The following is a 72,089-nucleotide window of genomic DNA, read 5'->3' on the forward strand; positions in this document are numbered from 1 at the left end:
AGGAAGTCGGGCTCGTTGGCCATGAAAAGAGCCACCGTGTCACCGGAAGTGTACCGGGAGTGAGCCCGCAGCGCGTTGGCGATCTTGTTGCTCCTGTGGTCCGCCGCCGAGTAGGTGAAAGTTTCATGTTGGAAGCGCAGGAAGACTTTGTGAGGATGTTTGTGGCGCTGCTCCAAGAAACGATCCAGCACGAAGAACAAAGGTTTTCTTCTTCTTCTCCTCACGAACCTCCACACGAGCTTCAGCAGCTCCACGCAGTACCAACAGTCCGCCGCCAAGTACGGGAACACACTTTTGGACACGCTGACCAAGGCAACGATGATGAAAGTTGCGAGAAAAGTTGATGTCCAATAGTTCCACATGATCTTTGTTGACTTCTGACCACACAATCTTTCTTAGCTTCTGTTCTGACAACACGATCTTTGTTGCCTTCTGACTACACAATCTTTCTTAGCTTCTGTTCTGACCACACGATCTTTGTTAGCTTCTGACCACACAATCTTTCTTAGCTTCTGTTCTGACCACACAATCTTTGTTGCCTTCTGACTACACAATCTTTGTTAGCTTCTGTTCTGACCACACAATCTTTGTTGCCTTCTGACCACACAATCTTTGTTAGCTTCTGTTCTGACCACACAATCTTTGTTAACTTCTGACCACACAATCTTTGTTAACTTCTGTTCTGACCACACAATCTTTGTTAGCTTCTGACCACACAATCCCTCAAGAATCAAGATGGACCTCACCCTTTTCAGCAGCTAGGGGAGGGACTCTGTCTGGGGGCGGGGCTTCATATGCTAATACGTTGCCTGGGGGCGGGGCTTCTGCTGTCTCAAATATTATTTTTATTTTTTCTGCTGTCTCAAATATTAAAGAATGTTTTGTCAGGGGGCGGGGCTTCTGCTGGTTTCAAATATTAATAATGTTTTTGTCAGGGGGCGGGGACTCTGTCTGGGGGCGGGGCTTCATATGCTAATACGTTGCCTGGGGGCGGGGCTTCTGCTGTCTCAAATATTATTTTTATTTTAATTTTTTCTGCTGTCTCAAATATTAAATAATGTTTTGTCAGGGGGCGGGGCTTCTGCTGGTTTCAAATATTAATAATGTTTTTGTCAGGGGGCGGGGCTTCTGCTGGTTTCAAATATTAATAATGTTTTTGTCAGGGGGCGGGGACTCTGTCAGGGGGCGGGGCTTCATATGCTAATACATTCCCTGGGGGCGGGGCTTCTGCTGTCTCAAATATTATTTTTATTTTATTTTTTTTCTGCTGTCTCAAATATTAAAGAATGTTTTGTCAGGGGGCGGGGCTTCTGCTAGTGTCAAATATTAATAATGTTTTTGTCAGGGGGCGGGGCTTCTGCTGGTTTCAACTATTAATAATGTTTTTGTCAGGGGGCGGGGACTCTGTCTGGGGGCGGGGCTTCATATGCTAATACATTCCCTGAGGGCGGGGCTTCTGCTGTCTCAAATATTATTTTTATTTTATTTTTTTTCTGCTGTCTCAAATATTAAAGAATGTTTTGTCAGGGGGCGGGGCTTCTGCTGGTGTCAAATATTAATAATGTTTTTGTCAGGGGGCGGGGCTTCTGCTGGTGTCAAATATTAGTAATGTTTTTGTCAGGGGGCGGGGCTTCTGCTGGTTTCAAATATTAATAATGTTTTTGTCAGGGGGCGGGGCTTCTGCTGGTGTCAAATATTAATAATGTTTTTGTCAGGGGGCGGGGCTTCTGCTGGTGTCAAATATTAATAATGTTTTTGTCAGGGGGCGGGGCTTCTGCTGGTTTCAAATATTAATAATGTTTTTGTCAGGGGGCGGGGCTTCTGCTGGTGTCAAATATTAATAATGTTTTTGTCAGGGGGCGGGGCTTCTGCTGGTGTCAAATATTAATAATGTTTTTGTCAGGGGGCGGGGCTTCTGCTGGTGTCAAATATTAGTAATGTTTTTGTCAGGGGGCGGGGCTTCTGCTGGTTTCAAATATTAATAATGTTTTTGTCAGGGGGCGGGGCTTCTGCTGGTGTCAAATATTAATAATGTTTTTGTCAGGGGGCGGGGCTTCTGCTGGTGTCAAATATTAATAATGTTTTTGTCAGGGGGCGGGGCTTCTGCTGGTGTCAAATATTAATAATGTTTTTGTCAGGGGGCGGGGCTTCTGCTGGTGTCAAATATTAATAATGTTTTTGTCAGGGGGCGGGGCTTCTGCTGGTGTCAAATATTAATAATGTTTTTGTCAGGGGGCGGGGCTTCTGCTGGTTTCAAATATTAATAATGTTTTTGTCAGGGGGCGGGGCTTCTGCTGGTGTCAAATATTAATAATGTTTTCGTCAGGGGGCGGGGCTTCTGTTGGTTTCAAATATTAATAATGTTTTTGTCAGGGGGCGGGGCTTCTGCTGGTGTCAAATATTAATAATGTTTTCGTCAGGGGGCGGGGCTTCTGTTGGTTTCAAATATTGTCCATCCATTTTCTACCGCTTATTCCCTTTCGGGGTCGCGGGGGGCGCTGGAGCCTATCTCAGCTACAATCGGGCGGAAGGCGGGGTACACCCTGGACAAGTCGCCACCTCATCGCAGGTTTCGAATATTAATAATGTTTTTGTCAGGGGGCGGGGCTTCTGCTAGTGTCAAATATTAATAATGTTTTTGTCAGGGGGCGGGGCTTCTGCTGGTTTCAAATATTAATAATGTTTTTGTCAGGGGGCGGGGCTTCTGCTGGTGTCAAATATTAATAATGTTTTTGTCAGGGGGCGGGGCTTCTGCTGGTTTCAAATATCAATAATGTTTTTGTCAGGGGGCGGGGCTTCTGCTAGTGTCAAATATTAATAATGTTTTTGTCAGGGGGCGGGGCTTCTGCTGGTGTCAAATATTAATAATGTTTTTGTCAGGGGGCGGGGCTTCTGCTAGTGTCAAATATTAATAATGTTTTAGTCAGGGGGCGGGGCTTCTGCTGGTGTCAAATATTAATAATGTTTTTGTCAGGGGGCGGGGCTTCTGCTGGTGTCAAATATTAATAATGTTTTTGTCAGGGGGCGGGGCTTCTGCTGGTGTCAAATATTAATAATGTTTTTGTCAGGGGGCGGGGCTTCTGCTGGTGTCAAATATTAATAATGTTTTTGTCAGGGGGCGGGGCTTCTGCTGGTTTCAAATATTAATAATGTTTTTGTCAGGGAGCGGGGCTTCTGCTGGTGTCAAATATTAATAATGTTTTTGTCAGGGGGCGGGGCTTCTGCTAGTGTCAAATATTAATAATGTTTTAGTCAGGGGGCGGGGCTTCTGCTAGTGTCAAATATTAATAATGTTTTCGTCAGGGGGCGGGGCTTCTGTTGGTTTCAAATATTATCCATCCATTTTCTACCGCTTATTCCCTTTTGGGGTCGCGGGGGGCGCTGGAGCCTATCTCAGCTACAATCGGGCGGAAGGCGGGGTACACCCTGGACAAGTCGCCACCTCATCGCAGGTTTCGAATATTAATAATGTTTTGGTCAGGGGGCGGGCTTCTGCTAGTGTCAAATATTAATAATGTTTTTGTCAGGGGGCGGGGCTTCTGCTGGTGTCAAATATTAATAATGTTTTTGTCAGGGGGCGGGGCTTCTGCTAGTGTCAAATATTAATAATGTTTTTGTCAGGGGGCGGGGCTTCTGCTAGTGTCAAATATTAATAATGTTTTTGTCAGGGGGCGGGGCTTCTGCTGGTGTCAAATATTAATAATGTTTTTGTCAGGGGGCGGGGCTTCTGCTGGTGTCAAATATTAATAATGTTTTTGTCAGGGGGCGGGGCTTCTGCTGGTGTCAAATATTAATAATGTTTTTGTCAGGGGGCGGGGCTTCTGCTGGTGTCAAATATTAATAATGTTTTTGTCAGGGGGCGGGGCTTCTGCTGGTGTCAAATATTAATAATGTTTTTGTCAGGGGGCGGGGCTTCTGCTGGTGTCAAATATTAATAATGTTTTTGTCAGGGGGCGGGGCTTCTGCTAGTGTCAAATATTAATAATGTTTTTGTCAGGGGGCGGGGCTTCTGCTGGTGTCAAATATTAATAATGTTTTTGTCAGGGGGCGGGGCTTCTGCTGGTGTCAAATATTAATAATGTTTTTGTCAGGGGGCGGGGCTTCTGCTAGTGTCAAATATTAATAATGTTTTTGTCAGGGGGCGGGGCTTCTGCTGCTGTCAAATATTAATAATGTTTTCGTCAGGGGGCGGGGCTTCTGCTAGTGTCAAATATTAATAATGTTTTTGTCAGGGGGCGGGGCTTCTGCTGGTGTCAAATATTAATAATGTTTTTGTCAGGGGGCGGGGCTTCTGCTGGTGTCAAATATTAATAATGTTTTTGTCAGGGGCCGGGGCTTCTGCTGGTGTCAAATATTAATAATGTTTTTGTCAGGGGGCGGGGCTTCTGCTGGTGTCAAATATTAATAATGTTTTTGTCAGGGGGCGGGGCTTCTGCTGGTTTCAAATATTAATAATGTTTTTGTCAGGGGGCGGGGCTTCTGCTAGTGTCAAATATTAATAATGTTTTTGTCAGGGGGCGGGGCTTCTGCTGGTTTCAAATATTAATAATGTTTTTGTCAGGGGGCGGGGCTTCTGCTAGTGTCAAATATTAATAATGTTTTTGTCAGGGGGCGGGGCTTCTGCTGGTGTCAAATATTAACAATGTTTTTGTCAGGGGGCGGGGCTTCTGCTGGTTTCAAATATTAATAATGTTTTTGTCAGGGGGCGGGGCTTCTGCTGGTTTCAAATATTAATAATGTTTTCGTCAGGGGGCGGGGCTTCTGCTGGTGTCAAATATTAATAATGTTTTCGTCAGGGGGCGGGGCTTCTGTTGGTTTTAAATATTATCCATCCATTTTCTACCGCTTATTCCCTTTTGGGGTCGCGGGGGGCGCTGGAGCCTATCTCAGCTACAATCGGGCGGAAGGCGGGGTACACCCTGGACAAGTCGCCACCTCATCGCAGGTTTCGAATATTAATAATGTTTTTGTCAGGGGGCGGGGCTTCTGCTGGTGTCAAATATTAATAATGTTTTTGTCAGGGGGCGGGGCTTCTGCTGGTGTCAAATATTAATAATGTTTTTGTCAGGGGGCGGGGCTTCTGCTGGTGTCAAATATTAATAATGTTTTTGTCAGGGGGTGGGGCTTCTGCTGGTGTCAAATATTAATAATGTTTTCATCAGGGGGCGGGGCTTCTGCTGGTTTCAAATATTAATAATGTTTTTGTCAGGGGGCGGGGCTTCTGCTGGTGTCAAATATTAATAATGTTTTTGTCAGGGGGTGGGGCTTCTGCTGGTGTCAAATATTAATAATGTTTTTGTCAGGGGGTGGGGCTTCTGCTGGTGTCAAATATTAATAATGTTTTCATCAGGGGGCGGGGCTTCTGCTGGTTTCAAATATTAATAATGTTTTTGTCAGGGGGCGGGGCTTCTGCTGGTGTCAAATATTAATAATGTTTTTGTCAGGGGGTGGGGCTTCTGCTGGTGTCAAATATTAATAATGTTTTCGTCAGGGGGCGGGGCTTCTGCTGGTTTCAAATATTAATAATGTTTTTGTCAGGGGGCGGGGCTTCTGCTGGTGTCAAATATTAATAATATTTTGTCAGGGGGCGGGGCTTCTGCTGGTGTCAAATATTAATAATGTTTTCGTCAGGGGGCGGGGCTTCTGTTGGTTTCAAATATTATCCATCCATTTTTCTACCGCTTATTCCCTTTTGGGGTCGCGGGGGGCGCTGGAGCCTATCTCAGCTACAATCGGGCGGAAGGCGGGGTACACCCTGGACAAGTCGCCACCTCATCGCAGGTTTCGAATATTAATAATGTTTTTGTCAGGGGGCGGGGCTTCTGCTGGTGTCAAATATCCTTCTATCCATGGAACTGGTTGGAAAGCTAAGAGCTGTGGCTACTTCCAATCTGTTTTTGTGTGCACTTTCTAGATGTCTTGCCAGCTTGGCATAAAGCTTACTGCCATACAAGCAATAATGTCTTTTGTTGTAAACTCTTTTTCCGTGTTTTTTAATGGGAGCACAAACAACTACGGTGCCAATTGTTTCCTGACTTGAGCAGTATTCTTCTGTTCCAGTGACATCAGGTGTTATGTCCAAGTCCATGTGGTCTACTGTACATCTGTCTTTCATCTAAAATGTGTGAAACAAAATCAATGTGAGGTTTTTAAAATGTCCATCATAACTATACATATAACTTCTTAAAAATCCTTATAGACAACCAATTAGCATTCAATTAGAGCTACTTTGACTAGAAACCAGTCCAAATGACAATAAAAAAGACAAAGTTGTCATGTCTGTGTAATCATGTTTTGTTCTAAGTCATGTTTTGTTTAGTTTCTGACTTTTCACTCCCTTGTCTTGTTTGCATGATTACCCATTAGTTTCACCTGTTCCACGTTTGGACTCATTGTGCACTCTTGTTTCTCACCATAGCAACCATTAGTTTTCACCTGTCACGTCACGCACCTGTTTCACGTTTTGAGTCACGCACCTGCTTTCACTAATGATGTCCATAGTATTTAAGTTCATTCATTTTCTGTTGTTCGTCCTGACGACCTCACACCACATTTATGCTCTGTCCATTGTTTCATGTCCATGTTCACGCTGCTCCTTTTTTTGTCCATGCCAAGTAAGTTTTCTTTATTCAAGCCATAGTTTGCAAGTTTTGTTTAATTGTTCATAGTTTATTCCCCGCCACTGTGCGCACCTTTTGTTTGATCCTTTTTTTTGTATTTATAGTTAATAAATAAATCATGTACCTTAATTCCCGTCTCGCACGAGCCAACTTTCCGATGCATCCTGGAAAAGCACACACCCCGGACCAAGTCTTGACAAAAGTGATTCACAAGCTTTTTTTGAGCAAGGCTCATGTTCTTAATTAAATGCACCCGTTGGAAAAGGTTCGCTTCGCTGCTAATTTTTTTTGGTTTAACTTGGTCATAAACACACGAATCTTCTACAAATGATAGTCAATAACCTCCATTTGTAAGAAAGATGTGCTTACCTTTTCATTTAAACAACTTGTTTCCGTGTCTCGACGGCCCAAATGGAGAGCACCTTCCTGCACTGCACTCACACTGCCCTCCTGTGGAGACACTGCCTTCCTGTGGAGACACTGCCTTCCTGTGGAGACACTGCCTTCCTGTGGAGACACTGCCTTCGTGTGGAGACACTGCCTTCCTGTGGAGACACTGCCTTCCTGTGGAGACACTGCCCTCCTGTGTAGACACTGCCTTCCTGTGGAGACACTGCCTTCCTGTGGAGACACTGCCTTCGTGTGCAGCGCCAGGTGTGAATTGTTCAAGTCATCAATGAATGGATCAGAATGGATCTGACTATTATTTAAAAGGTTTCCCTTTAGGGGACCTGTTTTTTGTCCCCATACCGTCAAAGGTCCCCTAAAGCAGCGTTTCTCAAAGTGTGGGGCGCGCCCCACTGGTGGGGAATAGAAACATGACGGGAGGAAATTTCACTTTACATTTTTTTTTTTTATTATTATATTCTTAGATTATTTTTTTTACTATGCTTTCATTTTCTATACACACTGTAAATCACTTTGTGATTCTGTCTGTGAAATCCGCTATATAAATAAATGGAAATTACCGGTACTTATTTTTACTGTAGGCTTTATATTTCTCGGTAGGAGCGAAAGTTTGACAGACATAGCAACAGTAACTAATGGGGGCGGGGCTAAGCGGAACAAACTTTCGCGCGGATGGGTAGCAGGCTAATGTGTGGATCACAATTACACAAATATATACATTTGTGACTCGCACCTCAAAGGTCGTCGAGCCAGAGCCAGCGCCTGCAGAGAAACAAAAATGTGACGGGCACACACTGTGTCATTCACCGGGAAGCACTCGCGTCAAGGCAGCTCAGCCCCGAACTCAATGAGGTTTTAACATGTTGTGAGCGCGGTAAATTTGATCAAAACACGACCACTGAAAGCGCGACTGTTCTCTGGACTGTGTGAGGAAATGGGAGCTGATCATACAACCGTGCTGTTTCACAGTGAAGCAAGGTGGCTCTCCTGGGGGAAAGTGCTGTCACTTGCGCTGTCTTGCCAAATGCATAGCTCCTCCTTTTTTTTTTGCAAACATTGCAAAGTGGCACTTTTATTGTATTTATTATTGAACTTGATGCAAGTTATTTGATTTATTATTGAACTTGATGCAAGTTATAACACTTTTTTTATTTATTATTGAACTTGATGCAAGTTATAACACTTTTGTTTTATTTATTATTGAACTTGATGCAAGTTATAACACTTTTTTTTATTTATTATTGAACTTGATGCAAGTTATAACACTTTTTTTGATTTATTATTGAACTTTATGCAAGTTATAACACTTTTGTTTTATTTATTATTGAACTTGATGCAAGTTATTTGATTTATTATTGAACTTGATGCAAGTTATAACACTTTTATTTGATTTATTATTGAACTTGATGCAAGTTATAACACTTTTTTTTATTATTGAACTTGATGCAAGTTATAACACTTTTTTTGATTTATTATTGAACTTGATGCAAGTTATAACACTTTTGTTTTATTTATTATTGAACTTGATGCAAGTTATTTGATTTATTATTGAACTTGATGCAAGTTATAACACTTTTATTTGATTTATTATTGAACTTGATGCAAGTTATAACACTTTTTTTTATTATTGAACTTGATGCAATTTATAACACTTGTTTTATTTATTATTGAACTTGATGCAAGTTATAACACTTTTTTGATTTATTATTGAACTTGATGCAAGTTATTTGATTTATTATTGAACTTGATGCAAGTTATAACACTTTTTTTGATTTATTATTGAACGTGATGCAAGTTATAACACTTTTTGATTTATTATTGAACTTGATGCAAGTTATAACACTTTTTTGATTTATTATTGAACTTGATGCAAGTTATAACACTTTTGTTTTATTTATTAAACTTGATGGAAGTTATTTTATTTATTATTGAACTTGATGCAGGTTATAACACTTTTTTGATTTATTATTGAACGTGATGCAAGTTATAACACTTTTTTTGATTTATTATTGAACTTGATGCAAGTTATTTGATTTATTATTGAACTTGATGCAAGTTATAACACCTTTTTTTATTTATTATTGAACGTGATGCAAGTTATAACACTTTTTTTGATTTATTATTGAACGTGATGCAAGTTATAACACTTTTTTTGATTTATTATTGAACTTGATGCAAGTTATAACACTTTTGTTTTATTTATTGAACTTGATGCAAGTTATACCAAAGCTGCACAGTTATTTTATTTATTATTGAACTTGATGCAAGTTATTTGATTTATTATTGAACTTGATGCAAGTTATAACACTTTTTTTATTTATTATTGAACTTGATGCAAGTTATAACACTTTTGTTTTATTTATTATTGAACTTGATGCAAGTTATAACACTTTTTTTTATTTATTATTGAACTTGATGCAAGTTATAACACTTTTTTTGATTTATTATTGAACTTTATGCAAGTTATAACACTTTTGTTTTATTTATTATTGAACTTGATGCAAGTTATTTGATTTATTATTGAACTTGATGCAAGTTATAACACTTTTATTTGATTTATTATTGAACTTGATGCAAGTTATAACACTTTTTTTTATTATTGAACTTGATGCAAGTTATAACACTTTTTTTGATTTATTATTGAACTTGATGCAAGTTATAACACTTTTGTTTTATTTATTATTGAACTTGATGCAAGTTATTTGATTTATTATTGAACTTGATGCAAGTTATAACACTTTTATTTGATTTATTATTGAACGTGATGCAAGTTATAACACTTTTTTGATTTATTATTGAACTTGATGCAAGTTATAACACTTTTTTTTTATTATTATTGAACTTGATGCAAGTTATAACACTTTTTTTGATTTATTATTGAACTTGATGCAAGTTATAACACTTTTATTTGATTTATTATTGAACTTGATGCAAGTTATAACACTTTTTTTGATTTATTATTGAACGTGATGCAAGTTATAACACTTTTTTTGATGCATTATTGAACGTGATGCAAGTTATAACACTTTTTTTGATGTATTATTGAACGTGATGCAAGTTATAACACTTTTTTTGATGCATTATTGAACTTGATGCAAGTTATAACACTTTTGTTTTATTTATTATTGAACTTGATGCAAGTTATTTGATTTATTATTGAACTTGATGCAAGTTATAACACTTTTATTTGATTTATTATTGAACTTGATGCAAGTTATAACACTTTTTTTTATTATTGAACTTGATGCAAGTTATAACACTTGTTTTATTTATTATTGAACTTGATGCAAGTTATAACACTTTTTTGATTTATTATTGAACTTGATGCAAGTTATTTGATTTATTATTGAACTTGATGCAAGTTATAACACTTTTTTTGATTTATTATTGAACGTGATGCAAGTTATAACACTTTTTTGATTTATTATTGAACTTGATGCAAGTTATAACACTTTTTTTTTATTATTATTGAACTTGATGCAAGTTATAACACTTTTTTTGATTTATTATTGAACTTGATGCAAGTTATAACACTTTTATTTGATTTATTATTGAACTTGATGCAAGTTATAACACTTTTTTTGATTTATTATTGAACGTGATGCAAGTTATAACACTTTTTTTGATGCATTATTGAACGTGATGCAAGTTATAACACTTTTTTTGATGTATTATTGAACGTGATGCAAGTTATAACACTTTTTTTTATTTTATTATTGAACTTGATGCAAGTTATAACACTTTTGTTTTATTTATTATTGAACTTGATGGAAGTTATTTTATTTATTATTGAACTTGACGCAAGTTATACCACAGCTGCACAGTTATTTTATTTATTATTGAACTGAATGTTATTTTATGTTATTGAGTTCGAATGTATACAACTTGATGTTCAATAAATTTGAAAATGTTAAAGCTTGGCATTAGCGCTCTGTTGGGGCGATGGGGGCAGGTGGGGCTTGAAAACTCCCCCTTGTCCAAAGTGGGGGATGACAAAAAAAAGTTTGAGAACCACTGCCCTAAAGTGACTTTGTAAACAGAGCGACGTCCCCAATAAGTAAGCATTGCCAGAACACACACACACACGTACACACTTACACACTTACACACATACACATTCACTTGTACACACCAACATGTACACACCAACATGTACACACCAACATGTACACACAAATATGTACACACAGTGTAGTGTGTATGTGGCCATTTGTTTCCTTCCCAAACAAGCATAGATTGTTGCAAGATTATCAGAGTGTCTCCTAGGAGACCTTCATTAGTACTTAACTGATGCTGTTAGTACTTGCATTAGTACTTAAGTTATGTTTTAGTACTTGCAGTAGTACTTAAGTGATGGTGGTAGTACTTGCAGTAGTATTTAAGTGATGTTGTAGTACTTGCATGGAAGAATGAAAAAGAAGTGTACCTTTTCCTTCCAAACATTGTTGCAACATTTGCAGACTCTCCTTGGAGACGTTCATTGGTACAAACCCCGTTTCCATATGAGTTGGGAAATGGTGTTAGATGTAAATATAAACGGAATACAATGATTTGCAAATCCTTTTCAAGCCATATTCAGTTGAATATGCTACAAAGACAACATATTTGATGTTCAAACTCATAAACATTTATTTTTTTTTTTGCAAATAATCATTAACTTTAGAATTTGATGCCAGCAACACGTGACAAAGAAGTTGGGAAAGGTGGCAATAAATACTGATAAAGTTGAGATCAAAGACTTATTTGGAACATCCCACAGGTGTGCAGGCTAATTGGGAACAGGTGGGTGCCATGATTGGGTGTAAAAGTAGATTCCGTGAAATGCTCAGTCATTCACAAACAAGGACGGGGCGAGGGTCACCACTTTGTCAACAAATGCGTGAGCAAATTGTTGAACAGTTTAAGAAAAACCTTTCTCAAGCAGCTATTGCAAGGAATTTAGGGATTTCGCCATCTACGCTCCGTAATATCATCAAAGGGTTCAGAGAATCTGGAGAAATCACTGCACGTAAGCAGCTAAGCCCGTGACCTTCCATCCCTCAGGCTGTACTGCATCAACAAGCCACATCAGTGTGTAAAGGATATCACCACATGGGCTCGGGAACACTTCAGAAACCCACTGTCAGTAACTACAGTTGGTCGCTACATCTGTAAGTGCAAGTTAAAACTCTCCTATGCAAGGCAAAAAAACGTTTATCAACAACACCCAGAAACGCCGTCGACTCCGCTGGGCCTGAGCTCATCTAAGATGGACTGATACAAAGTGGAAAAGTGTTCTGTGGTCTGACGAGTCCACATTTCAAATTGTTTTTGGAAACTGTGGACGTCGTGTCCTCCGGACCAAAGAGGAAAAGAACCATCCTGATTGTTATAGGCGCAAAGTTGAAAAGCCAGCATGTGTGATGGTATGGGGGTGTATTAGTGCCCAAGGCATAGGTAACTTACACATCTGTAAAGGCACCATTAATGCTGAAAGGTACCGTATTTTCCGCACCATAAGGCGCCCTGGGTTATAAGCCGCGCCTTCAATGAACGGCATATTTCAAAACTTTGTCCACCTATAAGCCGCCCCGTGTTGTAAGCCGCATCTAACTGCGCTAAAGGAATGTCAAAAAAACAGTCAGATAGGTCAGTCAAACTTTAATAATATATTAAAAACCAGCGTGATGTGGGCGCGCATGGAGTCGTATATCAACATGGACGGAGCTGCGTGAAAAAAGCCACCCGGCCTCTTCGCGTAAACTTACCTTAACCACTCGCTCATCTTTTCTTCATCCATCCATCCCTTCGAGTTAGCTTTTATGATGACGCCGGCTGGAAAGGTCTCTTTTGGCAAGGTCTTCCTTTTGAATATCACCATGGGTGGAAGTTTCTGGCCATTAGCATGGCAAGCTAGAACCACAGTGAAGGATGACTTCTCATTCCCTGTGGTGCGAATATTCACCGTACGTGCTCCCGTTGTATCCACAGTGCGGTTCACAGGAATATCAAAAGTCAGTGGAACCTCGTCCATGTTGATAATGTTCTCTGGCCGGATCTTTTTTTCAGCTATCTTGTTTTTACAATATGCACGGAAAGTAGCCAGCTTTTCTTGAAAGTCTTTAGGCAGTTGCTGTGAAATAGTAGTCCGTGTGCGGATGGAGAGATTGCGTCTTTTCATGAACCGGAAACCTGTCGCCATTTTGTGGTCTTTACAGATGTAAACACACAAAGGAAATGAAACGTAATATCCGCGCCCTTCTTCTTCTTCTACGCGGGCGGGTGGTTGCTTACAGTAGAAGAAGAAGCGCTTCCTGTTCTATGGGGGCGGGTGCTTACCTTGGCGGTTGCTTGCGTAGAAGAAGAAGCACTTCCTCTTCTACGGGGAAAAAAGATGGCGGCTGTTTACCGTAGTTGCGAGACCGAAACTTTATGAAAATGAATCTTAATATTAATCCATATATAAAGCGCACCGGGTTATAAGCCGCACTGTCAGCTTTTGAGTAAATTTGTGGTTTTTAGGTGCGGCTAATAGTGCGGAAAATACGGTACTTTTAGTTTAGTTTGAACAATTTGTGTTTATCTGCTACATGTGTACTTTTAGTTTTGTTTGAACAATGTGTGTTTATCGGCTACATGTGTACTTTTAGTTTTGTTTGAACAATGTGTGTTTATCGGCTACATGTGTACCGTATTTTCCGCACCATAAGGCGCCCTGGGTTATAAGCCGCGCCTTCAATGAACGGCATATTTCAAAACTTTGTCCACCTATAAGCCGCCCTGTGTTATAAGCCGCATCTAACTGCGCTAAAGGAATGTCAAAAAAACAGTCAGATAGGTCAGTCAAACTTTAATAATATATTAAAAACCAGCGTGATGTGGGCGTGCATGGAGTCGTATATCAACATGGACGGAGCTGCGTGAAAAAAGCCACCCGGCCTCTTCGCGTAAACTTACCTTAACCACTCGCTCATCTTTTCTTCATCCATCCATCCCTTCGAGTTAGCTTTTATGATGACGCCGGCTGGAAAGGTCTCTTTTGGCAAGGTCTTCCTTTTGAATATCACCATGGGTGGAAGTTTCTGGCCATTAGCATGGCAAGCTAGAACCACAGTGAAGGATGACTTCTCATTCCCTGTGGTGCGAATATTCACCGTACGTGCTCCCGTTGTATCCACAGTGCGGTTCACAGGAATATCAAAAGTCAGTGGAACCTCGTCCATGTTGATAATGTTCTCTGGCCGGATCTTTTTTTCAGCTATCTTGTTTTTACAATATGCACGGAAAGTAGCCAGCTTTTCTTGAAAGTCTTTAGGCAGTTGCTGTGAAATAGTAATCCGTGTGCGGATGGAGAGATTGCGTCTTTTCATGAACCGGAGACCTGTCGCCATTTTGTGGTCTTTACAGATGTAAACACACAAAGGAAGTGAAACGTAATATCCGCGCGCTTCTTCTTCTTCTACGCGGGCGGGTGGTTGCTTACAGTAGAAGAAGAAGCGCTTCCTGTTCTACGGGGGCGGGTGCTTACCTTGGCGGTTGCTTGCGTAGAAGAAGAAGCACTTCCTCTTCTACCGGGAAAAAAGATGGCGGCTGTTTACCGTAGTTGCGAGACCGAAACTTTATGAAAATGAATCTTAATATTAATCCATATATAAAGCGCACCGGGTTATAAGCCGCACTGTCAGCTTTTGAGTAAATTTGTGGTTTTTAGGTGCGGCTAATAGTGCGGAAAATACGGTACATACAGCTTTTGGAGCAACATATGTTGCCATCCAAGCAACGTTACCATGGACGCCCCTGCTTATTTCAGCAAGACAATGTCAAGCCACGTGTTACATCAACGTGGCTTCATAGTAAAAGAGTGCGGGTACTAGACTGGCCTGCCTGTAGTCCAGACATTGAAAATGTGTGGCGCATTATGAAGCCTAAAATAGCACAACGGAGACCCCCGGACTGTTGAACAACTTAAGCTGTACATCAAGCAAGAATGGGAAAGAATTCCACTCCAAAAATGTGTCTCCTCAGTTCCCAAACCTTTACTGAGTGTTGTTAAAAGGAAAGGCCATGTAACACAGTGGTGAACATGCCCTTTCCCAACTACTTTGGCACGTGTTGCAGCCATGAAATTCTAAGTTTGAACATCAAATATGTTGTCTTTGTAGCATATTCAACTGAATATGGCTTGAAAAGGATTTGCAAATCATTGTATTCCGTTTATATTTACATCTAACACCATTTCCCAACTCATATGGAAACGGGGTTTGTACTTAAGTGATGGTGTTAGTACTTACAGTAGTACTTAAGTGAAGTTTTAGTACTATGAAAAGAAGTAGAAGTGTGAAAGATAGTTGCAAGATTAGCAGAGTGTCTCCCAGGAGAGTTTCATTAGTACTTTAGTGGTGTCTTAGTACTTACAGTAGTACTTAAGTGATGGTGTTAGTACTTGCAGTAGTACTTAAGTGAAGTTTTAGTACTATGAAAAGAAGTAGAAGTGTGAAAGATAGTTGCAAGATTAGCAGAGTGTCTCCCAGGAGAGTTTCATTAGTACTTAAGTGGTGTCTTAGTACTTACAGTAGTACTTAAGTGATGGTGTTAGTACTTGCAGTAGTACTTAAGTGAAGTTTTAGTACTAGTAGAAGTAGTTGCAAGATTATCAGAGTGTCTCCCAGGAAAGGTTCATTAGTACTTAAGTGATGGTGTTAGTACTTACAGTAGTACTTAAGTGATGGTGTTAGTACTTACAGTAGTACTTAAGTGATGGTGTTAGTACTTACAGTAGTACTTAAGTGATGGTGTTAGTACTTACAGTAGTACTTAAGTGATGGTGTTAGTACTTACAGTAGTACTTAAGTGATGGTGTTAGTACTTACAGTAGTACTTAAGTGATGGTGTTAGTACTTACAGTAGTACTTAAGTGATGGTGTTAGTACTTGCAGTAGTACTTAAGTGATGGTGTTAGTACTTGCAGTAGTACTTAAGTGATGGTGTTAGTACTTGCAGTAGTACTTAAGTGATGGTGTTAGTACTTGCAGTAGTACTTAAGTGAAGTTTTAGTACTAGTAGAAGTAGTTGCAAGATTATCAGAGTGTCTCCCAGGAGAGGTTCATTAGTACTTAAGTGATGGTGTTAGTACTTACAGTAGTACTTAAGTGATGGTGTTAGTACTTGCAGTAGTACTTAAGTGATGGTGTTAGTACTTGCAGTAGTACTTAAGTGAAGTTTTAGTACTATGAAAAGTAGTAGAAGTGTGAAAGATAGTTGCAAGATTAGCAGAGTGTCTCCCAGGAGAGGTTCATTAGTACTTTAGTGGTGTCTTAGTACTTACAGTAGTACTTAAGTGATGGTGTTAGTACTTGCAGTAGTACTTAAGTGATGGTGTTAGTACTTGCAGTAGTACTTAAGTGAAGTTTTAGTACTAGTAGAAGTAGTTGCAAGATTATCAGAGTGTCTCCCAGGAGAGGTTCATTAGTACTTAAGTGATGGTGTTAGTACTTGCAGTAGTACTTAAGTGATGGTGTTAGTACTTGCAGTAGTACTTAAGTGAAGTTTTAGTACTAGTAGAAGTAGTTGCAAGATTATCAGAGTGTCTCCCAGGAGAGGTTCATTAGTACTTAAGTGATGGTGTTAGTACTTGCAGTAGTACTTAAGTGATGGTGTTAGTACTTGCAGTAGTACTTAAGTGATGGTGTTAGTACTTGCAGTAGTACTTAAGTGAAGTTTTAGTACTAGTAGAAGTAGTTGCAAGATTATCAGAGTGTCTCCCAGGAGAGGTTCATTAGTTCTTAAGTGATGGTGTTAGTACTTGCAGTAGTACTTAAGTGATGGTGTTAGTACTTGCAGTAGTACTTAAGTGATGGTGTTAGTACTTGCAGTAGTACTTAAGTGAAGTTTAGTACTAGTAGAAGTAGTTGCAAGATTATCAGAGTGTCTCCCAGGAGAGGTTCATTAGTTCTTAAGTGATGGTGTTAGTACTTGCAGTAGTACTTAAGTGATGGTGTTAGTACTTGCAGTAGTACTTAAGTGATGGTGTTAGTACTTACAGTAGTACTTAAGTGATGGTGTTAGTACTTGCAGTAGTACTTAAGTGATGGTGTTAGTACTTACAGTAGTACTTAAGTGATGGTGTTAGTACTTACAGTAGTACTTAAGTGATGGTGTTAGTACTTACAGTAGTACTTAAGTGATGGTGTTAGTACTTGCAGTAGTACTTAAGTGATGGTGTTAGTACTTGCAGTAGTACTTAAGTGATGGTGTTAGTACCTGCAGTAGTACTTAAGTGATGGTGTTAGTACTTAAAGTAGTACTTAAGTGATGGTGTTAGTACTTACAGTAGTACTTAAGTGATGGTGTTAGTACTTACAGTAGTACTTAAGTGATGGTGTTAGTACTTACAGTAGTACTTAAGTGATGGTGTTAGTACTTGCAGTAGTACTTAAGTGATGGTGTTAGTACTTACAGTAGTACTTAAGTGATGGTGTTAGTACTTGCAGTAGTACTTAAGTGAAGTTTTAGTACTAGTAGAAGTAGTTGCAAGATTATCAGAGTGTCTCCCAGGAGAGGTTCATTAGTTCTTAAGTGATGGTGTTAGTACTTGCAGTAGTACTTAAGTGATGGTGTTAGTACTTGCAGTAGTACTTAAGTGATGGTGTTAGTACTTGTAATAGTACTTAAGTGAAGTTTTAGTACTAGTAGAAGTAGTTGCAAGATTATCAGAGTGTCTCCCAGGAGAGGTTCATTAGTTCTTAAGTGATGGTGTTAGTACTTGCAGTAGTACTTAAGTGATGGTGTTAGTACTTGCAGTAGTACTTAAGTGAAGTTTAGTACTAGTAGAAGTAGTTGCAAGATTATCAGAGTGTCTCCCAGGAGAGGTTCATTAGTTCTTAAGTGATGGTGTTAGTACTTGCAGTAGTACTTAAGTGATGGTGTTAGTACTTGCAGTAGTACTTAAGTGATGGTGTTAGTACTTGTAATAGTACTTAAGTGAAGTTTTAGTACTAGTAGAAGTAGTTGCAAGATTATCAGAGTGTCTCCCAGGAGAGGTTCATTAGTTCTTAAGTGATGGTGTTAGTACTTGCAGTAGTACTTAAGTGATGGTGTTAGTACTTGCAGTAGTACTTAAGTGAAGTTTAGTACTAGTAGAAGTAGTTGCAAGATTATCAGAGTGTCTCCAGGAGCACCACAGGGCAGCAGATAAGAATGTGCTGCAGTCAGGGATTGTGTGTGTGAGATGTTTGTGTGCTGGATCACGTTGCTGCACAACCTCCCACCACCAATGGCCTTGCAGGCACGTACACCACATACTCCTATAAAGGCTGCAGGCAGCTGCTGGCTCACTTCCACTCTTACAAGGAGCCACACCACCACTTACAAGGAGCCACACCACCACTTACAAGGAGCCACACCACCCTGCACCACCACTTACAAGGAGCCGCACCACCCTGCACCACCACTTACAAGGAGCCACAGCACCCTGCACCACCTACAAGGAGTGAGGAGGAACCACCACTTACAAGGACCCACAGCACCCTGCACCACCACTTACAAGGACCCACAGCACCCTGCACCACCTACACCTATAGGGAGACATGCTGAGAGTGCGCTGCCTGAGAGGAGGGAGTCGCGGGGCTGAGGCCGCTCACCTGATCGGAGCCACGGTTAGTACCTGATACCACTAAATCTCACACACCTGATCGTAGTCACGGTTAGTACCTGATACCACTAAATCTCACACACCTGATCGTAGTCACGGTTAGTACCTGATACCACTAAATCTCACACACCTGATCGTAGTCACAGTTAGTAGCTGATACCACTCGTTCCCACACCACGTGCATGGCCAAGACTGACAAGACAGCTGAGTGATAGAACAGCTGAGCCTCGCTGACACCGGCAAGTCTTACCCAGGTCTTACATTACAGAACATAGATCATACATTCTACTAGATTATAGATCATACATTCTACTAGATTATAGATCATACATTCTACTAGATTATAGACCATACATTCTACTTTATACACCATAGTAAATTGTTGTCTTCAGTAAATTGTTGTCTCCAGTAAGTTGTCGTCTCCAGTAAGTTGTTGTCTCCAGTAAGTTGTTGTCTCCAGCAAATTGTTGTCCCCAGTAAATAGTTGTCTCTAGTAAGTGGTTGTCTCCAGTAAGTTGTTGTCTCCAGTAAGTTGTTGTCTCCAGTAAGTTGTTGTTTTCAGTAAGTTGTTGTCTTCATCAAATTGTTGTTTCCAGCAAGTTGTTGTCTCCGGTAAGTTGTTGTCTCCAGTAAGATGTCGTCTCCAGTAAGTTGTTGTCTCCAGTAAGATGTCGTCTCCAGTAAGTTGTTGTCTCCAGCAAATTGTTGTCTACAGTAAGTTGTTGTCTTCAGTAAATTGTTGTCCCCAGTAAATAGTTGTCTCCAGTAAGTTGTTGTCTCCAGTAAGTTGTTGTCTCCAGTAAGTTGTTGTTTTCAGTAAGTTGTTGCCTCCAGTAAGTTGTTGTCTCCAGTAAGTTGTTGCCTCCAGCAAGCTGTTGCCTCCAGTAAATTGCTGTCTCCAGTAAGTTGTTGTCTTCAGTAAATTGTTGTCTCCAGCAAGTTGTTGTCTCCAGTAAGTTGTTGTCGTCTCCAGCAAGTTGTTGTCTCCAGTAAGTTGTTGTCTCCAGTAAGTTGTTGTCTCCAGTAAGTTGTTGCCTCCAGTAAGTTGTTGTCTCCAGTAAGTTGTTGCCTCCAGTAAGTTGTTGTCTCCAGTAAATTGTTGCCTCCAGCAAGCTGTTGCCTCCAGTAAATTGCTGTCTCCAGTAAGTTGTTGTCTTCAGTAAGTTGTTGTCGTCTCCAGCAAGTTGTTGTCTCCAGTAAGTTGTTGCCTCCAGCAAGCTGTTGCCTCCAGTAAATTGCTGTCTCCAGTAAGTTGTTGTCTTCAGTAAGTTGTTGTCGTCTCCAGCAAGTTGTTGTCTCCAGTAAGTTGTTGTCTCCAGTAAGTTGTTGTCGTCTCCAGCAAGTTGTTGTCTCCAGTAAGTTGTTGTCTCCAGTAAGTTGTTGTCTCCAGTAAGTTGTTGCCTCCAGTAAGTTGTTGTCTCCAGTAAGTTGTTGCCTCCAGCAAGCTGTTGCCTCCAGTAAATTGCTGTCTCCAGTAAGTTGTTGTCTTCAGTAAATTGTTGTCTCCAGCAAGTTGTTGTCTCCAGTAAGTTGTTGTCGTCTCCAGCAAGTTGTTGTCTCCAGTAAGTTGCTGTCCCCAGTTAGTTGTTGTCCCCAGTAAGTTGTTGTCTCCACTAAGTTGTTGTCTCCAGTAAGTGGTTGTCTCCAGTAAGTTGTTGTCTTCAGTAAATTGTTGTCTCCAGTAAGTTGTTGTTTCCAGTAAGTGGTTGTCTCCAGTAAGTTGTTGTCTCCAGTAAGTGGTTGTCTCCAGCAAGTTGTTGTCTCCAGTAAATTGCTGTCTCCAGTAAATTGTTGTCTCCAGTATGTTGTTGTCTCCAGTAAGTTGTTGTCTTCAGTAAATTGTTGTCTCCAGCAAGTTGTTGTCTCCAGTAAGTTGTTGTTGTCTCCAGCAAGTTGTTGTCTCCAGCAAGTTGTTGTCTCCAGCAAGTTGTTGTCTCCAGTAAGTTGTTGTCCCCAGTTAGTTGTTGTCCCCAGTAAGTTGTTGTCTCCACTAAGTTGTTGTCTCCAGTAAGTGGTTGTCTCCAGTAAGTTGTTGTCTCCAGCAAATTGTTGTCCCCAGTAAATAGTTGTCTCTAGTAAGTGGTTGTCTCCAGTAAGTTGTTGTCTCCAGTAAGTTGTTGTCTCCAGTAAGTTGTTGTTTTCAGTAAGTTGTTGTCTTCATCAAATTGTTGTTTCCAGCAAGTTGTTGTCTCCGGTAAGTTGTTGTCTCCAGTAAGATGTCGTCTCCAGTAAGTTGTTGTCTCCAGTAAGATGTCGTCTCCAGTAAGTTGTTGTCTCCAGCAAATTGTTGTCTACAGTAAGTTGTTGTCTTCAGTAAATTGTTGTCCCCAGTAAATAGTTGTCTCCAGTAAGTTGTTGTCTCCAGTAAGTTGTTGTCTCCAGTAAGTTGTTGTTTTCAGTAAGTTGTTGCCTCCAGTAAGTTGTTGTCTCCAGTAAGTTGTTGCCTCCAGCAAGCTGTTGCCTCCAGTAAATTGCTGTCTCCAGTAAGTTGTTGTCTTCAGTAAATTGTTGTCTCCAGCAAGTTGTTGTCTCCAGTAAGTTGTTGTCGTCTCCAGCAAGTTGTTGTCTCCAGTAAGTTGTTGTCTCCAGTAAGTTGTTGTCTCCAGTAAGTTGTTGTTTTCAGTAAGTTGTTGCCTCCAGTAAGTTGTTGTCTCCAGTAAGTTGTTGCCTCCAGCAAGCTGTTGCCTCCAGTAAATTGCTGTCTCCAGTAAGTTGTTGTCTTCAGTAAATTGTTGTCTCCAGCAAGTTGTTGTCTCCAGTAAGTTGTTGTCGTCTCCAGCAAGTTGTTGTCTCCAGTAAGTTGCTGTCCCCAGTTAGTTGTTGTCCCCAGTAAGTTGTTGTCTCCACTAAGTTGTTGTCTCCAGTAAGTGGTTGTCTCCAGTAAGTTGTTGTCTTCAGTAAATTGTTGTCTCCAGTAAGTTGTTGTTTCCAGTAAGTGGTTGTCTCCAGTAAGTTGTTGTCTCCAGTAAGTGGTTGTCTCCAGCAAGTTGTTGTCTCCAGTAAATTGCTGTCTCCAGTAAATTGTTGTCTCCAGTATGTTGTTGTCTCCAGTAAGTTGTTGTCTTCAGTAAATTGTTGTCTCCAGCAAGTTGTTGTCTCCAGTAAGTTGTTGTTGTCTCCAGCAAGTTGTTGTCTCCAGCAAGTTGTTGTCTCCAGCAAGTTGTTGTCTCCAGTAAGTTGTTGTCCCCAGTTAGTTGTTGTCCCCAGTAAGTTGTTGTCTCCACTAAGTTGTTGTCTCCAGTAAGTGGTTGTCTCCAGTAAGTTGTTGCCTCCAGTAAGTTGTTGTCTCCAGCAAGTTGTTGTCTCCAGTAAGTTGTTGTCCCCAGTTAGTTGTTGTCCCCAGTAAGTTGTTGTCTCCACTAAGTTGTTGTCTCCAGTAAGTTGTTGTCTTCAGTAAGTTGTTGTCTACAGTGAGTTGTTGTCTCCAGTAAGTTGTTGTCTACAGTAAGTTGTTGTCTCCAGTAAGTTGTTGTCTCCAGTAAGTTGTTGCCTCCAGCAAGCTGTTGCCTCCAGTAAATTGCTGTCTCCAGTAAGTTGTTGTCTTCAGTAAATTGTTGTCTCCAGCAAGTTGTTGTCTCCAGTAAGTTGTTGTTGTCTCCAGCAAGTTGTTGTCTCCAGCAAGTTGTTGTCTCCAGCAAGTTGTTGTCTCCAGTAAGTTGTTGTCCCCAGTTAGTTGTTGTCCCCAGTAAGTTGTTGTCTCCACTAAGTTGTTGTCTCCAGTAAGTGGTTGTCTCCAGTAAGTTGTTGTCTCCAGCAAATTGTTGTCCCCAGTAAATAGTTGTCTCTAGTAAGTGGTTGTCTCCAGTAAGTTGTTGTCTCCAGTAAGTTGTTGTCTCCAGTAAGTTGTTGTTTTCAGTAAGTTGTTGTCTTCATCAAATTGTTGTTTCCAGCAAGTTGTTGTCTCCGGTAAGTTGTTGTCTCCAGTAAGATGTCGTCTCCAGTAAGTTGTTGTCTCCAGTAAGATGTCGTCTCCAGTAAGTTGTTGTCTCCAGCAAATTGTTGTCTACAGTAAGTTGTTGTCTTCAGTAAATTGTTGTCCCCAGTAAATAGTTGTCTCCAGTAAGTTGTTGTCTCCAGTAAGTTGTTGTCTCCAGTAAGTTGTTGTTTTCAGTAAGTTGTTGCCTCCAGTAAGTTGTTGTCTCCAGTAAGTTGTTGCCTCCAGCAAGCTGTTGCCTCCAGTAAATTGCTGTCTCCAGTAAGTTGTTGTCTTCAGTAAATTGTTGTCTCCAGCAAGTTGTTGTCTCCAGTAAGTTGTTGTCGTCTCCAGCAAGTTGTTGTCTCCAGTAAGTTGTTGTCTCCAGTAAGTTGTTGTCTCCAGTAAGTTGTTGTTTTCAGTAAGTTGTTGCCTCCAGTAAGTTGTTGTCTCCAGTAAGTTGTTGCCTCCAGCAAGCTGTTGCCTCCAGTAAATTGCTGTCTCCAGTAAGTTGTTGTCTTCAGTAAATTGTTGTCTCCAGCAAGTTGTTGTCTCCAGTAAGTTGTTGTCGTCTCCAGCAAGTTGTTGTCTCCAGTAAGTTGCTGTCCCCAGTTAGTTGTTGTCCCCAGTAAGTTGTTGTCTCCACTAAGTTGTTGTCTCCAGTAAGTGGTTGTCTCCAGTAAGTTGTTGTCTTCAGTAAATTGTTGTCTCCAGTAAGTTGTTGTTTCCAGTAAGTGGTTGTCTCCAGTAAGTTGTTGTCTCCAGTAAGTGGTTGTCTCCAGCAAGTTGTTGTCTCCAGTAAATTGCTGTCTCCAGTAAATTGTTGTCTCCAGTATGTTGTTGTCTCCAGTAAGTTGTTGTCTTCAGTAAATTGTTGTCTCCAGCAAGTTGTTGTCTCCAGTAAGTTGTTGTTGTCTCCAGCAAGTTGTTGTCTCCAGCAAGTTGTTGTCTCCAGCAAGTTGTTGTCTCCAGTAAGTTGTTGTCCCCAGTTAGTTGTTGTCCCCAGTAAGTTGTTGTCTCCACTAAGTTGTTGTCTCCAGTAAGTGGTTGTCTCCAGTAAGTTGTTGCCTCCAGTAAGTTGTTGTCTCCAGCAAGTTGTTGTCTCCAGTAAGTTGTTGTCCCCAGTTAGTTGTTGTCCCCAGTAAGTTGTTGTCTCCACTAAGTTGTTGTCTCCAGTAAGTTGTTGTCTTCAGTAAGTTGTTGTCTACAGTGAGTTGTTGTCTCCAGTAAGTTGTTGTCTACAGTAAGTTGTTGTCTCCAGTAAGTTGTTGTCTCCAGTAAGTGGTTGTCTCCAGCAAGTTGTTGTCTTCAGTAAGTTGTTGTCTCCAGCAAGTTGTTGTCTCCAGCAAGTTGTCGTCTCTAGTAAGTTGTTGTCTCCAGTAAGTTGTTGTCTCCAGTAAATTGTTGTCTCCAGTAAGTTGTTGTCTCCAGTAAGTTGTTGTCTTCAGTAAATTGTTGTCTCCAGTAAGTTGTTGTCTCCAGTAAGTTGTTGTCGTCTCCAGCAAGTTGTTGTCTCCAGCAAGTTGTTGTCTCCAGCAAGTTGTTGTCTCCAGTAAGTTGTTGTCCCCAGTTAGTTGTTGTCCCCAGTAAGTTGTTGTCTCCACTAAGTTGTTGTCTCCAGTAAGTGGTTGTCTCCAGTAAGTTGTTGCCTCCAGTAAGTTGTTGTATCCAGTAAGTTGTTGTCTCCAGTAAGTTGTTGTCTACAGTAAGTTGTTGTCTCCAGTAAGTGGTTGTCTCCAGCAAGTTGTTGTCTTCAGTAAGTTGTTGTCTCCAGCAAGTTGTTGTCTCCAGTAAGTTGTTGTCTCCAGTAAGTTGTTGTCTCCAGTAAATTGTTGTCTCCAGTAAGTTGTTGTCTCCAGTAAGTTGTTGTCTTCAGTAAATTGTTGTCTCCAGTGAGTTGTTGTCTCCAGTAAGTTGTTGTCTACAGTAAGTTGTTGTCTCCAGTAAGTTGTTGTCTCCAGTAAGTGGTTGTCTCCAGCAAGTTGTTGTCTTCAGTAAGTTGTTGTCTCCAGCAAGTTGTTGTCTCCAGCAAGTTGTCGTCTCTAGTAAGTTGTTGTCTCCAGTAAGTTGTTGTCTCCAGTAAATTGTTGTCTCCAGTAAGTTGTTGTCTCCAGTAAGTTGTTGTCTTCAGTAAATTGTTGTCTCCAGTAAGTTGTTGTCTCCAGTAAGTTGTTGTCGTCTCCAGCAAGTTGTTGTCTCCAGCAAGTTGTTGTCTCCAGCAAGTTGTTGTCTCCAGTAAGTTGTTGTCCCCAGTTAGTTGTTGTCCCCAGTAAGTTGTTGTCTCCACTAAGTTGTTGTCTCCAGTAAGTGGTTGTCTCCAGTAAGTTGTTGCCTCCAGTAAGTTGTTGTATCCAGTAAGTTGTTGTCTCCAGTAAGTTGTTGTCTACAGTAAGTTGTTGTCTCCAGTAAGTGGTTGTCTCCAGCAAGTTGTTGTCTTCAGTAAGTTGTTGTCTCCAGCAAGTTGTTGTCTCCAGTAAGTTGTTGTCTCCAGTAAGTTGTTGTCTCCAGTAAATTGTTGTCTCCAGTAAGTTGTTGTCTCCAGTAAGTTGTTGTCTTCAGTAAATTGTTGTCTCCAGTAAGTTGTTGTCTCCAGTAAGTTGTTGTCGTCTCCAGCAAGTTGTTGTCTCCAGCAAGTTGTTGTCTCCAGTAAGTTGTTGTCCCCAGTTAGTTGTTGTCCCCAGTAAGTTGTTGTCTCCACTAAGTTGTTGTCTCCAGTAAGTGGTTGTCTCCAGTAAGTTGTTGTCTCCACTAAGTTGTTGCCTCCAGTAAGTTGTTGTCTCCAGTAAGTTGTTGTCTCCAGTAAGTTGTTGTCTCCAGTAAGTTGTTGTTTTCAGTAAGTTGTTGTCTTCATCAAATTGTTGTTTCCAGCAAGTGGTTGTCTCCAGTAAGTTGTTGTCTCCAGTAAGTGGTTGTCTCCAGTAAGTTGTTGCCTCCAGCAAGTTGTTGCCTCCAGTAAATTGCTGTCTCCAGTAAATTGCTGTCTCCAGTAAGTTGTTGTCTTCAGTAAGTTGTTGTCTCCAGTAAGTTGTCGTCTCCAGTAAGTTGTTGTCTCCAGTAAGTTGTTGTCTCCAGTAAGTTGTTGCCTCCAGTAAGTTGTTGTCTCCAGTAAGTTGTTGTCTCCAGTAAGTTGTTGTCTTCAGTAAGTTGTTGTCTCCAGTAAGTTGTTGTCTCCAGTAAGTTGTTGTCTTCAGTAAATTGTTGTCTCCAGTAAGTTGTTGTCTCCAGTAAGTTGTTGTCGTCTCCAGCAAGTTGTTGTCTCCAGCAAGTTGTTGTCTCCAGCAAGTTGTTGTCTCCAGTAAGTTGTTGTCCCCAGTTAGTTGTTGTTCCCAGTAAGTTGTTGTCTCCACTAAGTTGTTGTCTCCAGTAAGTGGTTGTCTCCAGTAAGTTGTTGCCTCCAGTAAGTTGTTGTCTACAGTAAGTTGTTGTCTCCAGTAAGTTGTTGTCTCCAGTAAGTGGTTGTCTCCAGTAAGTTGTTGCCTCCAGTAAGTTGTTGTCTCCAGTAAGTTGTTGTCTCCAGTAAGTTGTTGTCTCCAGCAAGTTGTTGTCTCCAGTAAGTTGTTGTCTCCAGTAAGTGGTTGTCTCCAGCAAGTTGTTGTCTTCAGTAAGTTGTTATCTCCAGCAAGTTGTTGTCTCCAGTAAGTTGTTGTCTCCAGTAAGTTGTTGTCTCCAGTAAATTGTTGTCTCCAGTAAGTTGTTGTCTCCAGTAAGTTGTTGTCTTCAGTAAATTGTTGTCTCCAGTAAGTTGTTGTCTCCAGTAAGTTGTTGTCGTCTCCAGCAAGTTGTTGTCTCCAGCAAGTTGTTGTCTCCAGCAAGTTGTTGTCTCCAGCAAGTTGTTGTCCCCAGTTAGTTGTTGTCCCCAGTAAGTTGTTGTCTCCACTAAGTTGTTGTCTCCAGTAAGTGGTTGTCTCCAGTAAGTTGTTGCCTCCAGTAAGTTGTTGTCTCCAGTAAGTTGTTGTCTCCAGTAAGTTGTTGTCGTCTCCAGCAAGTTGTTGTCTCCAGCAAGTTGTTGTCTCCAGTAAGTGGTTGTCTCCAGTAAGTTGTTGCCTCCAGTAAGTTGTTGTCTCCAGTAAGTTGTTGTCTCCAGTAAGTTGTTGTCTCCAGTAAGTGGTTGTCTCCAGTAAGTTGTTGCCTCCAGTAAGTTGTTGTCTCCAGTAAGTTGTTGTCTCCAGTAAGTTGTTGTCTACAGTAAGTTGTTGTCTCCAGTAAGTTGTTGTCTCCAGTAAGTGGTTGTCTCCAGCAAGTTGTTGTCTTCAGTAAGTTGTTGTCTCCAGTAAGTTGTTGTCTCCAGTAAGTTGTTGTCTTCAGTAAATTGTTGTCTCCAGTAAGTTGTTGTCTCCAGTAAGTTGTTGTCGTCTCCAGCAAGTTGTTGTCTCCAGCAAGTTGTTGTCTCCAGCAAGTTGTTGTCTCCAGTAAGTTGTTGTCCCCAGTTAGTTGTTGTTCCCAGTAAGTTGTTGTCTCCACTAAGTTGTTGTCTCCAGTAAGTTGTTGTCTCCAATAAGTGGGTGTCTCCAGTAAGTTGTTGCCTCCAGTAAGTTGTTGTCTCCAGTAAGTTGTTGTCTCCAGTAAGTGGTTGTCTCCAGCAAGTTGTTGTCTTCAGTAAGTTGTTGTCTCCAGCAAGTTGTTGTCTCCAGTAAGTTGTCGTCTCTAGTAAGTTGTTGTCTTCAGTAAGTTGTTGTCTCCAGTAAGTTGTTGTCTCCAGTAAGTTGTCTCCAGCAAGTTGTCGTCTCTAGTAAGTTGTTGTCTCCAGTAAGTTGTTGTCTCCAGTAAGTTGTTGTCTCCAGCAAGTTGTCGTCTCTAGTAAGTTGTTGTCTCCAGTAAGTTGTTGTCTCCAGCAAGTTGTTGTCTCTAGTAAGTTGTTGTCTCCAGTAAGTTGTTGTCTCCAGCAAGTTGTCGTCCCTAGTAAGTTGTGTCTTCAGTAAGTTGTTGTCGCCAGTAAGTTGTTGTCTCCAGTAAGTTGTTGTCTCCAGCAAGTTGTCGTCTCTAGTAAGTTGTTGTCTTCAGCAAGTTGTTGTCTACAGTGAGTTGTTGTTTCCAGTAAGTTGTTGCCTCCAGCAAGTTGTCGTCTCTAGTAAGTTGTTGTCTCCAGTAAGTTGTTGTCTCCAGCAAGTTGTCGTCTCTAGTAAGTTGTTGTCTCCAGTAAGTTGTTGTCTCCAGTAAGTTGTCGTCTCTAGTAAGTTGTTGTCTCCAGTAAGTTGTTGCTATTCCAGCTGACTGTGTGTGATGTGTGGGTTCACTTTCAGCTGGAACCTATCCCAGCTGACTATGTTTAATGTGTGGGTTTACTTTTAGCTGGAGCCTATCCCAGCTGACTCTGTGTGATGTGTGGGTAACTGTCAGCTGGAGCCTATGCCAGCTGACTGTGTGCGATGTGTGGGTTCACTTTCTGCTGGAGCCTACCCCAGCTGACTGTGTGCGATTTGTGGGTTCACTTTCAGCTGGAGCCTATCCCAGCTGACTGTGTTTAATGTTTGGGTTTACTTTCAGATGGGGCCTATCCAGGTGACTGTGTTTAATGTGTGGGTTCACTTTCAGCAGGAACCAATCCGAGCTGACTATGTTTAATGTGTGAGTTTACTTTTAGCTGGCGCCTATCCCAGCTGACTCTGTGTGATGTGTGGGTTCACTGTCAGCTGGAGCCTATCCCAGGTGACTGTGTTTGATGTGTGGGATCACTTTCAGCTGGAACCTATCCCAGCTGACTGTGTTTAATGTGTAGGTTCACATTTAGTTGGACCCTATCCCAGCTGATTCTGTGTTATGTGTGAGTCACTTTCAGCTGGAGCCTATCCCAGCTGACTGTGCGCGATGTGTGGGTTCACTTTCAGCTGAAGCCTATCCCAGCTGACTGTGTCTAATGTGTGGGTCACTGCTTGTGCTGACATTGTCACATGGAGGGTCTACTGACATTGTCACATGGAGGGTCTACTGGAGGGTCTACTGACATTGTCACATGGAGGGTCTACTGGAGGGTCTACTGACATTGTCACATGGAGGGTCTACTGACATTGTCACATGGAGGATCTACTGACACTGTCACATGGAGGGTCTACTGGAGGGTCTACTAACATTGTCACTTGGAGGGTCTACTGACATTGTCACATGGAGGATCTACTGGAGGGTCTACTGACATTGTCACATGGAGGGTCTACTGGAGGGTCTACTAACATTGTCACATGGAGGGTCTACTGACATTGTCACATGGAGGGTCTACTGACATTGTCACATGGAGGGTCTACTGACATTGTCACATGGAGGGTCTACTGGAGGGTCTACTGACATTGTCACATGGAGGGTCTACTGGAGGGTCTACTGACATTGTCACTTGGAGGGTCTACTGACACTGTCACATGGAGGGTCTACTGGAGGGTCTACTAACATTGTCACTTGGAGGGTCTACTGACATTGTCACATGGAGGGTCTACTGGAGGGTCTACTGACATTGTCACATGGAGGGTCTACTGGAGGGTCTACTAACATTGTCACTTGGAGGGTCTACTGACATTGTCACATGGAGGGTCTACTGGAGGGTCTACTGACATTGTCACATGGAGGGTCTACTGGAGGGTCTACTGACATTGTCACATGGAGGGTCTACTGGAGGGTCTACTGACATTGTCACTTGGAGGGTCTACTGACATTGTCACATGGAGGATCTACTGACACTGTCACATGGAGGGTCTACTGGAGGGTCTACTGGAGGGTCTACTAACATTGTCACTTGGAGGGTCTACTGACATTGTCACATGGAGGGCAGTGTTTCCCACACATTCATTTATTTGTGGCGGCCCGCCACGAAAGAATTACGTCCGCCACAAATGGATTTTTCGGCTTTTGACTCGCTCGACCGCTCATAAAAGCAATGGGACTGTCTGTGAATGTTGCTTGTAGTTACACCTCCGGTGCAGTAGGTGGCGGTATGCATTGTAACTCCGCCAATAGCACTTAATTCACCTGGTGGGCCAGAAGAAGAAGAAGAAGAGGGACGGACGGACGGGACCAAAATACTCGCCGACTACTTTTCATAATGATGGCGCTTCCTACGTTTCTACCTCAAACGTCCAAAAGCTGCTGAAAGCCTTGATCCAGGATGCCATGGGGAAAAAAACTTAAATGGTGCCTTTTGGCAATAGTTAGCAGCTTGGTGGCTCATAGCCGGCTAGCTAACGCTTGCTAGCGTGGTAGCTTTGCTTCATTTTTACAGGTGTTATAGGTAGATAGGTTATAGCTGCATCGCTCGCGGCTCGTCATATATTTAATGTTAATCCGCGATTTCACCGAGCGTTTCACTGACGGTTTCGCCTGACGCTGCTTCATTAACATCGCCGATGTTTGACTCGGTCACCTGTTTTCATACCGACGAGCTAACGTGTCCAGGTTAGAACCATGTTGTCAATAAACACACATGGACTGAAGCTAAATTGTCCACTGTCCACTGCAGCATGTGAATGCAATGAAAAGAATAAAATCTGAGCCAACCAGCTGTTAAAATGTTGTCCAGGTTAATGTTTTGGCCATTAAAGGGCCTTCATTTCAAGATTTCAACTGTGATCGGGCTTTAAACAGGTGGCTGACCTGTTCAGATGAGTGTAACTGCTACTGGTCAAATAATGTGAAATAGCATTTAATTTTACATGTATGCAATGCCATTTAAATGTAATTATAGATAATAATAATAATAAATACTGTGTAGTGTTGTAAATAGTCAACGGGAAGGATTCTAGTAAGATATAAGCCATGAGCACTACACAGCCAGAAAAAAACCTAGGCAGGACAAGTAAAAATATTGGGGCAAGTAGATTTGAGAAGTCGGGCAAGTAGAAAAAAACCTTAATGTTGAACCCTGCATGTGTTGAGCTGCTGGTTAGACGGCACTGTACATAGAGCGCTTCTGCTCGTTAGTAATAAATTCTAATGTTGGATGTTCACTCCTTCACACAGATGAGTATAGAAAAATATTTTCAACGGCCGAAAAGGGCTCGACTTGGAGAGGAGGTAGGCCTACAGTCCGGACCACAGGTGCGACCTGTTCAGCAGGAGGAGGAGGAGGAGGTTGACTGACTGTGGCAGGATACCTCTGCCTCTGTTTCACTTCATGTTGCTGGTAAATAATATGGTTGTAGTAGTAGGCTAAAGTTAAATTATTTAGTATTCACTAATTAAAGGGGCAGAGCTTTAAGAGACATTTTAGCTTTTATATTTTATAAGATATATTTTTTGTAAGAACCACAATTAATAAATATATTTCAGTGAATCACTAATTGTTCAAATCTGTATATAAATATGTACATAAAATGTTGTAATTATATTCCAACTCCGCGTTCTTCTTGGTCATCGCCGCTGACGCACCCCCGCCCCCCCCGCCCCCCCGCCGACCACACCACCACAAATAGATGCCTGTCCTGTGGGAAACACTGGAGGGTCTACTGACACTGTCACATGGAGGGTCTACTGGAGGGTCTACTGACATTGTCACATGGAGGGTCTACTGACATTGTCACATGGAGGATCTACTGACACTGTCACATGGAGGGTCTACTGACATTGTCACATGGAGGGTCTACTGGAGGGTCTACTCACATTGTCACTTGGAGGGTCTACTGACATTGTCACATGGAGGATCTACTGACATTGTCACATGGAGGGTCTACTGGAGGGTCTACTGACATTGTCACATGGAGGGTCTACTGACACTGTCACATGGAGGGTCTACTGGAGGGTCTACTGACATTGTCACTTGGAGGGTCTACTGACATTGTCACATGGAGGATCTACTGACACTGTCACATGGAGGGTCTACTGGAGGGTCTACTGACATTGTCACTTGGAGGGTCTACTGACATTGTCACATGGAGGATCTACTGACACTGTCACATGGAGGGTCTACTGGAGGGTCTACTGGAGGGTCTACTGACATTGTCACTTGGAGGGTCTACTGACATTGTCACATGGAGGGTCTACTGACACTGTCACATGGAGGGTCTACTGGAGGGTCTACTGGAGGGTCTACTGACATTGTCACATGGAGGGTCTACTGACATTGTCACATGGAGGGTCTACTGGAGGGTCTACTGACATTGTCACATGGAGGGTCTACTGGAGGGTCTACTGGAGGGTCTACTGACATTGTCACTTGGAGGGTCTACTGATATTGTCACATGGAGGGTCTACTGACCTTGTCACATGGAGGGTCTACTGGAGGGTTTACTGACATTGTCACATGGAGGGTCTACTGACATTGTCACATGGAGGATCTACTGGAGGGTCTACTGACATTGTCACATGGAGGGTCTACTGACATTGTCACATGGAGGGTCTACTGGAGGGTCTACTGACATTGTCACATGGAGGGTCTACTGACATTGTCACATGGAGGGTCTACTGGAGGGTCTACTGACATTGTCACATGGAGGGTCTACTGGAGGGTCTACTGACATTGTCACATGGAGGGTCTACTGACATTGTCACATGGAGGGTCTACTGGAGGGTTTACTGACATTGTCACATGGAGGGTCTACTGACATTGTCACATGGAGGGTCTACTGGAGGGTCTACTGACATTGTCACATGGAGGATCTACTGGAGGGTCTACTGACATTGTCACATGGAGGGTCTACTGACATTGTCACATGGAGGGTCTACTGGAGGGTCTACTGACATTGTCACATGGAGGGTCTACTGGAGGGTCTACTGACATTGTCACATTGAGGGTCTACTGGAGGGTCTACTGACATTGTCACATGGAGGGTCTACTGGAGGGTCTACTGACATTGTCACATGGAGGGTCTACTGACATTGTCACATGGAGGGTCTACTGGAGGGTCTACTGACATTGTCACATGGAGGATCTACTGGAGGGTCTACTGACATTGTCACATGGAGGGTCTACTGACATTGTCACATGGAGGGTCTACTGGAGGGTCTACTGACATTGTCACTTGGAGGGTCTACTGATATTGTCACATGGAGGGTCTACTGGAGGGTTTACTGACATTGTCACATGGAGGGTCTACTGACATTGTCACATGGAGGATCTACTGGAGGGTCTACTGACATTGTCACATGGAGGGTCTACTGACATTGTCACATGGAGGATCTACTGGAGGGTCTACTGACATTGTCACATGGAGGGTCTACTGACATTGTCACATGGAGGGTCTACTGGAGGGTCTACTGACATTGTCACATGGAGGGTCTACTGACATTGTCACATGGAGGGTCTACTGGAGGGTCTACTGACATTGTCACATGGAGGGTCTACTGGAGGGTCTACTGACATTGTCACATGGAGGGTCTACTGACATTGTCACATGGAGGGTCTACTGGAGGGTTTACTGACATTGTCACATGGAGGGTCTACTGACATTGTCACATGGAGGGTCTACTGGAGGGTCTACTGACATTGTCACATGGAGGATCTACTGGAGGGTCTACTGACATTGTCACATGGAGGGTCTACTGACATTGTCACATGGAGGGTCTACTGGAGGGTCTACTGACATTGTCACATGGAGGGTCTACTGGAGGGTCTACTGACATTGTCACATTGAGGGTCTACTGGAGGGTCTACTGACATTGTCACATGGAGGGTCTACTGGAGGGTCTACTGACATTGTCACATGGAGGGTCTACTGACATTGTCACATGGAGGGTCTACTGGAGGGTCTACTGACATTGTCACATGGAGGATCTACTGGAGGGTCTACTGACATTGTCACATGGAGGGTCTACTGACATTGTCACATGGAGGGTCTACTGGAGGGTCTACTGACATTGTCACATGGAGGGTCTACTGGAGGGTCTACTGACATTGTCACATTGAGGGTCTACTGGAGGGTCTACTGACATTGTCACATGGAGGGTCTACTGGAGGGTCTACTGACATTGTCACATGGAGGGTCTACTGGAGGGTCTACTGACATTGTCACATGGAGGGTCTACTGACATTGTCACATGGAGGGTCTACTGGAGGGTCTACTGACATCTCTGGCTTGTTTCAGTAAAAATTATCTAACTTTTCACTCTGTGGTGATCCAATATGTCGGCTGTTCTGGTTTGTATTTCCCAGCGTGGCTCTCATCAGCGTCATGTGAGTGCTTGAAGTCGCATGTCATTCAAGATGACGGACAAGTGCTTTATCCAATCTTTACAAGGCCCCGCCTTCTGAAATCCATCTCCTATTGAGAAGTCCCACATCCTTGTGTGGAGCTCAGCCAACTACAAGGATGTGGCCAGAGTCAGGTTAGGTTACAGTACCATAATTATCAAGTTGTACTTTTAATTACTATATCATGATGTACTATATTACAGTACTACTGTCAAACTGTGAAATATGAAAGCATGAACTGTGAAATAAAAATACACATCAATATTAAAAATAATAATACAATAAATGCATGTCTAATAACAATAATAATAATTAATAATCATCATCATAATCATAATAAATACACGTCTACTAACAATAATAATGACTAATAATAATAATCATAATAATACACGTCTAATATCAACAATGATTAATAATCAGAATCATTATAAATAGTAATCATAATCATAATAAATACACATCCAACAACAACCATAATAAATAATCATAATAATAAATACACGTCCAATAACAATAATAATAATTAATAATAATAATCATAATCATAATAAATACAGGTACAGTAACAACAATAATTAACAATAATAATAATAATCTTGGTCATAATAGATACACGTCCAATAACAAAAATTATTAATAATAATCATCATAATCCTAATAAATACTGGTGCGGTAACAATAATAAAAATAATAATCATAATAATCATAACCATAATAAATAAAGGTGCAGTAAAAATAATAATGAATCATCATAATCATAACCATAATGAATACAGGTGCAATCACAATAATAATTAATCATCATAATCATAGTCATAATAAATACAGGTGCAGTAACAATCATAATCAATCATCATAATCATAATCATAATAAATACAGGTGCAGTAACAATCATAATCATAATAAATACAGGTGCAGTAACAATCATAATTAATCATCATAATCATAATAAATACAGGTGCAGTAACAATAATAATCATAATCATAATCATAATAAATACAGGTGCAGAAACAATAATAATCATAATAAATACAGGTGCAGTAGCAATAATAATTAATCATCACAATCATAATCATAATAAATACAGGTGCAGTAAAAAATAATCATCATCATCATAATAAATACAGGTGCAGTAACAATAATAAGAATCTTAATCATAATAAATACAAGTGCAGTAACAATAATAATCATAATCATAATAAATACAGGTGCAATAACAATAATAATTAATCATCACAATCATAATCATAATAGTAACAATAATATTAATGATCAACATAATCATAATAAATAGGAGTGCAGTAACAATAATAATAATAATAATCACAATAAATAGGGGTGCAGTAACAATAATAATCATAATCATAATAAATAGGGGTGCAGTAACAATAATAATCATAATCATAATCAATATGGGTGCAGTAAGAATAATAATCATAATCATAATCAATATGGGTGCAGTAAGAATAATAATCATAATCATAATCAATATGGGTGCAGTAAGAATAATAATCATAATCATAATCAATATGGGTGCAGTAAGAATAATAATCATAATCATAATCAATATGGGTGCAGTAAGAATAGGTGGTGTGTGTGTTCCCAGCTGGGCCGTGCAGCGAGCGCCTGGCTGCAGAGAACCTTCCAGAGCACCTCCAGTGCTGCAGCAGCTCAAACACAAACACTTGACCACCACGACCACGTTACTGAACCTGCACACCACACCTGTCCTGTCAGCAGCCACAACGAGTGGGACCTCCTGGAGGAGGTCATTGTGGGACGTGCCGACAACGCCCGTGTGCCGCCCTTCACTGTGGAAGTAAAGGTGAGCTCCTTTCACACCTGCGTCACCGTGCAGTAAAGGTGAGCTCCTTTCACACCTGTGTCACCGTGCAAGTAAATGTCACCTCCCACACCTGTGTCACCGTGCAAGTAAAGGTCACCTTTCACACCTGTGTCACCGTGCAAGTAAAGGTCACCTCCTTTCACACCTGTGTCACCGTGCAAGTAAAGGTCACCTTTCACACCTGTGTCACAGTGCAAATAAAGGTCACCTCCTTTCACACCTGTGTCACCGTGCAAGTAAAGGTCACCTCCTTTCACACCTGTGTCACCGTGCAAGTAAAGGTCACCTTTCACACCTGTGTCACCGTGCAAGTAAAGGTCACCTCCTTTCACACCTGTGTCACCGTGCAAGTAAAGGTCACCTTTCACACCTGTGTCACCGTGCAAGTAAAGGTCACCTCCTTTCACACCTGTGTCACCGTGCAAGTAAAGGTCACCTCCTTTCACACCTGTGTCACCGTGCAAGTAAAGGTCACCTCCTTTCACACCTGTGTCACCGTGCAAGTAAAGGTCACCTCCTTTCACACCTGTGTCACCGTGCAAGTAAAGGTCACCTCCTTTCACACCTGTGTCACCGTGCAAGTAAAGGTCACCTCCTTTCACACCTGTGTCACCGTGCAAGTAAAGGTGAGGTCCTTTCACACCTGTGTCACCGTGCAAGTAAAGGTCACCTCCTTTCACTCCTGTGTCACCGTGCAAGTAAAGGTGAGGTCCTTTCACACCTGTGTCACCGTGCAAGTAAAGGTCACCTCCTTTCACTCCTGTGTCACCGTGCAAGTAAAGGTGAGGTCCTTTCACACCTGTGTCACCGTGCAAGTAAAGGTCACCTCCTTTCACTCCTGTGTCACCGTGCAAGTAAAGGTCACCTCCTTTCACACCTGTGTCGCCGTGCAAGTAAAGGTCACCTTTCACACCTGTGTCACCGTGCAAGTAAAGGTCACCTCCTTTCACACCTGTGTCACTGTGCAAGTAAAGGTGAGGTCCTTTCACACCTGTGTCACCGTGCAAGTAAAGGTCACCTCCTTTCACTCCTGTGTCACCGTGCAAGTAAAGGTCACCTCCTTTCACACCTGTGTCACCATGCAAGTAAAGGTCACCTCCTTTCACACCTGTGTCGCCGTGCAAGTAAAGGTCACCTCCTTTGTATATGACACAGCAAGTTGGATGTGACACACTAAGTTGGATGTGACACACCGTGTTGGATGTGACACACCGAGTTGCATGTGACACAGCAAGATGGATGTGACACACCGTGTTGGATGTGACACATCAAGTTGGATGTGACACAGCAAGTTGGATGTGACACACCGTGTTGGATGTGACACACCAAGTTGGATGTGACACAGCAAGTTGGATGTGACACACCGTGTTGGATGTGACACACCAAGTTGGATGTGACACAGCAAGTTGGATGTGACACACCGTGTTGGATGTGACACACCAAGTTGGATGTGACACAGCAAGTTGGATGTGACACACCGTGTTGGATGTGACACACCGAGTTGCATGTGACACAGCAAGATGGATGTGACACAGCAAGTTGGATGTGACACACCGTGTTGGATGTGACACACCAAGTTGGATGTGACACACCAAGTTGGATGTGACACAGCAAGTTGGATGTGACACACCGTGTTGGATGTGACACACCAAGTTGGATGTGACACAGCAAGTTGGATGTGACACACCGTGTTGGATGTGACACACCGAGTTGCATGTGACACAGCAAGATGGATGTGACACAGCAAGTTGGATGTGACACACCGTGTTGGATGTGACACACCAAGTTGGATGTGACACAGCAAGTTGGATGTGACACACCGTGTTGGATGTGACACACCGTGTTGGATGTGACACACCAAGTTGGATGTGACACAGCAAGTTGGATGTGACACACCGTTTTGGATGTGACACAGTGTGTTGGATGTGACACAGCAAGTTGGATGTGACACAGCGTGTTGGATGTGACACAGCAAGATGGATGTGACACAGCAAGTTGGATGTGACACACCGTGTTGGATGTGACACAGCAAGTTGGATGTGACACAGCCAGTTGGATGTGACACAGCCAGTTGGATGTGACACAGCGTGTTGGATGTGACACAGCGTGTTGGATGTGACACAGCCAGTTGGATGTGACACAGCGTGTTGGATGTGACACAGCGTGTTGGATGTGACACAGCGTGTTGGATGTGACACATCGTGTTGGATGTGACACAGCCAGTTGGATGTAACACACCGTGTTGGATGTGACACAGCAAGTTGGATGTGACACAGCCAGTTGGATGTGACACAGCAAGTTGGATGTGACACACCGTGTTGGATGTGACACAGCGTGTTGGATGTACTCCCAGCTGAGCAAAGGAGACTGATGTGTTGTTGTCCTGCAGGCCAACACATACGAGAAGTACTGGTCCTTCTACCAGAAGTTCGGGGGCCAACCTTTTCCTGCGGACCACTTAAAGAAAGCTGTTGCTGAGATCGAAGAAATGTGCAATATTCTGCGTCACGAGGGCGTCACTGTGAGGAGACCAGAACCCATAGACTGGTCTCTGGAATACAAGACTCCAGACTTCCAGTCATCAGGTAAACACCTGGCAGGTGGATGGATGTTCTCACTCATCCATCATGTCCATAGATGTTCTTCACCATCCATCATGTCTATAGATGTTCTTCACCATCCATCATGTCTATAGATGTTCTCACTCATCCATCATGTCTATAGATGTTCTTCACCATCCATCATGTCTATAGATGTTCTCACTCATCCATCATGTCTATAGATGTTCTTCACCATCCATCATGTCTATAGATGTTCTCACTCATCCATCATGTCTATAGATGTTCTTCACCATCCATCATGTCTATAGATGTTCTTCACCATCCATCATGTCTATAGATGTTCTCACTCATCCATCATGTCTATAGATGTTCTTCACTCATCCATCATGTCTATAGATGTTCTTCACCATCCATCATGTCTATAGATGTTCTTCACCATCCATCATGTCTATAGATGTTCTTCACCATCCATCATGTCTATAGATGTTCTCACTCATCCATCATGTCTATAGATGTTCTTCACTCATCCATCATGTCTATAGATGTTCTTCACCATCCATCATGTCTATAGATGTTCTTCACCATCCATCATGTCTATAGATGTTCTTCACCATCCATCATGTCTATAGATGTTCTTCACCATCCATCATGTCTATAGATGTTCTTCACCATCCATCATGTCTATAGATGTTCTTCACTATCCATCATGTCTATAGATGTTCTTCACCATCCATCATGTCTATAGATGTTCTTCACTATCCATCATGTCTATAGATGTTCTTCACCATCCATCATGTCTATAGATGTTCTCACTCATCCATCATGTCTATAGATGTTCTCACTCATCCATCATGTCTATAGATGTTCTTCACCATCCATCATGTCTATAGATGTTCTCACTCATCCATCATGTCTATAGATGTTCTCACTCATCCATCATGTCTATAGATGTTCTTCACCATCCATCATGTCTATAGATGTTCTTCACCATCCATCATGTCTATAGATGTTCTTCACCATCCATCATGTCTATAGATGTTCTTCACCATCCATCATGTCTATAGATGTTCTCACTCATCCATCATGTCTATAGATGTTCTTCACCATCCATCATGTCTATAGATGTTCTTCACCATCCATCATGTCTATAGATGTTCTTCACTATCCATCATGTCTATAGATGTTCTCACTCATCCATCATGTCTATAGATGTTCTTCACTATCCATCATGTCTATAGATGTTCTCACTCATCCATCATGTCTATAGATGTTCTTCACCATCCATCATGTCTATAGATGTTCTTCACCATCCATCATGTCTATAGATGTTCTCACTCATCCATCATGTCTATAGATGTTCTCACTCATCCATCATGTCTATAGATGTTCTCACTCATCCATCATGTCTATAGATGTTCTCACTCATCCATCATGTCTATAGATGTTCTTCACCATCCATCATGTCTATAGATGTTCTTCACCATCCATCATGTCTATAGATGTTCTCACTCATCCATCATGTCTATAGATGTTCTTCACCATCCATCATGTCTATAGATGTTCTCACTCATCCATCATGTCTATAGATGTTCTTCACCATCCATCATGTCTATAGATGTTCTTCACCATCCATCATGTCTATAGAAGGGTTAGGGCAGTGGTTCTCAAACTTTTTTTGTCATCCCCCACTTTGGACAAGGGGGAGTTTTCAAGCCCCACCTGCCCCCATCGCCCCAACAGAGCGCTAATGCCAAGCTTTAACATTTTCAAATTTATTGAACATCAAGTTGTATACATTCAAACTCAATAACATAAAATAACATCAAGTTCAATGATAAATAAAATAACTGTGCAGCTGTGGTACAACTTGCATCAAGTTCAATAATAAATAAAATAACTTCCATAAAGTTCAATAATAAATCAAATAAAAGTGTTATAACTTGCATCAAGTTCAATAATAAATCAAATAAAAGTGTTATAACTTGCATCAAGTTCAATAATAAATCAAAAAAAGTGTTATAACTTGCATCACGTTCAATAATAAATCAAAAAAAGTGTTATAACTTGAATCAAGTTCAATAATAAATCAAATAAGTGTTATAACTTGCATCAAGTTCAATAATAAATCAAAAAAAGTGTTATAACTTGCATCACGTTCAATAATAAATCAAAAAAAGTGTTATAACTTGAATCAAGTTCAATAATAAATCAAAAAAAGTGTTATAACTTGCATCACGTTCAATAATAAATCAAAAAAGTGTTATAACTTGCATCAAGTTCAATAATAAATCAAAAAGTGTTATAACTTGCATCAAGTTCAATAATAAATCAAAAAAAGTGTTATAACTTGCATCAAGTTCAATAATAAATCAAATAAAAGTGTTATAACTTGCATCAAGTTCAATAATAAATCAAATAACTTGCATCAAGTTCAATAATAAATCAAAAAAAGTGTTATAACTTGCATCAAGTTCAATAATAAATCAAATAAAAGTGTTATAACTTGCATCAAGTTCAATAATAAATCAAATAAAAGTGTTATAACTTGCATCAAGTTCAATAATAAATCAAATAACTTGCATCAAGTTCAATAATAAATCAAAAAAAGTGTTATAACTTGCATCAAGTTCAATAATAAATCAAAAAAAGTGTTATAACTTGCATCAAGTTCAATAATAAATCAAATAAAAGTGTTATAACTTGCATCAAGTTCAATAATAAATCAAATAACTTGCATCAAGTTCAATAATAAATCAAAAAAAGTGTTATAACTTGCATCAAGTTCAATAATAAATCAAATAAAAGTGTTATAACTTGCATCAAGTTCAATAATAAATCAAATAAAAGTGTTATAACTTGCATCAAGTTCAATAATAAATCAAATAACTTGCATCAAGTTCAATAATAAATCAAAAAAGTGTTATAACTTGCATCAAGTTCAATAATAAATCAAAAAAAGTGTTATAACTTGCATCAAGTTCAATAATAAATCAAATAAAAGTGTTATAACTTGCATCAAGTTCAATAATAAATCAAATAACTTGCATCAAGTTCAATAATAAATAAAAAAAAGTGTTATAACTTGCATCAAGTTCAATAATAAATAAAACAAAAGTGTTATAACTTGCATCAAGTTCAATAATAAATCAAATAACTTGCATCAAGTTCAATAATAAATCAAAAAAAGTGTTATAACTTGCATCACGTTCAATAATAAATCAAAAAAAGTGTTATAACTTGAATCAAGTTCAATAATAAATCAAATAAGTGTTATAACTTGCATCAAGTTCAATACTAAATCAAAAAGTGTTGTAACTTGCATCAAGTTCAATAATAAATCAAAAAAAGGGTTATAACTTGCATCAAGTTCAATAATAAATCAAAAAAAGGGTTATAACTTGCATCACGTTCAATAATAAATCAAAAAGTGTTATAACTTGCATCAAGTTCAATAATAAATCAAAAAGTGTTATAACTTGCATCAAGTTCAATATTAAATCAAATAAAAGTGTTATAACTTGCATCAAGTTCAATAATAAATCAAATAAAAGTGTTATAACTTGCATCAAGTTCAATAATAAATCAAATAACTTGCATCAAGTTCAATAATAAATCAAAAAAAGTGTTATAACTTGCATCAAGTTCAATAATAAATCAAATAAAAGTGTTATAACTTGCATCAAGTTCAATAATAAATCAAATAAAAGTGTTATAACTTGCATCAAGTTCAATAATAAATCAAAAAAAGGGTTATAACTTGCATCACGTTCAATAATAAATCAAAAAGTGTTATAACTTGCATCAAGTTCAATAATAAATCAAAAAGTGTTATAACTTGCATCAAGTTCAATATTAAATCAAATAAAAGTGTTATAACTTGCATCAAGTTCAATAATAAATCAAATAAAAGTGTTATAACTTGCATCAAGTTCAATAATAAATCAAATAACTTGCATCAAGTTCAATAATAAATCAAAAAAAGTGTTATAACTTGCATCAAGTTCAATAAAAAATCAAATAAAAGTGTTATAACTTGCATCAAGTTCAAAAATAAATCAAATAAAAGTGTTATAACTTGCATCAAGTTCAATAATAAATCAAATAACTTGCATCAAGTTCAATAATAAATCAAAAAAAGTGTTATAACTTGCATCAAGTTCAATAATAAATCACAAAAAGTGTTATAACTTGCATCAAGTTCAATAATAAATCAAATAAAAGTGTTATAACTTGCATCAAGTTCAATAATAAATCAAATAACTTGCATCAAGTTCAATAATAAATCAAAAAAAGTGTTATAACTTGCATCAAGTTCAATAATAAATAAAACAAAAGTGTTATAACTTGCATCAAGTTCAATAATAAATCAAATAACTTGCATCAAGTTCAATAATAAATACAATAAAAGTGCCACATTGCAATCTTTGCAAAAAAAAAGGAGGAGCTATGCATTTAGCAAGACAGGGCAAGTGACAGCACTTTCCCCCAGGAGAGCCACCTTGCTTCACTGTGAAACAGCACGGCTGTATGATCAGCTCCCATTTCCTCACACAGTGCAGAGAACAGTCGCACTTTCAGTGGTCGTGTTTTGATCAAATTTACCGCGCTCACAACATGTTAAAACCTCATTGAGTTCGGGGCTGAGCTGCCTTGACGCGAGTGCTTCCCGGTGAATGACACAGTGTGTGCCCGTCACATTTTTGTTTCTCTGCAGGCGCTGGCTCTGGCTCGACGACCTTTGAGGTGCGAGTCACAAATGTATATATTTGTGTAATTGTGGTCCACACATTAGCCTGCTACACATCCGCGCGAAAGTTTGTTCCGCTTAGCCCCGCCCCCATTAGTTACTGTTGCTATGTCTGTCAAACTTTCGCTCCTACCGAGAAATATAAAGCCTACAGTAAAAATAAGTACCGGTAATTTCCATTTATTTATATAGCGGATTTCACAGACAGAATCACAAAGTGATTTACAGTGTGTATAGAAAATGAAAGCATAGTAAAAAAAATAATCTAAGAATATAATAATAAAAAAAAAATTTAAAGTGAAATTTCCTCCCGTTCCTCGCGCCCCACCTGTCATGTCTCTATTCCCCACCAGTGGGGCGCGCCCCACACTTTGAGAAACGCTGGGTTAGACCGAGCAAAGAGTCCAGTGTGGATGGACTGAAGGAGCTGAGAAGACCCACATCTAGCAGACTATTGATGCTCCTGCTTTCTGCAGGCATGTATGCCGCCATGCCCCGAGACATCCTGATGGTGGTGGGCAACGAGATCATCGAGGCTCCGATGGCGTGGAGGGCTCGCTTCTTTGAGTACCGAGCATACCGGCCTCTGATCAAGGAGTATTTCAACAAAGGTGCTAAGTGGACCACTGCTCCAAAACCCACCATGGCTGATGAGCTGTACGATCAGGTGAGTCCTTCTTTTGCTTTCCTACACCCTGAGAGCCTCTGACTGGGACTCACCTGACTTCTCCAGGACTACCCCATCCGCACGGTGGAGGACCGACACAAGCTGGCCGCTCAGGGCAAGTTTGTGACCACGGAGCATGAACCCTGCTTTGATGCTGCGGACTTCATCCGGGCTGGGAGGGACCTCTTCGTGCAGAGAAGTCAGGTATCTCCAGGAGGGCAGACACACTACCCAAGGAGTACTGGAGTAGTACTAGTAGTACTAGTAGTACTGGAGTAGGAGTACTAGTAGTACTGTAGTAGGAGTGCTAGTACCAGTAGTACTGGAGTTGGAGTACTCATACTAGTAGTACTGTAGTAGTTGTACTGTAGTAGGAGTACAAGTACCAGTAGCACTGTAGTTTCAGTACTAATACTCGTAGTACTGTAGTAGGAGTACTAGCACTAATAGTACTCCTCTGTTGCTTGAAGTCGTTGACAGAAACATCAAAGCAACTCTTTGCTACTGTTGAACTTTAGCCTTGGACTGGAAGTCAAAGTCCACATTTTAATCACAAGTGTGACTATCAGCAAAAGTATTTGACAAAGTAGCAAGAGTGAAGAAAACTTCAATCTCACAGATTTGTTCAAACGTTCACAACCAGAATAACATTTTTGCTTCACGAGCATTTGCAGCCAAATGTGCAATTGTTTGAAGTCTGACTCTTTCAAAATAAAATAACAAAATAAACATATATATATATATATATATATATATATATAATAATACATATATAATCCACTTATATAATGTATATATGTAACATATATAATACACTTATATGTAATATTACATATATGCTACACTTATATAATGCATATATGTTATAATATAGTTCTATAATGCATATATGTAATAATATAGTTCTATAATGCATATATGTAATAATATAGTTCTATAATGCATATATGTAATAATATAGTTCTATAATGCATATATGTAATGATATAGTTCTATAATGCATATATGTAATAATATAGTTCTATAATGCATATATGTAATGATATAGTTCTATAATGCATATATGTAATAATATAGTTCTATAATGCATATATGTAATAATATAGTTCTATAATGCATGTATATAATGATATAGTTCTATAATGCATATATGTAATAATATAGTTCTATAATGCATATATGTTATAATATAGTTCTATAATGCATATATGTAATAATATAGTTCTATAATGCATATATGTAATAATATAGTTCTATAATGCATATATGTAATGATATAGTTCTATAATGCATATATGTAATAATATAGTTCTATAATGCATATATGTAATGATATAGTTCTATAATGCATATATGTAATAATATAGTTCTATAATGCATATATGTAATAATATAGTTCTATAATGCATGTATATAATGATATAGTTCTATAATGCATATATGTAATAATATAGTTCTATAATGCATATATGTAATAATATAGTTCTATAATGCATATATGTAATAATATAGTTCTATAATGCATATATATAATGATATAGTTCTATAATGCATATATGTAATAATATAGTTCTATAATGCATATATGTAATAATATAGTTCTATAATGCATATATGTAATGATATAGTTCTATAATGCATATATATAATGATATAGTTCTATAATGCATATATATAATAATATAGTTCTATAATGCATATATGTAATAATATAGTTCTATAATGCATATATGTAATAATATAGTTCTATAATGCATATATGTAATAATATAGTTCTATAATGCATATATGTAATGATATAGTTCTATAATGCATATATGTAATAATATAGTTCTATAATGCATATATGTAATAATATAGTTCTATAATGCATATATGTAATAATATAGTTCTATAATGCATATATGTAATAATATAGTTCTATAATGCATATATGTAATAATATAGTTCTATAATGCATATATGTAATGATATAGTTCTATAATGCATATATGTAATAATATAGTTCTATAATGCATATATGTAATAATATAGTTCTATAATGCATATATGTAATAATATAGTTCTATAATGCATATATGTAATAATATAGTTCTATAACGCATATATGTAATGATATAGTTCTATAATGCACATATGTAATAATATTGTTCTATAATGCATATATGTTATAATATAGTTCTATAATGCATATATATAATAATATAATTCTATAATGCATATATGTAATAATATAGTTCTATAATGCATATATGTAATAATATAGTACTATAATGCATATATGTTATAATATAGTTCTATAATGCATATATGTAATAATATAGTTCTATAATGCATATATGTAATAATATAGTTCTATAATGCATATATGTAAACATGCTAATTGCGTGTTAGCACATTAGAGTCATTCAAGAAAAAAGTATTCCAAAGATTAGCAAATGTTTTGTGTTTGTTGTTATTGAAGAGTACGAGCATAAAGTTTGTTGTTATTGAAGAGTACGAGCATAAAGTTTGTTGTTATTGAAGAGTACGAGCATAAAGTTTGTGGTTATTGAAGAGTACGAGCATAAAGTTTGTTGTTATTGAAGAGTACGAGCATAAAGTTTGTTGTTATTGAAGAGTACGAGCATAAAGTTTGTTGTTATTGAAGAGTACGAGCATAAAGTTTGTTGTTATTGAAGAGTACGAGCATAAAGTTTGTTGTTATTGAAGAGTACGAGCATAAAGTTTGTTGTTATTGAAGAGTACGAGCATAAAGTTTGTTGTTATTGAAGAGTACGAGCATAAAGTTTGTTGTTATTGAAGAGTACGAGCATAAAGTTTGTTGTTATTGAAGAGTACGAGCATAAAGTTTGTTGTTATTGAAGAGTACGAGCATAAAGTTTGTTGTTATTGAAGAGTACGAGCATAAAGTTTGTTGTTATTGAAGAGTACGAGCATAAAGTTTGTTGTTATTGAAGAGTACGAGCATAAAGTTTGTTGTTATTGAAGAGTACGAGCATAAAGTGTATTTGTTAAAGGAGCAACACGTTTAAGAAGGATTTAAAGAGTTCTACTTCATAGTAAAGTTGAACTTGAGTATTTGAACTTGTGTGCATGGCTGACATGTCACTGGGTCCATGGTCTGGGCAAGAGAACATAAAGCCAAGACCAGGACTGGGACACACCTTTATTCCAACACCTGTTGTTCACCTCTCCATCCCCCAGGTGACAAACTTCATGGGCATCGAGTGGATGCGTCGCCACTTGTCTCCGGACTACAAGATCCACATCATCTCCTTCAAAGACCCCAACCCCATGCACATCGATGCCACCTTCAACATCATCGGACCAGGACTAGTCCTGTCCAACCCGGACCGCCCGTGTCGCCAGGTAAGTCTACTCCATGTCGAACGGAGGACACTTGCCTAAACCTGCTCTTCTCTGCCAGGTGGACATGTTCAAGAAGGCGGGCTGGACTATTGTCAAACCTCCGACTCCTCTAATTCCTGACGGTGGGTGCTAGAGATCCAAGTCCACATTCATTCCAAGCACCAGAACCTCCTACTTGTCACTCTTCACACCTTATCCAAGTGTGTCCACACTCAGGAACGTGTGTTCCTGAGACAATGGTGCACAGGAGTGAATGTGTGTTCCTGGGACAATGGTGCACAGGAGTGAAGGTGTGTTCTTGGAACAATGGTGCACAGGACTGAATGTGTGTTCCTGGGACAATGGTGCACAGGAGTGAATGTGTGTTCCTGGGACAATGGTGCACAGGGGTGAACGTGTGTTCCTGGGACAATGATGCACAGGAGTGAATGTGTGTTCCTGGGACAATGGTGCACAGGAGTGAATGTGTGTTCCTGGGACAATGGTGCACAGGAGTGAATGTGTGTTCCTCGGACAATGGTGCACAGGAGTGAATGTGTGTTCTTGGGACAATGGTGCACAGGAGTGAATGTGTGTTCCTCGGACAATGGTGCACAGGAGTGAATGTGTGTTCTTGGGACAATGGTGCACAGGAGTGAATGTGTGTTCCTGGGACAATGATGCACAGGAGTGAATGTGTGTTCCTGGGACAATGGTGCACAGGAGTGAACGTGTGTTCCTGAGACAATGGTGCACAGGAGTGAATGTGTGTTCCTGGGACAATGGTGTACAGGAGTGAACGTGTGTTCCTGAGACAATGGTGCACAGGAGTGAAGGTGTGTTCCTGGGACAATGGTGCACAGGAGTGAAGGTGTGTTCCTGGGACAATAGTGCACAGGAGTGAACGTGTGTTCCTGGGACAATGGTGCACAGGAGTGAAGGTGTGTTCCTGGTACAAAGGTGCACAGGAGTGAATGTGTGTTCCTGGGACAATGGTGCACAGGAGTGAATGTGTGTTCCTGGGACAATGATGCACAGGAGTGAAGGTGTGTTCCTGGGACAATGGTGCACAGGAGTGAAGGTGTGTTCCTGGGACAATGATGCACAGGAGTGAAGGTGTGTTCCTGGGACAATGGTGCACAGGAGTCAATGTGTGTTCTTGGGACAATGGTGCACAGGAGTGATGGTGTGTTCTTGGGACAATGGTGCACAGGAGTGAACGTGTGTTCCTGGGACAATGGTGCACAGGAGTGAACGTGTGTTCTTGGGACAATGGTGCACAGGAGTGAATGTGTGTTCCTGGGACAATGGTGCACAGGAGTGAATGTGTGTTCCTCGGACAATGATGCACAGGAGTGAAGGTGTGTTCCTGGTACAAAGGTGCACAGGAGTGAATGTGTGTTCCTGGGACAATGGTGCACAGGAGTGAATGTGTGTTCCTGGGACAATGGTGCACAGGAGTGAAGGTGTGTTCCTGGGACAATGGTGCACAGGAGTGAATGTGTGTTCCTGGGACAATGGTGCACAGGAGTGAATGTGTGTTCCTGGGACAATGGTGCACGGGAGTGAAGGTGTGTTCTTGGGACAATGGCACACAGGAGTGAATGTGTGTTCCTGGGACAATGGTGCACAGGAGTGAATGTGTGTTCCTGGGACAATGGTGCACAGGAGTGAATGTGTGTTCCTGGGACAATGGTGCACAGGAGTGAATGTGTGTTCCTGGGACAATGATGCACAGGAGTGAAGGTGTGTTCCTGGGACAATGGTGCACAGGAGTAAATGCGTGTTCCTTGGACAATGGTACACAGGAGTGAACGTGTGTTCCTGGGACAATGGTGCACAGGAGTGAATGCGTGTTCCTTGGACAATGGTGCACAGGAGTGAATGTGTGTTCCTGGGACAATGATGCACAGGAGTGAATGCGTGTTCCTTGGACAATGGTGCACAGGAGTGAACGTGTGTTCCTGGGACAATGGTGCACAGGAGTGAAGGTGTGTTCCTGGGACAATGGTGCAATCCTTCCAACTCTGTGTGCAGATCACCCTCTCTGGATGTCTTCCAAGTGGCTGTCCATGAACGTTCTGATGCTGGACGAGAAGCGCGTCATGGTGGATGCCAACGAGGCCACCATTCAGAAGATGTTTGAGGACCTGGGTGAGTGGAGCAGCTGTTTTACGTGAAGATGCGGAGGTGGTGACGTGTTTCTCTTGCGTGGCAGGTATAAAGACCGTCAAGGTGAACATTCGCCACGCCAACTCGTTGGGTGGCGGCTTCCACTGCTGGACGACTGACGTCCGCCGGCGTGGTGAACTGCAGTCCTACTTCCACTAGCCTGGCCAGAAACAGTTTTTATTGAGCTTGAAAGGATGACCTGGTGTCACTTCTTACTCGAAGTGATCATCAGGCTCCTTTCCCAAAACCAAGCTAAGAGTTATTTGGCACCACAGGATGAGTTGTTGATGAATTGCATTGTTTTGGTTTTACAGCTTTGTGGGGACACGACTTGATTGGGTACACTTTGTCCACATGTCCTCTCACGCTTTGCCCCGCCCATTCTCACAGCTCCAACGCATTTTTACAAAACAATGTCCAACTTTTATCCTTAGAGCACAGGTGGTGTACCCAATCAAGTGTCCCCTGGGTGTACTGGCTTAATGGCAACAAACGAACATGACGACTCCTTCCCTGCGATCAATAACCTCAACATTAACTTCCCTTCGATCAACAACCTCACGATTAACTTCCCTGTCATCAATAACCTTAAGATTAACTTCCCTGTGATCAATAACCTCAATATGAACTGCATTTCTGGCCTGGCTACTAGAAGGTGGTCTAACTTGGGCACAATCAAAGATTGTTTTCTACTTTGACAGTCCATAACAAAGATTGTTTTCTAGATTGACAGTCCATATCAAAGATTGTTTTGTACATTGACAGTCCATATCAAAGATTGTTTTCTACATTGACTGTTCATATCAAATATAGTTTTCTATATTGACAGTCCATATCAAAAATTGTTTCTACATTGACAGTCCATATCAAAGATTGTTTTCTGCATTGACAGTCCATATCAAAGTGTTTTCTACATTGACAGTCCATATCAAAGATTGTTTTCTGCATTGACAGTCCATATCAAAGTGTTTTCTACATTGACAGTCCATATCAAAGATTGTTTCTATATTGACAGTCCATATCAAAGATTGTTTTCTGTATTGACAGTCCATATCAAAGATTGTTTTCTACGTTGACAGTCCATATCAAAGAGTGTTTTCTACATTGACAGTCCATGTCAAAGATTGTTTTCTACATTGACAGTCCATATCAAAGATTGTTTTCTACATTGACAGTCCATATCAAAGATTGTTTTCTACATTGACAGTCCACATCAAAAATTGTTTCTACATTGACAGTCCATATCAAATATTGTTTTCTACATTGACAGTCCATATCAAAGATTGTTTTCTACATTGACAGTCCATATCAAAGATTGTTTTCTACATTGACAGTCCATATCAAAGATTGTTTTCTACATTGACAGTCCATATCAAAGATTGTTTTCTACATTGACAGTCCATAACAAAGATTGTTTTCTACATTGACAGTCCATATCAAAGATTGTTTTGTACATTGACAGTCCATATCAAAGATTGTTTTCTACATTGACTGTTCATATCAAATATTGTTTTCTATATTGACAGTCCATATCAAAAATTGTTTCTACATTGACAGTCCATATCAAAGATTGTTTTCTACATTGACAGTCCATATCAAAGATTGTTTTCTACATTGACAGTCCACATCAAAAATTGTTTCTACATTGACAGTCCATATCAAATATTGTTTTCTACATTGACAGTCCATATCAAAGATTGTTTTCTACATTGACAGTCCATATCAAAGATTGTTTTCTACATTGACAGTCCATATCAAAGAGTGTTTTCTACATTGACAGTCCATATCAAAGACTGTTTTCTACATTGACTGTTCATATCAAATATTGTTTTCTATATTGACAGTCCATATCAAAAAATGTTTCTACATTGACAGTCCATATCAAAGATTGTTTTCTGCATTGACAGTCCATATCAAAGTGTTTTCTACATTGACAGTCCATATCAAAGATTGTTTCTATATTGACAGTCCATATCAAAGATTGTTTTCTGTATTGGCAGTCCATATCAAAGATTGTTTTCTACGTTGACAGTCCATAACAAAGATTGTTTTCTACATTGACAGTCCATATCAAATATTGTTTTGTACATTGACAGTCCATATCAAAGATTGTTTTCTACATTGACTGTTCATATCAAATATAGTTTTCTATATTGACAGTCCATATCAAAAATTGTTTCTACATTGACAGTCCATATCAAAGAGTGTTTTCTACATTGACAGTCCATATCAAAGATTGTTTTCTGCATTGACAGTCCATATCAAAGTGTTTTCTACATTGACAGTCCATTTCAAAGATTGTTTCTATATTGACAGTCCATATCAAAGATTGTTTTCTGTATTGACAGTCCATATCAAAGATTGTTTTCTGTATTGACAGTCCATATCAAAGATTGTTTTCTACGTTGACAGTCCATATCAAAGATTGTTTTCTACATTGACTGTTCATATCAAATATTGTTTTCTATATTGACAGTCCATATCAAAAATTGTTTCTACATTGACAGTCCATCTCAAAGATTGTTTTCTACATTGACAGTCCATATCAAAGTGTTTTCTACATTGACAGTCCATATCAAAGATTGTTTCTATATTGACAGTCCATATCAAAGATTGTTTTCTACATTGACTGTTCATATCAAATATTGTTTTCTATATTGACAGTCCATATCAAAAATTGTTTCTACATTGACAGTCCATCTCAAAGATTGTTTTCTACATTGACAGTCCATATCAAAGTGTTTTCTACATTGACAGTCCATATCAAAGATTGTTCCTATATTGACAGTCCATATCAAAGATTGTTTTCTACATTGACAGTTCATATCAAATATTGTTTTCTATATTGACAGTCCATATCAAAAATTGTTTCTACATTGACAGTCCATCTCAAAGATTGTTTTCTACATTGACAGTCCATAACAAAGATTGTTTTCTACATTGACAGTCCATATCAAAGATTGTTTTGTACATTGACAGTCCATATCAAAGATTGTTTTCTACATTGACTGTTCACATCAAATATAGTTTTCTATATTGACAGTCCATATCAAAAATTGTTTCTACATTGACAGTCCATATCAAAGATTGTTTTCTGCATTGACAGTCCATATCAAAGATTGTTTTCTACATTGACTGTTCATATCAAAGATTGTTTTCTACATTGACAGTCCATATCAAAGTGTTTTCTACATTGACAGTCCATATCAAAGATTGTTTTCTGTATTGACAGTCCATATCAAAGATTGTTTTCTACGTTGACAGTCCATATCAAAGATTGTTTTCTACATTGACAGTCCATATCAAAGATTGTTTTCTACATTGACAGTCCATAACAAAGATTGTTTTCTACATTGACAGTCCATAACAAAGATTGTTTTCTATGTTGAGAGTCCATATCAAAGAGTGTTTTCTACATTGACAGTCCATATCAAAGATTGTTTCTATATTGACAGTCCATATCAAAGATTGTTTTCTGTATTGACAGTCCATATCAAAGATTGTTTTCTACATTGACAGTCCATAACAAAGATTGTTTTCTACATTGACAGTCCATATCAAAGATTGTTTTCTGCATTGACAGTCCATATCAAAGATTGTTTTCTACATTGACTGTTCATATCAAAGATTGTTTTCTACATTGACAGTCCATATCAAAGATTGTTTTCTACATTGACAGTCCATATCAAAGAGTGTTTTCTACATTGGCAGTCCATATCAAAGATTGTTTTCTGCATTGACAGTCCATATCAAAGTGTTTTCTACGTTGACAGTCCATATCAAAGATTGTTTTCTACATTGACAGTCCATATCAAAAATTGTTTCTACATTGACAGTCCATTTTAAAGTGTTTTCTACATTGACAGTCCATGTCAAAGATTGTTTTCTACATTGACAGTCCATAACAAAGATTGTTTTCTATATTGACAGTCCATATCAAAACTTGTTTTCTACATTGACAGTCCATATCAAAGATTGTTTTCTCCTGTTACACAACTGGGCAACTTCCATTTTCACCCATGCGCTTGGCAGTCAATAATAGTTGAATAATAGTTGAATAATGGTTGAATAATGGTTGAATAATGGTTGTGTGATGTCAGGCTGGCACTACAGTAGTCAAAAGTGTGTTGTGATGTTTTGTATCGTACAGCCATGAATAAATGTCATGAAGAACACTCACTGGTGTCAGAGTCATTGACACAAAGAAGATCAATCACTTTGTTCCATTTTTACCAAACATCTTCTCTCAGCCAAAGTACATTACCGCCTTATGTATACAACAATATAGAGCTTATAGATAATAATGTCCAATATTTCTACAATCATAATAACATCAGCTTATAGATAATAATGTCCAATATTTCTACAATCATAATAACATCAGCTTATAGATAATAATGTCCAATATTTCTACAATCATAATAACATCAGCTTATAGATAATAATGTCCAATATTTCTACAATCATAATAACATCAGCTTATAGATAATAATGACATATGTCCAATATTTCTACAATCATAATAACATCAGCTTATAGATAATAATGTCCAATATTTCTACAATCATAATAACATCAGCTTATAGATAATAATGTCCAATATTTCTACAATCATAATAACATCAGCTTATAGATAATAATGTCCAATATTTCTACAATCATAATAACATCAGCTTATAGATAATAATGTCCAATATTTCTACAATCATAATAACATCAGCTTATAGATAATAATGACATATGTCCAATATTTCTACAATCATAATAACATCAGCTTATAGATAATAATGTCCAATATTTCTACAATCATAATAACATCAGCTTATAGATAATAATGTCCAATATTTCTACAATCATAATAACATCAGCTTATAGATAATAATGATATATGTCCAATATTTCTACAATCATAATAACATCAGCTTATAGATAATAATGTCCAATATTTCTACAATCATAATAACATCAGCTTATAGATAATAATGTCCAATATTTCTACAATCATAATAACATCAGCTTATAGATAATAATGTCCAATATTTCTACAATCATAATAACATCAGCTTATAGATAATAATGTCCAATATTTCTACAATCATAATAACATCAGCTTATAGATAATAATGTCCAATATTTCTACAATCATAATAACATCAGCTTATAGATAATAATGTCCAATATTTCTACAATCATAATAACATCAGCTTATAGATAATAATGTCCAATATTTCTACAATCATAATAACATCAGCTTATAGATAATAATGTTGGTGTCAGCATGTGAAGTACAACCATTCCAGACTTGGAGGACACTTTACAGCCCAGTAGTACTACTTCATATAATCCATGTAGATGTACTAAAACTTTCAGTTCCATCCAATTTCTACCGCTTGTCCCTTTCGGTTTCACGGGGGGGCTGGAGCCTATCCCAGCTGCATTCGGGCAAAAGGTGGGGTAAACCCTGGACAAGGAAGAACACCTTTTTTATAGACTAAAACAATGCTAATAAAAGTATTGTTTGTCATAAGTGAATCTATTTTTGTTTTCTTTTGTGTTCATGAGGATACAATGCAGAGGTGTACTTGTAACAATTGTATGGACAAATGATATTTATAAATGTTAATAAAGATAGCATGTCATGCAGAGGTGTACTTGTAACAATTGTATAGACAAATGATATTTATAAATGTTAATAAAGATAGCATGTCATGCAGAGGCGTACTTGTAACAATTGTGTAGACAAATGATACTATTTACAGTGGCGGTGCAGAGTGGGCGGGGCTTCGCGGTCACATGTTTGTGTCCAAACAAAAAGGTTGCAGCAGGAAAAGGAAGTTATGATAAAGTCAGTCAGAAGAAAAGGTGAGGAGGTTCATTAGAAGTACACAACTTTTGTACTTTGTCCTCCTTATTAGAAGTACACATCATGTGTACTTTGTACTACTGACCAAAGGTTGGAAACATGTTTGCATAAACATGTTCATTAGCAAGAAGATGGATGTTTAGAAAAGACTACAACTGTACAGTACTTTGTACAGTGGAGAATACAGTATTTAATATCATATGTACAGTGGAGAATACAGTATTTAATATCATGTGTACAGTGGAGAATACAGTATTTAATATCATATGTACAGTGGAGAATACAGTATTTAATATCATATGTACAGTAGGAGAATACAGTATTTAATATCATGTGTACAGTGGAGAATACAGTATTTAATATATGTACAGTAGGAGAATACAGTATTTAATATCATATGTACAGTGGAGAATACAGTATTTAATATCATGTGTACAGTGGAGAATACAGTATTTAATATCGTGTGTACAGTGGAGAATACAGTATTTAATATCATATGTACAGTGGACAGTACAGTATTTAATATCATGTGTACAGTGGAGAATACTTTATTTAATATCATGTGTACAGTAGAAGAATACAGTATTTAATATCATGTGTACAGTGGAGAATACAGTATTTAATATCATATGTACAGTGGAGAATACAGTATTTAATATCATGTGGACAGTGGAGAATATTTTATTTAATATCATGTGTACAGTGGAGAATACAGTATTTAATATCATTTGTACAGTAGGAGAATACAGTATTTAATATCATATGTACAGTAGGAGAATACAGTATTTAATATCATATGTACAGTGGAGAATACAGTATTTAATATCATGTGTACAGTGGACAGTACAGTATTTAGTATCATGTGTACAGTAGGAGAATAAAGTATTTAATATCATGTGTACAGTGGAGAATACAGTATTTAATATCATATGTACAGTGGAGAATACAGTATTTAATATCATATGTACAGTAGGAGAATACAGTATTTAATATCATATGTACAGTGGACAGTACAGTATTTAATATCATATGTACAGTAGGAGAATACAGTATTTAATATCATATGTACAGTAGGAGAATACAGTATTTAATATATGTACAGTGCACAGTACAGTATTTAATATCATGTGGACAGTAGGAGAATAAAGTATTTAATATCGTATGTACAGTACACGGTATTTAATATCATATGCACAGTGGACAGTACAGTATTTAATATCGTATGTACAGTAGGAGAGTACAGTATTTAATATCTTATGTACAGTGGGTCACACAGGGACACACAGGGTGATACAGGGAAACCCAGGGTCACCCAGAGACACTAAGGGACACACAGGGACACCCAGAGACACTAAGGGACACCCAGAGACATACAGGGACACCCAGGGACACACAGGGTCACCCAGAGACACTAAGGGACACTAAGGGACACCCAGGGACACACAGGGACACCCAGAGACACTAAGGGACACCCAGGGTCACCCAGAGACACACAGGGACACACAGGGACATACACAGGGACACCTAGAGACACTAAGGGACACACAGGGACACCCAGAGACACTAAGGGACACCCAGAGACATACAGGGACACCCAGGGACACACAGGGTCACCCAGAGACACTAAGGGACACTAAGGGACACACAGGGTCACACAGGGACACCCAGAGACACTAAGGGACACCCAGGGACACACAGGGACACCCAGGGTCACCCAGAGACACACAGGGACATACACAGGGACCCCTAGAGACACTAAGGGTCACACAGGGACACCCAGAGACACTAAGGGACACCCAGGGACACACAGGGACACCCAGGGTCACCCAGAGACACACAGGGACACACAGGGACATACACAGGGACACCTAGAGACACTAAGGGACACACAGGGACACCTAGAGACACTAAGGGACACACAGGGACACCCAGAGACACTAAGGGACACACAGGGACACCCAGAGACACTAAGGGACACACAAGGGTCACCCAGAGACACTAAGGGACACACAGGGACACCCAGAGACACTAAGGGACACACAGAGTCACCCAGAGACACTAAGGGACACACAGGGACACCCAGAGACACTAAGGGACACACAGGGACACCCAGAGACACTAAGGGACACACAGAGTCACCCAGAGACACTAAGGGACACACAGGGACACCCAGAGACACTAAGGGACACACAGGGACACCCAGAGACACTAAGGGACACACAGGGACACCCAGAGACACTAAGGGACACACAGGGTCAGACAGGGACACTAATGGACACACAGGGACACCCACGGACTAAAAAGGTGTCATGTAACAAACATCTTTAACGGGACGATAAAGTTCACCCTGACCTGACCTTCCTTTTTTGGTCGCAGGTTGCTTTTGACACTTTGGTAAGAGGGTTTAATATTTGACAATCACTGAAACTGATGACAGTACCAACAAGATGGAGTATCGTCGTAAAACAAAGAGTATGGCACCAACTACCTCTCCTCTTTCCACCCTCACAGGTGTGCGTCTTCTCCCTAAGAGCCTCGTTAGGCACATGACCACAGGGTTTCCCCCAATGGAACTGATGGTGGCGCACCGCACCGCCACGACAAAATAAAAGCCGCCACACCTTAAACTGAAGGTTTTCTACCTGAAAACTAGTGAAAGTGATACAATGTATTGGAGCCTCCAGCAAAAGTCACACAGGGTTTTATTTCCTAAAGCCAATGGACACATTTAGACCTGGCTGTGACGGCACTCTTCCACTATGCTCGGCTCTCGGACATCCATGGCAAGCATGCGGCCTGTTGGAGTGCCTCGCCTTGGATCCGTCAGTGACTGATCAGGTTGCAGTTGTGGCTTGTGCCTCCTTGGGCGATGGTACAGTCTCACTTCAAGACTGAGCGAGCGTGCGTCCTCAAAACAAAGTTTGTGAAGAAGCCTCCCAGCTTCTTTGTTCTTCCCAGCTGTTGAGTAGAACCTGGGCCAGTATGCAGTCCATCCGGCGATCAGCTTTCATTTAAACATGGCGTAAATGTCCGTGAGCCAATAGGAGTCAACCTTTTCCTACTCCATGTCCTGTTCCAAAATACCACAAAAGTCAACAGAATTGTAAATACCAACACAAAGACAAAACTTGGAGTTAAATGAGCAGTTGAGGGCAAGGAAATAAATGTCAGTCGTGACTTGGAGTTATCCAGGTCCTACAGTTTCCACTTTAATGGAATCGTAGACAGAATCATGGAATTAACCATCTAAACGGAATTTGTGTGTAATGCTGTCATCGTGAGGAGAAGGAATGATTGTTTATCTCAAAAACAAGACCAGCTCTCTAGCCGGCAGCCTGCAACCTTCTCAGGCCAACTCTCTGCCCGCCTCCAGTACAGTTCACCTCGTCTGGCTCCTCTCCATGTGTTGGAGCAGCGGCTTTACTTGGAGCTCCTCTTGAATGACAGAGCCAGCAGACGGAAGAAACTCATTTCGGCCGCTTGTACCCGTGATCTTGTCCTTTCGGTCATAACCGACGGCGTGGCGTAGTTGGTAGAGTGGCCGTGCCAGCAATCGGAGGGTTGCTGGTTACTGGTGTTCAATCCCCACCTTCTACCATCCTAGTCACGTCCGTTGTGTCCTTGGGCAAGACACTTCACCCCTTGCTCCTGATGGCTGCTGGTTAGCGCCTTGCATGGCAGCTCCCGCCATCAGTGTGTGAATGTGTGTGTGAATGGGTGAATGTGGAAATAAGTGTCAAAGCGCTTTGAGTACCTTGAAGGTAGAAAAGCGCTATACCCATTTATTTATTTATCTATAACCCAAAGGTCATGACCATAGGTGAGGAACGTAGATCAACCGGTAAATTGAGAGCTTTGTCTTCTGACTTAGCAACAGATCGATGCATCACTGCAGATGGTGCACCGATCTGCCTGTCGATCTCACAATCCACTCTTCCCTCACTTGTAAAACAAGACCCCGAGGTGCTTGAATTCCTCCACTTGGGGCAAGATCTCGTCCGCAACCCGAAGATGGAACTCCACCCTTTTCTGGGCGGGAACCATGGACTCGGACCAAGAGGTGCTGATTCTCATCCCAGTCGCTTCACACTCGACTGCGAACCGATCCAGCGAAAGCTGAAGATCCTGGCCAGATGAAACCAGCAGGACCACATCATCTGCAAAAAGCAGAGACTTAATCCTGCAGCCACCAAACCGGATCCCCTCAACGCCCTAACTAGAATTTCTGTCCATAAAAATTATGAACAGAATTGGTGACAAAGGGCAGCCCTGGAGTTCAACTCTGACTGAAAACGGGTCCGACTTACTGCCGGCAATGCGGACCAAGCTCTGCCACAATTATTATTATTTTTTTTTATGATTTGATAGACAGTGTGCACGATACATTATTCACAAGGAACCGATGGTAGTACCAGATTTAGCTAGCAGCTCATTTCCATCGGTAGTCCTTCATTTGACAACATCTAACAAGAGGACAACAAATGACACAACCACCAAAAACACTAAAAAGACAACTTATAAAAACCTGTCTATTAACAGAAAAAAAGAGAGTAGAACACATCATACATCACATGTGAGCCCTGACATCTCGTCATACCTCAACCGCCAAAGCTGAGCTGCGCTGAGCCTGTTGACATCTGGCAGCTGCCTCTGGAGTCCCATGAGCCAAAAAGACCCAATAAGACTCCTTCTTCAACTTGATGGCATCCCTGTTCTGGGATTACCAGTAGGACAAGCACCAACCACCTAGCGACCACAGCTCCGATCATCCGCCTCAACAATAGAGGCACAGAACAAGGTCCACTCGGATTTAATGTCCAGCACTTCCCTATAAACATGTTCAAAGCTCTTCTGGAGAATTTAAACTCTGTCTGACAGGAAATTCTGTCAGGTGTTCCCAGCAGACCCTCACAATGCGTTTGGGCCTACCAGGTCTGACCGGCATCCTCCCCCACCATCGGAGCCAACTCACCACCAGGAGGTGATCTGGTGCATGTTTCGCCCCTTTCTTCACCTGAGTGTCCAAAGACATGGGCCCACAAGTCCGACGGCACAACCACAAAGTCGATCATGTAAGTGCGGCCCAGCGTGTCCTGGTGCCAAGTGCACATATGGACACTCTTATGCTTGAACATGGTGTTTGTTATGGATAATCTATGACAAGCACAGACATCCAAACACAGAACATGACTCAGATTTAGATCTGGGCGGTCGTTCCTTCCAATCACGCCTCTCCAGGTCTCACTATCGCTACCAACAAAAAGGGAATCGTCTTGGGTAACACTGTCTAAGGAACCCAAAAAGGGCGGGTACTGAACTACTGTTTGGCACATAAGCACAAACAGAAGTTAGGACCCGTTCCCCCACCTGGAGGTGGAGGGAGACTGCCCTCTTGTATGTATTGGCTCTGAGTCAGAAGGCAACAAGTATTTGCCTTTCACTGGTTGCAAAGCCAGAGTTGAAGAGAGTCCCGCTCCTGTCAAGAAGACCGGTTCCAGAGTTCGACTATATTCTGACAGAACTTCTTCATCTCGCACGCCATCTCAGGCTCCTTCCCACCCAGAGAAGTGACATGCCATGTCCCTTGACCTAGCTTTTTCAGCCAAGGATCAGGCTCATATCACATTGCACACAACCTCTATGGCCCATCCTATCAGTGGTGAGTCCATTGGAAGGAGGACCTATGCTGCCTTTTTGGGCTGTGGCAGGCCAGCCCTCTTGATAGCAAGCCCGGCCATAAACCAGGCACTTGACACTGAGCCCCGCCTCCTGGCCTGGCTCCAAAAGAGGGGGCCCAGTGACTTGCGTCCATTTTTTCGTGACTTCATCAGGGTCTTTTAAGGCGCTCTCTGTCTCGACCCTCACCAAGGACCTTTTGGTCTTGGGCAACCCTACCAGGGACATAGCAACCCCCCGACAACTTAGCACCTAGGATCATTGAGACACGCAAACTCCTCTACCACGATAAGGGAGCAGCTCAAAGAGGAGTGTTGGTTCTATGCAGCTGCCTGATGGTCTGAATCCTGCAAGAGCTTCAGCAGCCGAGAAGGGAATTTGGGATCGTGAGATCGACAGGCGGATCGGCGCGGCGTCTTCAGTAATGCGGACGCTGTATCGATCCGTTGTGGTGAAGAAGGAGCTGAGCCGAAAGGCAAAGCTCTCAATTTACCGGTCGATCTACGTTCCCATCCTCACCTATGGTCATGAGCTTTGGGTTATGACCGAAAGGACAAGATCACGGGTACAAGCGGCTGAAATGAGTTTCCTCCGCCAGGTGGCGGGGCTCTCCCTTAGAGATAGGGTGAGAAGCTCTGCCATCCGGGAGGAGCTCAAAGTAAAGCCGCTGCTCCTCCACATCGAGAGGAGCCAGATGAGGTGGTTCGGGCATCTGGTCAGGATGCCACCCGAACGCCTCCCTAGGGAGGTGTTTAGGGCACGTCCGACCGGTAGGAGGCCGCAGGGAAGACCCAGGACACGTTGGGAAGACTATGTCTCCCGGCTGGCCTGGGAACGCCTCAAGGTCCCACAGGAAGAGCTGGACGAAGTGGCTGGGGAGAGGGAAGTCTGGGCTTCCCTGCTTAGGCTGCTGCCCCCGCGACCCAACCTCGGATAAGCGGAAGAAGATGGATGGATGGATGGATTTGTGAAATGTATTTAGAAAAACAGTTTTCAGTTTTTTATGTGTGTGAACACAAGCACACACACGCGTACACTCAGACATAGGTGTACAACAGACCTGAACAAAATATGGTTCTTTAAGATATTCAATCTGGCCTACCGGATGTTTCCAAATCCCTATTTTTTAAATCTAACATTGAACGCATCGCCGCCATTTGACGTGCAGTGCTGTCTTCAAATGACCGTGAGTCTTGAACCATGGAAATGATTCCAATGGTGGGAATCTGCGCTTTTGAGTGTCGTTGGGGCTTTTATGATCATCATAAGGACTACGTCACGGTAGCCATAACCAAAGTGGGTGGGGCTTGTTTACAGAGCAGCCAGCTGGAGACGCGCATGCAGATTTCTACACCAAAGTTGTGTTCTGTGAAAAGTGATATCATTTCAGATACGTGTTGTTGTATCCTTGGCATTCTTGTTTTTGTGGATGGAGGACGTCGTCTGGGAATTCAAGAGGAGCCACGTTCATACAGTACATTGTTAATATTCACTGTTTTATTGTTTATTGTTGAAAGTTTGATCATATTACGCCTATACTGGCTCACCTGCACTGGCTTCCTGTGCACTTAAGAAGTGACTTTAAGGTTTTACTACTTACGTATAAAATACTACACGGTCTAGCTCCGTCCTATCTTGTCGATTGCATTGTACCATATGTCCCGGCAAGAAATCTGCGTTCAAAGAACTCCGGCTTATTAGTGATTCCCAGAGCCCAAAAAAAGTCTGCGGGCTATAGAGCGTTTTCTATTGGGGCTCCAGTACTATGGAATGCCCTCCCGGTAACAATTAGAGATGCTACCTCAGTAGAAGCATTTAAGTCCCATCTTAAAACTCATTTGTATACTCTAGCCTTTAAATAGCCCCCCTGTTAGACCAGTTGATCTGCCGTTTCTTTTCTTTTCTCCTCTGCTCCCCTTTTCCTTGAGGGGGGTGGGCACAGGTCCGGTGGCCATGGATGAAGTGCTGGCTGTCCAGAGTCGGGACCCGGGGTGGACCGCTCGCCTGTGCATCGGCTGGGAACATCTCTACGCTGCTGACCCGTCTCCGCTCGGGATGGTGTCCTGCTGGCCCCACTATGGACTGGACTCTTACTATTATGTTGGATCCACTATGGACTGGACTCTCACAATATTATGTCAGACCCACTCGACATCCATTGCTTTCGGTCTCCCCTAGAGGGGGGGGGGGTTACCCACATATGCGGTCCTCTCCAAGGTTTCTCATAGTCATTCACATCGACGTCCCACTGGGGTGAGTTTTTCCTTGCCCGTATGTGGGCTTTGTACCGAGGATGTCGTTGTGGCTTGTGCAGCCCTTTGAGACACTTGTGATTTAGGGCTATATAAATAAAGATTGATTGATTGATTGATTGATTTATACTTCCCACTTTCGTCATTGTCATGTACATTCCTGGAGTCTTATTAATAATAATAATAATAATAATACATTTTATTTATAAGGCGCCTTTCTGGGCACTCAAGGACACCGTACAAAATCAAAACAATACAATCAAATTGGATAAAAAACAACAACAACAACAAAGAGAAAAGAAAAGATGATTACAATTAGTGATGGGTCCGGCAACGCCGATGCATCGGCGCATGCGTCGAGCTCATAGAGCGAAACCCTGTGTCGGTGCGCGTACCGCTTTTAGAAAGTCACGTGACCGATCATGAGCTGTTTTGGTCACGTGACCGATACGCCAACTGTGTCGCCTCCTCTGTGCCCTGTGAGCGGCTCTTTTCTACAGCCGGAGAAATAATAACTAAGAAGAGAAATCGTCTAAAATGTAATACGTCGGAAAAACTTTTTTTTTTTTTTTTTTTTTTTTTATAAAAATGTGTAAAAAATAAAATTAAAAAAATTCCCAGTCCACAATCATCCACAACACGTTCTCTTAGATTTCCATGTTATGATGCATGTTCACATTATTTATTGACTGTATCTAAAAAAAGATAAAAATATATTTTTATTTAATTGAAGATATGAAATAATCCTAAATGAAATACAATGACTTGGTTTATATTATTGTATATACTAGGGCAGGGGTCACCAACGCGGTGCCCGCGGTCACCAGGTAGCCCGTAAGGACCAGATCAGTCGCCCGCTGGCCTGTTCTAAAAATAGCTCAAAGAGCAGCACTTACCAGTGAGCTGCCTCTATTTTTTAAATTGTATTTATTTACTAGCAAGCTGGTCTCGCTTTGCTCCACATTTTTAATTCTAAAAGAGACAAAACTCAAATAGAATTTGAAAATCCAAGAAAATATTTGAAAGACTTGGTCTTCACTTGGAATAAGCGGTAGAAAATGGATGGATGGATGGGTCTTCACTTGTTTAAATAAATTCATTTATTTTTTACTTTGCTTCTTATTACTTTTAGAAATACAATTTCAGAGAAAAAATACAACCTTAAAAATGATTTTAGGATTTTTAAACAAATATACCTTTTTACCTTTTAAATTTCTTCTTCTTCTTTCCTGACAATTTAAATCAATGTTCAAGTAAATGTATTTATTTTTTATTGTAAATAATAAATATTTTAGCTTCTGTTTTTTCGACGAAGAATATTTGTGAAATATTTCTTCAAACTTACTATGATTAAAATTCAAAAAAATTATTCTGGCAAATCTAGAAAATCTGTAGAATCAAATTTAAATCTTATTTCAAAGTATTTTGAATTTATTTTAAAATTTTTGTTCTGGAAAATCTAGAAGAAATACTGATTTGTCTTTGTTAGAAATATAGCTTGGTCCAATTTGTTAAATATTCTAACAAAGTGCAGATTGGATTTTAACTAATTTAAAACATGTCATCAAAATTCTAAAATGTATCTTAATCAAGAAAAATTACTAATGATGTTGCATAAATTATTTTTTTAATTTTTTCAAAAAGATTCAAATAAGCTAGTTTTTCTCTTCTTTTTGTCGGTTGAATTTTGAATTATAAAGAGTCGAAATTGAAGATAAACTATGTTTCAAAATTTTATTTTAAATTTTTTCTTGTTTTCTCCTCTTTTAAACCGTTCAATTAAGTGGTTTTTTTCATCATTTATTCTCTACAAAAAACCTTCCGTAAAAGGAAAAAAAAATGTACGACGGAATGACAGACAGAAATACCCATTTTTTTATATATATAAATTTATTTATTTCGCTATTCTTGTTTAAATCACACTTACGTGTAACTTACAAATGACAATATATTTATTTATTTAAGTGTGTATCAAACTGGTAGCCCTTCGCATTAATCAGTACCCAAGAAGTAGTTTTTGGTTTCAAAAAGGTTGGTGACCCCTGTACTAGGGCATCAAATCAGTGTCAGTTGAGTCGGTCCATAGGTTGCCTGTAGAGATTTTTAATGTCCAGCAGATGTCAGTATTTAGTGACACAGTATCGACACAGTATCAATACAGTTTTGCAATGTGTCGAAACGCTTCATGACGCCTCATCAACCCATCACTAATTACAATGAATAAGCAGTCAAGGATAGGTGTGTTTTGATTTGAAGAGGGATATTGAATCTAAGTTGCGAAGGTCTGGTGGTAAAGAGTTCCAAAGATTTGGGGCAGAGCGGCTGAAAGCTCAGGCAGCCATGGTGGACAGTTTAAATAAGGGGACAGTGAGATGGATGGATGAAGAGGATCTTAGGGAACGTGAGGGCGTGGTGACATGGATCAGGTCAGAGAGATATGATGGAGAGAGGTTATGGATGGCTTTGAAAGTGAAGAGAATTATTTTAAAGTGGATGCGATGTTTGATGGGTAGCCAGTGGAGTTGCTGCAGAACAGGGCTGATGTGCTGGATTGAAGGGGTTCTGATGATTATAATGTGCTGGATTGAAGGGGTTCTGATGATTATAATGTGCTGGATTGAAGGGGTTCTGATGATTATAATGTGCTGGATTGAAGGGGTTCTGATGATTATAATGTGCTGGATTGAAGGGGTTCTGATGATTATAATGTGCTGGATTGAAGGGGTTCTGATGATTATAATGTGCTGGATTGAAGGGGTTCTGATGATTATAATGTGCTGGATTGAAGGGGTTCTGATGATTATAATGTGCTGGATTGAAGGGGTTCTGATGATTATAATGTGCTGGATTGAAGGGGTTCTGATGATTATAATGTGCTGGATTGAAGGGGTTCTGATGACTATAATGTGCTGGATTGAAGGGGTTCTGCTGATTATTAGGGCTGCAGAGTTCTGGAGAAGCTGAAGTTTGTGAAGTGACTTGTGAGGGAGACCAAACAGGAGAGAGTTGCAGTAGTCCAGGCGAGAGGTGACCAGGCTATGGACTAGTACGGCAGCAGTAGGAGGGGTAAGGGATGGGCGAAGACGGTTAATGTTCCGAAGATGAAAGTAAGCAGACCGGGTAATGTTGTTGATGTGGGCTTGAAAGGAGAGTGTGCTGTCGAGGATGACACCCAGACTCTTGACTCTATTCAATAAGAAACTGTAAAATTCCATTCAGTTTTTTTGAGTTGGTCCGTCATTAGTGTTCATAGTGTGAGTCATTATTGTGTGAGTTTTTTGTTTGTGTTGTCACGAGTTGTCAGTGCGTGGGTCAAATATGCAGAGACAGAAACCAGATGAACGTTTTGTGACCTCTTTATTCTCTAGGTAGGCAGGAACTGAAGGCGATAGTGACTTTCTCATGGGATCTACAGTCAACTCTTGACATACTAGTATATACATAAACTAGTGTATATATATATATATATATATATATATATATATATATATATATATATATATATATATATATATTAGAGATGCGCGGTTTGCGGGCACAACCGCGGAGTCCGCGGATTATCCGCGGATCGGGCGGATGAAATTAAAAAAAATTAGATTTTATCCGCGGGTCGGGTCGGGTCGGGCGGTTGAAATAAAAAAAATTTTGATTTTAAATAGATTCAGGCGGATGGCAGTTAAACCAATTGGTAAATATATATACATAGTTAAATGTTGTTACCCACATACGAAAAACGAGCAGGCACCTGCTGCATATGCCACAACAGAAGAAAAAAAGAAAAAGAGATGGACACTTTTACGGAGCGGAGAAGGGACGCCTCGCCGAGGTCCGGGACCGAGGCCCCTTCCCCCGAGAGGGCCCCACCGGGAGCCGTAGCTGAGGCGATCCGCGAGAAGGGCCCGACGCACGTCCAGGGTCACCACCGCGCCCACCGCACCGACACCCCGCCTCGTCCGCCTTCGCCGCGGCCGGCGTCACGCGCAGCAGGTAAGCAGCTTACCTGCCCGCCACCCCCGTGGCCGGGGGCTCATAACAGGGGTCACTCCGCGCGCTCCGCCCGCGCAGCTTACCTGCCCGCCACCCCCGTTGCCGGGGGCGCGTAACAGGGGTCACTCCGCGCGCAGTGCGCTCACGAAAGGGGTGGGGCTCACCCTGGTTGATATAGACAGCAGGACGGTGGCCATGGAAGTCGGAACCCGCTAAGGAGTGTGTAACAACCCACCTGCCGAATCAACTAGCCCTGAAAATGGATGGCGCTGGAGCGTCGGGCCCATACCCGGCCGTCGCCGGCAGCGAGATGCGCTTGGAGGTGCGCTCAGCGCGGCTCCCATATGATTGCGCACTGGTGTGCGTCTGGGTCGTGACAGCGTGGAACGCGAATGTCTGTGCTGCATTGGATCAGTCTCCTTTCTTTAACAGGCAAAAGCTTTATAACCTCACTAATGCCTTGCATCGTCTATATTAGATATATAACAACGGGCGGGTGCGGTTCTGATCAAATGTTACATCGGGTGGATGGCGGATGGTTGACGACTTTCTGATGCGGTTGCGGATTAAATAATTGCCTATCCGCGCATCTCTAATATATATATATATATATATATATATATATATATATATATATATATATATATATATATATATATATATATATGTATGTATACATATATATAAATATATATATATATATACATGTACATATAAATATACATGTATGTATGTATGTATACATATATATAAATATGAGTGTAAAAGACAGTATTGAGTGTATTCTTCTTCCCACAGGATGAGGATGCTTTGAACATTGATGGCTGAATAACAGGACCAGGAAGTGCACGTCCAAGATGAAGAAAGGCGGGGCAAGAACGTTGCGTACAGACGCCACGTGAGAAGCAACAGAAAGGAAAGTAACTTTCTGTGTTGCATCTCTAAAACCCTTCACTGACCTGCTGAGACCTTTGCTACAAACGTCAATTGGTTTGGAAGAAGTATTACAAACAGAAAGACAAGGTTGAGAAAAAAGTTGTAAGGGGGCTTGAAATAATCGATTTACTTCTGAATCCCGATTCTTTTTAACATCCATCCATCCATTTTCTTCCGCTTGGGGTGGCGGGGGCAGCAGCCTAAGCAGGGAAGCCCAGACTTCCCTATCCCCAGCCACTTGGTCCAGTTCCTCCCAGGGATCCCAAGGCGTTCCCAGGCCCGCCTGGAAACATAGTCTTCCCAACGTGTCCTGGGTCTTCCCCGTGGCCTCCTACCAGTCAGACGTGCCCTAAACACCTCTCTAAGGAGGCGTTCAGGTGGCATCCTGACCAGATGCCCGAACCACCTCATCTGGCTCCTCTCCATGTGGAGGAGCAGCTGCTTTACTTTGAGCTCCTCCCGGATGGCAGAGCTTCTCACCCTATCTCAGCGTAGGAAACTCATTTCAGCCGCTTTTACCCGGGATCTTGTCCTTTCGGTCATAACCCAAAGCTCATGACCATAGGACCAGAGGGAGGGAGGAGGGGGGACAGGAACAGACCCAACAAAGCAACCAAGAGAGCTGACTCCGTCCTAGGCTGCCCACTAGCTCTCAGCCCATGTGCAGTCCTGAGTTAAGGTAAGATAAAGATGATTTTCACAATAACACCAAGGTGCAACGTAGAAGCAGCTTTTTTTATGCCGCTCTGTCCATCGGAAAGGGTGTACCTAATAGTGTGACCACAGACTCTATATAATGAAGTTTATTTTGGAGGAATGAGTGTTGATGTTGGTCCTGAAAGAGTTTTTAAAAGATGATACTTTTGGAGAGGTGGCTTCATTTGCACTCTAAAGTCAACGCCTCCACACCATCCATCCATCCATCCATCTTCTTCCGCTTATCCGAGGTCGGGTCGCGGGGGCAGCAGCCTAAGCAGGGAAGCCCAGACTTCCCTCTCCCCAGCCACTTCGTCCAGCTCCTCCCGGGGGATCCCGAGGCTTTCCCAGGCCAGCCGGGAGACATAGTCTTCCCAACGTGTCCTGGGTCTTCTCCGTGGCCTCCTACCGGTCGGACGTGCCCTAAACACCTCCCGAGGGAGGCGATCGGGTGGCATCCTGACCAGATGCCCGAACCACCTCATCTGGCTCCTCTCGATGTGGAGGAGCAGCGGCTTTACTTTGAGCTCCCCCGGGATGACAGAGCTTCTCACCCTATCTCTAAGGGAGAGCCCCGCCACCCGGCGGAGGAAACTCATTTCGGCCGCTTGTACCCGTGATCTTGTCCTTTCGGTCATAACCCAAAGCTCATGACCATAGGTGAGGATGGGAACGTAGATCGACCGGTAAATTGAGAGCTTTGCCTTCCGGCTCAGCTCCTTCTTCACCACAACGGATCGATACAACGTCCGCATTACTGAAGACGCCGCACCGATCCGCCTGTCGATCTCACCATCCACTCTTCCCTCACTCGTGAACAAGACTCCGAGGTACTTGAACTCCTCCACTTGGGGCAGGGTCTCCTCCCCAACCCGAAGATGGCATTCCACCCTTTTCCGGACGCCTCCACACACGACACATAAATAATAAATGATGGGGATTAAAATCATATTTCCACGTTAACGACCTTTGGACTATTTTTATTTTTTTTGTCTAAATTAAAATAAATAACATTTTTATATCTGGTACTGTCCCGTTACTACCATAAAAATGCTCAATATTGGTAAAGTTGCTATTTCTTTCTCTTAAAATGACGACTTCATTCCTAGAAAATATATCATATTTACTGAGAGAGAACATTTGTACTTTTGGTTGAAGACAACATTGTCAGACATGTTGTCCTCCTTATGCACACTTTGCAAATTTTAGCACGGCATCCAACGAAGAGCACTACAATATTAGTGGCAGGTGAAAAGTTGTGATTTGTAATGTTTTACATAATTATATAAGATGAAATGTTTCTTCTCCCGATGTGAGGATTTGGAACACTTGCTCTCTGGCGCCCTCTGGTGTGTCTGCTGTGGCTCTGTCCAGAAGTGATATTGCATGGATCAATAATGTCTTCAAGATATTGAAGACATTGACATAGTGTGTAACTGTCACTCATGACATGTTGACAAAATACACTACCTCTACCTGGAAAATACAACAAGAAATAAGTTCAAAAACACCCTTCAGCAAAATGATTCTATTATGATTATTATTACTGTATTCAAGTTGATTGACCAAACAAATGGCACGCAAACATCCTGGCACAGCAAGAAGACGCTCCTGAAAGTGAAAGTGCAACACACAAACAATAAAAATGTCATCCGTAGAAAGTGAAAGTGAAACTGCAGGGTCTGCTTTGACTTGTCGGCATACAAACTACAAACACGTCACAATTTGGAAGTTGTCATTTTCATGTTTTTTCCCCAAATATTTGTATTGTATTTTGCAGACAGTTCAGATCTGTTGTGTAGGACTAGATTTTACAATCCCCTAATGCATACTTGAGACACCTATGCGACTTTGTGGGATGGTCAAGTGAGTGAAGGCATCCTCTGGGTTATCAAGTGGGCGCCCCCCTTCCTCAGTGTTTCGCTGATAGGCCCACGACACCTCCAGAGGGTTCAGCAGTGAGTCCCAGCGTCCCAGGATCACTCCCTAGATGCCATCACTCACTTGAAAGCCCAGGTGGAGTCCCTTCGTTTGACCCACAGCCACTGACTCCCCTTTTCAGCGGCTTTTGAGAGGTCTTTGACTGCCTGCCGGTGGGCCTTCCCTCGCACTCCCATTTCCCTGAGGAGCCTGGATGTTGAGGTGGCCACGAACCCTCTGCAGCCTACTTCCACTGGGCGTACCCTCGCTTTCCAGCCTTGTTGTTGCGCATCGGCTGCAAGCTCAGTGTACCTCAACTTCTTGCGCTCGTAGGCCTCCTCCATTGCACTCTCCCAGGGCACCGTGAGCTCTATGATGTACACGAGCCTGAGCGAAGCTGACCACAGAACAAGATCTGGCCGCAGGTTGGTGGACGCAACTGGGAAGCAGAGTCTCTGGCCCAGGTCTGCCAGCAGTTTCCAGTCCCGTGTCCCGCCTAACTGTCCAGTGTCTGGTCTTGTTGGGGTGAGGTTGGCTTGACCCTCGCCCTCCCGGACAAATGTTGTTGCTTGCCAACTTGATGACGCAGGAGGAAGGGCATTGACACTTGTCCGTCGACTTTCCAGCACTGCTGCAAGACACTTTAGCACCTGGTTGTGCCGCCAGGTGTAACGGCCTTGGGTGACAGACAGTTCAGACAGTTCAGTATACAGTATAAAGTATACAGTGTACAGTATATTGTCTCAAGGCAGCACGTTGAAGCATCTGCACACTGTAAAGTATGAAATCAATGACAAGCACTCACTCCCCGAGGTACATTGTCCCCTACACCCTACATCACATGTAAACACACAATATATGCAAACATAGTTCATCTAACAAGGTATTTTAAAAATAAATACATGAATAAATAAGGTAAAATTAAATAAAATACATACAAAAATATACAATAATGGTTGTCCCGATACCAATAATTTGGTACCGGTACCAAAATGTATTTCGATACTTTTCTAAATAAAGGGGACCACAAAAAATTTGATTATTAGACAAATTGGGGAGGAGATCTTGCCCCAAGTGGAGGAGTTCAAGTACCTCGGAGTCTTGTTCACGAGTGAGGGAAGAGTGGATCGTGAGATCGACAGGCGGATCGGTGCGGCGTCTTCAGTAATGCGGACGCTGTATCGATCCGTTGTGGTGAAGAAGGAGCTGAGCCGGAAGGCAAAGCTCTCAATTTACCGGTCGATCTACGTTCCCATCCTCACCTATGGTCATGAGCTTTGGGTTATGACCGAAAGGACAAGATCACGGGTACAAGCGGCCGAAATGAGTTTCCTCCGACGGGTGGCGGGGCTCTCCCTTAGAGATAGTGTGAGAAGCTCTGCCATCCGGGGGGAGCTCAAAGTAAAGCCGCTGCTCCTCCACATCGAGAGGAGCCAGATGAGGTGGTTCGGGCATCTGGTCAGGATGCCACCCGAACGCCTCCCTAGGGAGGTGTTTAGGGCACGTCCGACCGGTAGGAGGCCGCGGGGAAGACCCAGGACACGTTGGGAAGACTATGTCTCCCGGCTGGCCTGGGAACGCCTGGGGGTCCCACAGGAAGAGCTGGACGAAGTGGCTGGGGAGAGGGAAGTCTGGGCTTCCCTGCTTAGGCTGCTGCCCCCGCGACCCGACCTCGGATAAGCGGAAGAAGATGGATGGATGGATGGATAGACAAATGTGAAAAAGAGGGCCATTCA

General features: G+C 41.1%; 2 protein-coding genes across 3 annotated transcripts in view; one reads left to right on the forward strand and one right to left on the reverse strand.

Moving 5' to 3' along the window:
* The window catches only part of LOC133616176 (long-chain fatty acid transport protein 2-like), a 49,123-nt gene extending 48,625 nt beyond the window's left edge, over positions 1 to 498 (reverse strand). The window contains exon 1 of the mRNA XM_061975327.1: positions 1 to 498. This exon is cut by the window's left edge and continues 125 nt beyond it. Within this exon, the coding sequence (XP_061831311.1) occupies positions 1 to 362 (362 nt within the window). The 5' untranslated portion in view covers positions 363 to 498.
* A 17,860-nt stretch (positions 499 to 18,358) lies between these two features.
* gatm (glycine amidinotransferase (L-arginine:glycine amidinotransferase)) lies at positions 18,359 to 50,276 on the forward strand. Of its 2 annotated transcripts, XM_072914813.1 has the most exons (10): positions 18,359 to 18,661; positions 35,286 to 35,504; positions 37,915 to 38,110; positions 43,310 to 43,500; positions 43,567 to 43,704; positions 46,708 to 46,872; positions 46,931 to 46,994; positions 48,889 to 49,005; positions 49,070 to 49,085; positions 49,156 to 50,276. In XM_072914813.1, the coding sequence occupies exons 1-10, from the start codon at positions 18,593 to 18,595 to the stop codon at positions 49,205 to 49,207; spliced, it is 1,227 nt and encodes a 408-aa protein (XP_072770914.1). In that variant the 5' UTR covers positions 18,359 to 18,592; the 3' UTR covers positions 49,208 to 50,276. The 2 variants fall into 2 exon arrangements, with proteins under 2 accessions (XP_072770914.1, XP_061830655.1); XM_061974671.2 differs by having other exon boundaries at positions 49,070 to 50,055.
* The last annotated feature ends 21,813 nt before the right edge of the window (positions 50,277 to 72,089 follow it).

Source organism: Nerophis lumbriciformis, linkage group LG15, assembly GCF_033978685.3.
Source record: "Nerophis lumbriciformis linkage group LG15, RoL_Nlum_v2.1, whole genome shotgun sequence".
Lineage (NCBI taxonomy): Eukaryota > Metazoa > Chordata > Actinopteri > Syngnathiformes > Syngnathidae > Nerophis > Nerophis lumbriciformis.

Bases quoted from the DNA above. Each gene is read 5' to 3' on its own strand.
- gatm (XM_061974671.2), top strand. From the start codon at position 18,593: ATGCTGAGAGTGCGCTGCCTGAGAGGAGGGAGTCGCGGGGCTGAGGCC. The intron at 35,505-37,914 runs GTGAGCTCCTTT...GTTGTCCTGCAG, and splicing joins CCTTCACTGTGGAAGTAAAG to GCCAACACATACGAGAAGTA. The intron at 46,995-48,888 runs GTGGGTGCTAGA...CTCTGTGTGCAG, and splicing joins GACTCCTCTAATTCCTGACG to ATCACCCTCTCTGGATGTCT.